The sequence below is a fragment of the Microplitis mediator genome, chromosome 6, assembly GCF_029852145.1.
Source record: "Microplitis mediator isolate UGA2020A chromosome 6, iyMicMedi2.1, whole genome shotgun sequence".
NCBI lineage: Eukaryota > Metazoa > Arthropoda > Insecta > Hymenoptera > Braconidae > Microplitis > Microplitis mediator.
Genome location: NC_079974.1, coordinates 7,615,078 through 7,687,166, shown reverse-complemented (window position 1 = coordinate 7,687,166; position 72,089 = coordinate 7,615,078). Strand labels below are relative to the sequence as shown.

General features: G+C 34.4%; 3 protein-coding genes and 1 long non-coding RNA gene across 4 annotated transcripts; 2 read left to right on the top strand and 2 right to left on the bottom strand.

Moving 5' to 3' along the window:
- Positions 1-23,324: 23,324 nt before the first annotated feature.
- On the bottom strand, positions 23,325-24,095 carry LOC130670461 (ATP-dependent DNA helicase PIF1-like). Its single transcript, XM_057473869.1, has one exon. The coding sequence runs from the start codon at positions 24,093-24,095 to the stop codon at positions 23,325-23,327; it is 771 nt and encodes a 256-aa protein (XP_057329852.1).
- Positions 24,096-30,077: 5,982 nt separating this feature from the next.
- Positions 30,078-31,145, top strand: LOC130670207 (skin secretory protein xP2-like). Its single transcript, XM_057473485.1, has 2 exons — positions 30,078-30,777; positions 30,876-31,145. Exons 1-2 carry the CDS (start codon positions 30,114-30,116, stop codon positions 30,992-30,994), a joined length of 783 nt encoding a protein of 260 aa, XP_057329468.1. The 5' UTR covers positions 30,078-30,113; the 3' UTR covers positions 30,995-31,145.
- A 7,500-nt stretch (positions 31,146-38,645) lies between these two features.
- LOC130670460 (uncharacterized) lies at positions 38,646-39,225 on the top strand. The gene is made up of 2 exons (XM_057473867.1): positions 38,646-38,664; positions 38,747-39,225. The coding sequence occupies exons 1-2, from the start codon at positions 38,646-38,648 to the stop codon at positions 39,223-39,225; spliced, it is 498 nt and encodes a 165-aa protein (XP_057329850.1).
- Positions 39,226-66,833: 27,608 nt separating this feature from the next.
- Positions 66,834-67,881, bottom strand: LOC130670365 (uncharacterized). The gene is made up of 3 exons (XR_008990358.1): positions 67,752-67,881; positions 67,290-67,452; positions 66,834-67,019 (listed from the first exon to the last, which is right to left on the bottom strand). It is a non-coding gene; the product is annotated as an uncharacterized LOC130670365 (long non-coding RNA).
- Between the last annotated feature and the right edge of the window lie 4,208 nt (positions 67,882-72,089).

Below are 72,089 nucleotides of genomic sequence, written 5' to 3'. Positions count from 1 at the left end.
TATAGTAACGATTATTACACTGTTATAAGACTCAAGAGAATTTTCCTTCAACAAAGATATTTTTCAGTGGGCGAAATAAAAACCGGAAATTTTTTGAACGAAGTAAAATAATTTCTTGAATTGTCAATCTTGAATTAAGAAAAAAATTCTTAAGCCAGAATATATTTCATACTTGGCATAATAATAGAATTCCTTGTTTTAAAAGCTTGCATTTCTTAGTATAATAAACATTTATCTTAACCTAGGTACGTTACTTACTTGAACCAAGGAACTACGATGTTTTGAAACAATAAACGGTATAAACTTGAACTTGTAACGGGGTAAATTGAATTTACCGCGTTCAAATAAATTCAAAATAAAATCTATTGTTCACACCGTCGATATAGTTGCAATACCACCCAGGGTTATCCGCGTAGGTTGCGACTAGTCGACCGGGGAGTGAAAATTGGAAGCTCGTCTGTCAGTCCCCAATTAGCGTTAAGTAGGAGTGACTGATAACCGAAGACACCCGAAGTCATACGGGGTGTAAGATTTTATAAACGGAAGCCGGAACGAAAAGCGGCACTTGTCACGAGAGCGACCGGACCGTCAAGACGTAGAAAAGTTAGTGTACAACTGAATAGACGCCACCAACAGACGCCAATAGATTCATCAGGTAATTATTTAATTGCGACTTGAGTTAACGATTGTGGAACCAAGCGATAATCATTTCCAAATTTTATATAAAATACCAGGCAGATAGCCGGTATTCCCTTGGAAAATTACTGATTGTATTTGAAAAGCAGGTGAAGGAGAGAACGCGGGTTGGTGTGAGAGAAAGAGAGCGAGAGGACAAAGGCAAGACAGAACGAGACATAAAAACACTGAAGAGTCGGACAAAGGAAATACACAAGACCCAGGACCAGATACTAGACGAATAAAACGACGAGGACAAAATCAGTGAAAATTTAATTGTTGTAAAGGTATTTATATAAATTTATTCCAGGCCGGAAGCCGGAAAAATTTATTAAGTATTTAGTCGTATATCTGGTATCGTCGTGTCATAATTAATTCGGAAAATTAATATTTATAAATTGGCGAGAATTAAAATAGATAAATTAATTAAATTAATTGACTCCAGGTAGGTTGCCGGAGCTATTGCGTAGTAAAATATTTCCAGGCAGTTCGCCGGAAATGTTCTAGAAATTTCCAGGTAGATCGTGTAACCCACGTACCGGAAATTATTGAGTCTAGTCAATAATAGAGTCCGTAGAGTAATTAAATTAATTAATAATATAAATTAAAATTAATTAAAACTAAAATAAAGAAAATTAATATCTCGGTAATAAACATCAAGTCCGTAGTCAAGGTCACCGGTAGTGACAAGTCAAATTATTAATTAAGGAAATTAATTTAAATAAAGTAATTAATCAATTAAATAAATCAACTAAGTAAGGAAAATAAATAAAATAAATGGAAAAGGAAAGTTAAGAATCTAAATCGTTAATAAAATAGTTGAAAACTGGAGGAAGGAAATGAGGAGAAGAGTTTGAAAAAGGTGACCGACTCACCAAAGTTATTGGAACGGAAATTAAGATATGTAAAGGAATTAAGGAGTGATAAAATTAAATAGTTAATTAATTGAATTAATCTCTCTAATTTAAATATTTAATTAATTAATTATTTATTAAAGTGTAAAAAGTTGTGGTGGGAGAAGTAGTCAATGGCGGGACGCCATTCAATTTAGTTATAAATTCAGAGTGAGTGAAAAATAGTCCAGGGGACTGAGTGAGTGTGTGTGTGGAATAGATCAGGATGATCAAGATTTTAAAATTAGAAAATAAGGTCTCGCGAAGGTTAAGCGATTTTAAATTTAGTTGCCAAAGGTAGTTGGCTAATAAGGTCGAAAAGTGTGTGTGTGTGATATGCCAAAGGTAACGGCTATAATTTAATTTTGCGGGTTATTAAAATTGGTTTTAAATTGAATTATTGCGGGTCATAAATAATATAAAAGGTTTATATAAAAGGTTTAAAATAAAAGGTTTATATAAAAGGTTTAAAATAAAGGTTATAATAAAAGGTTTATAAAATAAAAGGTTTATGATACAATAAGGTTTATAAAAGGTTATAAGGTTTATTAAGATATATAGTTATAAGGTTTAAAAGGTTTATAAGGTACAAGGGTTATAAGAGAATAAGTTAAAAGGGTTTAATTAAATAAAAGGTATAAAAGTGAAACGTTAAACTATATTAATTTATTTATAAATTATCCTTCCTCATCCTTCTCTTACAATTAAACAAAATTACACCGACCCTGATGATCCAAGATCCGGCTTTGGGAGGCCGTTATTACTTCCAGTGGCGCCCTTAGTAAGGACGACCAGAGTAGCAGCTTAGCCCTGTTATAAACTAAAAATAAAGGGAGTTGGTTTAAAAAATGTAAACTCTTGGTTTGAGTAGTGTGTTTTCTCTGACTATAATCACACGAAAAATTTCAAACTAAGGTTATTAGAGACTCAGCCAGGAAAGTTCTGTCCTGAATTCACTCATAGTTGCTTCCTCCTTCGCACCCTAAGAAACGAATACTAATTACTCTCTCTTTTTGCGCTGGAGCAGTAAACGGATACTAAGTCCTTATTTTTATTTTAAATAAATTAATGCAATTATACAATATTATATAATTTATCTTTTTTTCTGTAACTAAATTTGTTTTTATTAAAAAATTTTTTCATTTTTATGTCGAAATTCATTAATGAACGATTCATATGATCCGTTCAGTATTGTGCTAAAATGTCGGAACTAAAATTTTTCCAAATTATTGGTAATAAAATTTAAAATCTAAATTCTGTGTATGGAATTAAAAAACGTGACTGACCATAAATCCAGTGTGGCTCAATATATGTGGGCAAAGTAAACGTAGCCTAACAAAAGCTGAGATGGCTTCGTTAGTAAAGCTTTCGCTCGACGCTGAATTGGTCTGGATTCGATTCCTTCACTAATAGTCCATCGGCTGAAGAGGAGGTCCCGTAAACATTTTGTTGGCACCGGGTAAATCCAACTGTCTCTTATGTATTTTGGGCCAAGAATCACGAAAATTGGGTCCATTTTGTTCAAAAGTGGTGCAAACAATTGTTTATAACAATTTAATTGTTTAAATCGAAATAACTCCCGAACAGCTGATTTGTTGGGGCAGCGTAGAGGAAAAAAAATGTTCAGAATAAAAAAATACACAAAAAAGGTATCACATGTTTTTTTTGCATCTCGAATATTTCGTGAGATATAATAAAAAAACGAGCCGGCGCTCAGACCTCTCCCTCTCGCACTAGCGACTGCCTATGCGCGAGCTCTCTCTCCGCCAAATCGCGTCAGATGCTTGATTGGCCGAAAGTTTTTTACATTAAAAATAAAAAAAAAAATAAAAAATCGACGAATTGTCGATACTACCAATCGACAGCATTTGTTATGAAACAAATTTCTGTCGTATCCACAAAAGACTTTTTTTTTTGTTCACAAATTTTATAAACAAATGGATTATTTCAAAGTCCAGTTTGTGTTCAAAAAATTGAAACCACCAATCGACTGCGTTTTTTATAAAACAAATTTCTGTGATGATTTTAAGAGAAATCCTATAGAAAAGATAGACCCAGCACTCGGTGTTGTAAAAAAAAAACTATCTTTTCTATGGGATTTCTCCGAAAATCATCACAGAAATTTGTTTTATAAAAAACGCAGTCGATTGGTGGTATCAATTTTTTGAACCCAATCTGGACTTTGAAAAAATCCATTTGTTTATAACATTTGTAAACAAAAAAAAAAAAAAACGTCTTTTGACGATACGACAGAAATTTGCCGCAGAAAAAATGCTATCGATTGGTAGTATCGACAATTTGTCGATTTTTTTTTTCTTTGATATTCAATGTAAAAAACTTTAAAAAATTCCGGCCAATCAAGCGTCTGACGCGATTTGGCGGAGAGCGAGCTCGCGCATAAGCAGTCGCTAGTGCGAGAGGGAGAGGCCCGAGCGCCAGCTCGTTTTTTTATTATATCTTGCGAAATATTCGAGATGCAAAAAAAAAACATGTGATACCTTTTTTGTGTATTTTTTTATTCTGAACATTTTTTTCCTCTACGCTGCCCCAACAAATCAGCTGTTCGGGAGTTATTTCGATTTAAACAATTAAATTGTTATAAACAATTGTTTGCACCACTTTTGAACTAAATGGACCCGATTTTCGTGATCCTTGGCCCAAAATACATAAGAAACAGTTGGATTTACCCGGTGCCAACAAAATGTTTACGGGACCTTCTCTTCAGTCGATGGACTATTTCTCTTTCTTTGACTTTCTTTGTGTCCGAGTAATTGCTCGAGTTTGACTGCACTCGCGAGTCGGACCGCTATGACATACGAGTTATTTGTGTTGAATTTATTGTGTCGTTTTCCTTGTTTACTTTTATTTTTGGAATTTTATTTTTTTTTTTGGAATTTTTTTTTTTTTTTGGAATATTATTTATTTTTTTTTTATTTATTTACTTTTTTTTATACTATCGTTGGGTATTATTATTTAAATAAAGTAGTAAGTATTTGATATCTCTGTGCGCGCCTAGATATTAAGATCATGAGTCGCGTTGGCGGTGATGGAGTTAGGGGGCGAGATAATATACCGGACGTTCGAGTAGAGGCGCCGAGTTCCACCGGCTCTCACTCGATCTGAGGATCTCAGGCCCCGAGCCTAGTTAATGACCCACTGCCCCAGGGTATGGGACAAGGTGGCCCAGTGCTACCCGGGGATAGGCAGAAACATCCTGGACCCTTGGTGCGTGAAGACGCCCAGAGGAGAGCCGGTGTTCAGGGTCACGACAATTTACCGGGATGTGATGATGTACCAGATCCTGAAGAGCAGAGGAGGCATCAGCTACCTCCACCTCCGCGACACTACGGTGGCGGTGGACGTGTAAGAAGGCCAGTGAGGCCTCGTCCGGAAAAAAATCCCAAGTTTTCATCGGGACAACTATAGACTCCGATGACGAGCCCGTGGCATACCGAGAAAGATACCTGTCGGCTTCCGAGGTCCTCACGGCCTTGAAAAGATGGAACCTCACGTTCAGGAGACCCAAGGGCGAGGACGTCGAGAATTTCATTAAGCGTATCGAGGAAGGACGGAGACTGTTACCCATCCGGGATGCAGATCTTCTCCGAGCACTCCCGTTTGCTTTCACTGGGCCTGCATTAATTTGGTATCGGGCCCACGTGAGATATTTTGCGACCTGGGCAGCAAGAAAAATTGCTCTGCATCAGCGTTTTGCAGACCCGGTTTATCAGATAGCACTGCGACTGGAGATCACTAATCGCACACAGGATGAAAATGAACCTGTGGGCGATTTTATCGCGTGCATGTGTGGTCTCTTTGCCCGGACCAACCCGGCATGGTCGGAGTGGGAACGGGTAGTCCACGTTCACAGGAATTTACTTCCTGCTTACCGTCTAGTTATTCCGCTCCAGGAGATGATGACCCTGGACAGTCTTGAGGTAATAGCGGGCCGGCAAGAGCAAATTTTGTGAGGAGCAGTTCCACACGAGCCACCACCATTACCGGAGGCCTCCATGTGTCCAAGTTTCGCTTATGCGGGACCCCAGCGTAATAAAACTCACCGGAGGGCCCTATTAACTCATCTGTATGCAGAGGAGGAAGAGGAGTACGATGAGGAGACACCAGTGGAGTTACTAGATGCCCTCATGACTGGACGGCGTTATCCACCACGCCGGAAGACTTTTGAGTCTCCACCCCAGTCATCCACCACTCCTCAGAACGTATCGTACTCGCAGAGGATCTCAGACGGTCCCCCAGGAATATCTGAAGTCCAGCAGGGAGCTCTCCCCGAGCCCCATCGATCAATACCAACACCAGCTCCTAGAGTAGCCCCGAGTGCTCCAGTAGGAGACACTAGATGCGTGGCTGACCTAGTTTGTTGGAATTGCAACAAAAGTGGTCACCGGCATCGTATGTGTACGGAGCCACGACGAATTTTTTGCTACCGTTGTCGCGCCCCAGGAGTCACCCGCGCCCAGTGCATCAACTGTAACTTAGGAAACGACCGGCGGTGAATGTTGACCCGACAGCAACTTCCACGACTACCGAGCTGTCGGAAAATATCCCTCCCGCCGAGATATCGAGTCTGACAATCCCGTCAGAGACTATCCTTGGACTTCAGGTTCCAGCACTTATCGATTAAGGAGCCAGTAAAACCTTTATAGGCCCTGAGTATATTGCTCTTTTTACAGACCTTGGAATCTCCAGTGTACCAACCCCACCTAGACGTGCGCGAGTAGCTACTGGAGAGGAAGTGAGAGTTTGTAGTGCCGCTGACATATGTGTAGGTGTTGAGGACCGCCAGATTAACCATCGCTTCTACTGGATGCCGTCTTTGACCCAACCATGTGTCTTGGGTTTAGATTTTCTTCGGGCAGCCAAAATCACGATTGATTTTTCGTCCAACACTTGGTGGTTTCAAAACCACCCAACTAAAGTGCATACTTTTACTCCGGGGACTCGTTCTTGCTCGGTGATGGTGTGCAATGGTCTCCAAACGATGACGGAGGACGAGGCAGCTCGATTAAAAATTTTTTTGAATTACCACCTACCTACTAGTACTGATAAGACCGGAATTATGACCTTAACCGAGCATTCTATCGATGTCGGTACGTGTGAGCCAATTAAACAGCGACACAACCAAGTATCGCCAGCTATACTCGAGATTATGTGGAAGAAAGTCGACTATATGCTGGAGAATAATATTATCGAGCCTTCGAACAGCAACTGGTCCAGTCCCGTTGTCATGGTTAAGAAACCTAATGGCAAGTCTCGTTTCTGTATCGACTTCAGGAAAGTTAACGCGAAGACTATGCGAGATGCTTACCCGATCCCGATTATGACCACCATATCAAATCAATTAAGGCGGGCAAATTATTTAACTATCCTTGACCTCAGCCAAGCGTACTTCCAGATACCACTGGCAGAAGATAGTCGAGAGGTAACTGCATTTACCGTACCAGGTCGAGGATTATTTCAGTTCAGACGGATGCCATATGGACTCACCAACGCTCCAGCGACCTTTCAACGGTTGTTGAATAGTCTTATTGGCCCTGAAATGTATCCTCATGTCTTCGTCTACCTAGACGATATTATTATCGTCACCGAAACCTTCGACGAGCACCTGTATTGGCTGGAGACGGTGTTAGAAAAGATAAAGATGGCGGGACTGACCATCAATAGGGACAAGAGTGTCTTCTGTCGCGCTGAAGTCCGGTATTCGGGCTTCTTAGTGAACAGCGAAGGAGTCTAGGTGGACCCAGAGAAGACCTCGGCAGTTCGTGAATTTCTGATACCAAGAAACCTCAATCAGGTGAGAAGATTTCTTAGTATGGCATCTTGGTACCGACGATTTATACCAGAGTTTGCTACCGTGGCTGAACCTCTGACCAGGCTGACCAAGAAAAATATTTCTTGGCACTGGGCTGAAGAGCAGCAGAAAGCTTTCGAGATTTTAAAGACTAGGTTGACATCAGCTCCAACTCTAGTCTGTCCCGATTTTTCAGTACCGTTTACTCTCCAGACCGACGCAAGTAGCGTAGGGTTAGGATAGGTATCGACGTAGGTAGTTGATGGCCAAGAGCGGGTGATAGCCTACGCGAGCCGTGCACTCACGGAGGCTGAAAAGAAATACACCACGACCGAACAAGAATGTCTCGCAGTCATCTGGTCGATCAGGAAGTTCCGTTGTTATTTAGAAGGGTATGAATTTACTGTGATCACCGATCACAGTAGTCTACGCTGGCTGAATAACTTGAAGAATCCTACGGGCCGTCTGGCTAGATGGGCCCTGGAGATGCTGGAGCACATGTTCACTATCGTTCACTGGCGTGGAGCTTGTCATCATGTACCGGATGCTTTGTCTCGAATACCGGAGGGTGAGTCCGAGCTGCTGAACCTACTCGAGGAGGTTCGAGACCCGTGGTATCTGCGGAGATGCCGAGATATCACGCGAGCTCCAGATAGATTTCCCGACTGGCGCGTGGAGGGGAATAAAATGTACCACCACCGGCCAAATCATTCCGTCAACTATGAAGTTGAAGATCTCGATTCTTGGAAGTTAGTGTTACCGAAAGAGATGAGGAGAAGAGCGCCCCAGGAAAATTAGAGACCCCTCAAGCAGGTCATTTGGGCGTGGATAAGACTCATCACCGTTTGGCCTTCTTCTACTACTGGCCAAATATGTTTCGAGACGTAACGGAGTACGTGAGAAGGTGTGATGCATGCCAGCGAGGTAAAGTCGAGCAAGCTGCACCCGTGGGCCATATGCACCAACGTATCATCGAGTCACCTTGGGCCATGATTGCTACAGACGTTATGTGTGCTGGTACTCCAAGTAAATCTGGTCATACAGCTATTCTGGTGATCCAGAATTCATACACCAAGTGGGTAGAATTATATCCACTCAAACGAGCAACTGGAGCAAAGATCGTGTGTGCCTTGGAAGACCTAATTATGTGTCGCTGGGGAGTACCGAAAGTTTTGCTTACCGATAATGGTACCGAGTTCGTCAACAGAGATTTGCACGCTCTGGCAGCGAGAATTGGTTATAAGCACGTGACCACTCCACCGTATCACGCGCAAGCAAATCCAGTGGAGAGAGTCAACAGAGTCCTGGGGACTATGATACGTTCTTTTATTCGTGCTGATCATCGCGAATGGGACCTGCATCTGCATGAGTTCCGATTCGCGTATAATACCGCATTTCACAGTTCCGTGGAGGCCACTCCAGCCTTTGCCAATTTTGGTAGAGAGCCCGAGGCGGCTATTTCGCTTCGGCGAGAGGCGGAGGGGGTTATCGAAATTATTCCGCGTCCACACCAAGAATGGGTCAACCGCATAGCACGTCTAAATAAATGGAGAAAGTCCATTGTGCATGCATTGGAGACTGCATTTCAACATCAGGCGCACTATTATAACTTGCGCCGACGACACCAACAGTATCAAGTTGGTGACTTGGTATTGAAACGTCAGCATGTGTTATCCTCAGCCGCGAAGAGATTCTCGGCTAAGATGATGACCCCGTTCCATGGACCATTTATTGGTTCTCGTCGTATTTCTAATACGGTATACGAGTTGGAGAGCTTGGACGGCCGGAATCTTGGGAAGATCTCTGTTCAGGATATTAAACCGTACCACACTCCCGAGTGATTAGTCCCAATTTACACTAATGCAAAAAATTAAAGGAGCAGAAAAATTGTATAAATTTTTTAGTGATTTTAGGAAGGCTGTAACTTGGTGAAAAATGATCGTATCAAGATTTTAAAAAAAGCATTTTATAGCTTGAAATCTCTAGTTTTGGTGCATTTTTTTTTAAATTTTTTAAAAGCTCCGGTTATTGCGCAAACATAAGAAATACCGCGAGACAAAAAATTTCTAAATTTTTTTTTTTTTTTCCGAAGAGCCTACGGACCGCGAAAAAATTCTTTCAACTAAACGAATGCATAGTTCGTTTAGCAAATTTATTCAGCTTCAATTTGGTTTTTTTTTTAACCTCGTAGGACGATCTGTCGCAGAGATATCAGCCTTCAAACAGAAAATGATCCTTTTGGCTTTGATCATCGATATTCCAGGTACCAATGATCGCACAGAACGTTGAAGGGCGGCGATAAAAACTTGAATAAATTCCATACGAGACCCTGTCATCATTTTTTGGAAAAAAAATTTTTTTTCATTTTTAACATCCATTAGAAGTAAGTACAAAAAAATGACTTTTTTTTGGTTTTTTAGTAAATCAACCGCTACTCTGCAAATATCGAGAAAAAAAATAATGTTGCCAGGGACTTTTTTAGCTCAATGTACCCCCAAGACCCCTGTAAATTTTAAAATTGATCCATCGGACCGTTTTTTGGGAATCATCGATCAAAGTTTAGCTAAACAATTAAAAAAGCAAGTTTTGTTCCTTTAATTGTGTAATCATAATCAAAATGAAAAAATTTTTTTTTTTTACTCTTCTCAAATTTTTGCGTTGGTGACGCAGCAAATATAAGGAAATGACAAAAAAAATTAAAAATTTTCAAAAAATGGCAAAAAAAAAATCGAAGAAAATAAAAATTGAAGCTTTTTTTTTGAGCTCTAAATTTTTTTTTGCCATTTTTTGAAAATTCTTTATTTTTTTTGTCATTTCCTTGCATTTGCTGAGTCACCAACGCAAAAATTTGAGAAAAGTCAAAAAAAAAAATTTTTTCATTTTGATTATGATTACACAATTAAAGGAACAAAACTTGCTTTTTTAATTGTTTAGCTAAACTTTGATCGATGATTCCCAAAAAACGGTCCGATGGATCAATTTTAAAATTTACAGGGGTCTTGGGGGTACATTGAGCTAAAAAAGTCCCTGGCAACATTATTTTTTTTCTCGATATTTGCAGAGTAGCGGTTGATTTACTAAAAAACCAAAAAAAAGTCATTTTTTTGTACTTACTTCTAATGGATGTTAAAAATGAAAAAAAATTTTTTTTCCAAAAAATGATGACAGGGTCTCGTATGGAATTTATTCAAGTTTTTATCGCCGCCCTTCAACGTTCTGTGCGATCATTGGTACCTGGAATATCGATGATCAAAGCCAAAAGGATCATTTTCTGTTTGAAGGCTGATATCTCTGCGACAGATCGTCCTACGAGGTTAAAAAAAAAACCAAATTGAAGCTGAATAAATTTGCTAAACGAACTATGCATTCGTTTAGTTGAAAGAATTTTTTCGCGGTCCGTAGGCTCTTCGGAAAAAAAAAAAAAATTTTAGAAATTTTTTGTCTCGCGGTATTTCTTATGTTTGCGCAATAACCGGAGCTTTTAAAAAATTTTGAAAAAAATGCACCAAAACTAGAGATTTCAAGCTATAAAATGCTTTTTTTAAAATCTTGATACGATCATTTTTCACCAAGTTACAGCCTTCCTAAAATCACTAAAAAATTTATACAATTTTTCTGCTCCTTTAATTTTTTGCATTAGTGTACGTGCCTTCGTAAGTATAATCGCTACACTGTTGAAGAAAATTATCTGTTACTCATATTTATAAACACCTATCTCCACTTATTTAGTATTTAGGGAATAATAGCTGATAAAGTGTTTTTCTTGATTACTAAATAACGATTGCCGATAAATTTAGAAAAATTGCGGTAATTTCGAAAATACGTTGGAAAATTTAAAATTGCATTCCCAAACGGTCATTTTATTTTTAATCATTACTTTTAAGTATTTTTTTTTTTTATTACATCGTGAAAAATTCCCAACAGATTTTACTATGGGTGCATAGTAGCACTGAACTATAAGGAAACTGATTCAAAATTTACAAGTGTTCCATAGTAAACGTATGCGCAGACTACACGATTGTGGCCTATGGCATACGTTTACTATGGAACACTTGTAAATTTTGTATCAGTTTCATTATAGTTCAGTGTTACTATGCAGTGCATAGGTAGTATGCATAATGCCCCCAAAATTATTAATTATATATTTACATGTATAAATATTATATGTCAGTCATATAATTAAAATACATATCTTATCATATAACTTAAAGTATAGTATAAAATATTATAAGCAATATGTATAAGTTAGCATGTAAAAAACATATTTTACCGGTATATATGTTGTAAGTTATAAAATAATATCATATTTCGGCAAAATTTTATATATGGCTCCATATATGGTTTCTTATAATTCCATATAATTTATCATATATTTTGAATTATACTGAAGCTCATATATTGCTTTTTCATACGGGTAGTAAAACCTAAACTCACAATTAACTTTTTCAATAAGACAATTCATAGATAAACTGAGAAAATTAAAGATAGCCCGAACTGATAATCGAACCTAGACCATGTCGGTATCGCGCCGAGTGCTCTGCCAGTTGAGATATCCGGTACTATACTATATTCCGTTCAATTTGATCAAAAACTGTCCATAAGACTATCTTTATTTTTCTTAGTTTATCTACAAATTGTCTTATTGAGAAGGTTAATTGTAAGTTTAGGTTTTACTATATTTAAAAATTGGGAATTCTCCTCCGAAAAAATTAATCCTTGCCCCTCATACACTTTACGATTGTTTTTGTACAATTTTATTCAACTTCTGAGCTCTTAAAACCAATCCAAAAAAACTTCAGCGCAAAGTCATAAAAAATAAGCCAAATTTAAAAATTTTTTTATTTTCAATTGAAAAAAAAAATATAAAGGAAAGTCCGCACAAAATGGGAATAGCGGGGTTAAAAACTGTCTTAGTTGAAGTTTTTTTTGAGACAAAAAATTGAAAATCGAAGGTTTCAGACTTCGAAAAAATGACGGTTTTTTTGAAAAAACTGAAATATTTCATATATTGTGACATCCGAAAAATTTTTTGTATTTTTTTTTTTGAAAATTACATTCAAAATACAAATTTTGAAAAAAAAAGTGCCGAAAGGTCAATTTGTGAGAAAGTTATAGCAATTTAAAAAAAAAAAGAGCGTTTTTTTTCAAAAATTCGTAACTTTTTTTGGGTTAGGTAAAAAAATCTGAAAAAATTCAGAAAATGTCTTTGGTAGGATAGAAAATGATAAACAAGTTTTAGCGAAATCGAAGGGGGTCGGGTCAAAACCTCGGTGATTTGGCATGAAATGTCCCACATATATGTACGGTACTTAACTACTGTTCGGTCAAGAGTCAAATATTTGCGCTCCTCGCGAACCTTTAGTCACTCACAACCAGACGGCAGCACTCAGCAACTGATCAGACCACTCGCGAACTCAGAGCCAATCAAAAATTTACTTTTTAAACTATTAGTTCACCGCATTGAAAAAAGAGCTGCGACAAGAAACGCATTGATTGGCTACTTAAATCGACATAACGACCTCTATCGAGTTACTCAGGATACATCGCTAAGAAATTTCTAACGGATTTTTTAATTGGTTCAATATCACGTGATTATTTGTATCGAATTTTGCTATTCGTAAATATCACGCCACTGTCCTGGAAATATTTTGATTGGCCATTCGCAATTAGCGCATGCACTGAGCCATTCGCTTGGAGAAGAAGACGCTTTTTTCACCAGCTTTCTGCACATGTTTTCTGAAAAGTTAGACGCTAAATTTTTTGCTTTCGAAATTAAGAATATTGAGTTATCCGCTTGTGATTTTTCAATTAAGATTAGAATTCGCTATAGTGAAAATTAATTTATTTTACTTATTTAGTTAAACCAATTCAGTTTATCGTTTTGTAAGAATATTCACTACATGGCAACCAGTGTATTTTGCTGTGTAATAAAGTAAACCAAGTGTTACTAATTTTTGTGTTAAAATTAAGTGTTTTATTTTGAAAACCTTTCACCAGCCAACACCAGATGAATTCCCTTTTTTTTGTGTTTTTTTTGTTAGTACTTTACGCTACAACTACACATATGAAAAATAATATTTTGTGAAATTTTCACAGTTGATTTAATATGTTTTGTAAGGAGCCTTTTAAATGTATTTACACTTGCTGCTGACTTAACATTTTTCGGTCAATTATTAAACCACGAAAAGCCTATATCAATAATCGAATTTTTTGCTGTGATAGTTTTAGTAAGAGAAATTGTTAGTAACGATCTATTTCTTGTACTGTAATTATGGAAATCACCATTAAACTCAATGTTATTTGATTAATATTCGGGTGCTAAGCCATTTAACATTTTATAAATTATGATGCAAGAGTTAAAAATTATACGCTGATAAATTGTTATTCAACCTAACGTTTTCAATATTAGTTCGATTTCGGTATATCAACTTACAGCAAGTGCCATATTCGCTAAGCTGTGATATTTTTTCATACAAATAGGTCAAACGTCTAACGAATTGTAGTGATTTACTAGAATGTTCCCTTTTGTGTTTCTTCTACTCGTTGTTTTATGACCACATTTCTTGCACAAATAGAATCTTTTTCTGTTTATTATTGAGACACTAATAAAATTATTTGTACTAGGGGGCGTCTGGTGGAGACAGTATATATTAAAGTATTTGTTGTGAAGACCATTAATGGGAGTAGTTGCATTGTTGAGTCGGTCTTCCATTACTGATAGAGAAAGTGGTGCAATCTCTCCATATGGTGTTATTAATCATTTAATAATTTCATCATCTACATCAGAAGATGCACGCTCTTTTCTTCTGGGAGATCCAGATTCACTCTCATCGAACATCCCATCAGTATTGTTTGAAGTACTGCTCTTATTGCTGCTATCAATTTCATCTTCTGAATTCTCTTCCCTTCATAGTTTTGACTCTCGCTTAATCTTTTCTAGTCGTGTGTACTGAATCTATCTTTGGTAGCCATTTTGTTTTGTCGAGGTTTTTTCTAGTAGAAGACAAAAAAGAATATCTAGAGAAGTAGTCTAGACGCTGTATTACCTTTTCGTAAACTTTTGAGGTCGGTGTACAAAATGATATTATTTTTATGTTTTTTGACTCGCTGAAACCGAATATCGCAGTTATTTTTCTGAACTCCCGGGCCATCATTTGTTTATAACCATTTGTTTAAACAATTGTTTAGAAAATCATTTTTTAAGGATTGGTTATTTTTAACTTCTCGCTAAGAAAATTGTAAATTTTCAAAAATTCGGGAAGATATTGGTTTCGGTCCGATTTACGAAATTCGAATTTTCATCAGATGTCGCCGTTTTGATGTCCTAGGAAGCTATTCTGACTAATTTCAAGATGATGTCCGAGTGTATGTATGTATGTATATACGTACGTACGAATGTACGTATGTAAATACCTGTATCGTTTGAACGGATGAACCGATTTTGAACTTTAAGGTGTCGTTCGACACGGCTTGTTAATATCTTGAAGCTGTAAGAAAATTGAGCTTGATCGGTAGGGCTCGTTGAGAGATATTCCGCTGCATTTCGTGATTTTACTGATCTCTCGGTCATGAAATTCGAAAAAAAATTTTTTTTTTTTTAAATTTTGTTTCGAAAAAAAACTTGTTTTTTTTTTGGAAATTTGAGCACTGTCTGCAAAAAAATTGTGGACAAAGCTCTGAAAAAAATTTTTTTTTCATCTTGTTAAAGATTATGAGCCTTTCAGAGCAAAAAACGTGATCTTTGAATTTTTTCGAAAATTTGATCGAGTGAAACAAAAAAACGGCTGGTTAGATCGATCTGGCTCTTCGTAGGGTTTTTGTGGACTTGATTTTCCAAAAAACCACAAAAAGCCCTTTTTTTGTTGCATTTTTAAATTCGTGTGACGACAGGAAAAAAAATGTTTTTTCAAAAAAGCAATGGCTAACCGTTGAAGGGAATTTATTCAAGTTTGTAAAACCCACCATTAACTTTCTGTGCGATCATTGGTTTCTGAGATATCGATAATCAAAGACACAAGGATCCTTTTCCATTTGAAGACCGATATCTCGGCGAGAAGTGGACGTATCAAGGTCCATAAAAAGAGAAATTAAAGCTGAATAATGAAGGTATCCGATCCTTATAGTGGTTAAGCAAAAATAATTTTTTCCACGCCCGGAGACAAAAAAAAAAAAATTACAAAAATTGGAAAATTTTTTTGTCGCTGGTTTTTCTAAGATTACTCTAAAATCACTGACGCTAAAAAATTTTGAAGTTCTAATCCAAAAAGTAGACACTTGGAGCTACAATTTTCTTTTTTTCTATTTCGTGTACGATCATTCCTCTCAAAGTTAGGGCCTGTTGAAAATCGCCCAAAAATTTGGAATTTTTTTTTGATCCTTTAATTTTTTCCATTAGTGTATATATTTTTTATGTATTTTTTTTATATGATAAATATATATTTTTTATATTTTAACATATATTTTTTTTTTTTTTTAATCAATTTTTTTCATGGGGGTTTGTGATGGTGGGATGGAGATGACCAGTATTGAGGGCACCTGTGATTTGTGTTTGTGATAATTTGTGCTGATATTTCTTACTACTATGACTACTTATCGTTTATATTATTATACTAAATTATTCTTACTATAATTACTTAAAACTAGTACTATTACTATGCTTAAAACTAGGACTAAAGTTCTAATACTACTTTTTTTTTATTTGCTTAAACAACTAATTACTTATTTACTATTACTATGTACTCATTACTATTCTTATATCTTTTTTTCTTATTAACATGACTGTCGTTTCTATATATGATTATTAAAACTTATACTTATGTTTACAACTAATTTCTTGTATTATTTTTATACTATGGGGTTTATTTTTCTTATTATAAACATTATTATTTCCTTTCGGCAATGACGTATTATTATTTAATTATACTCATATTACTGTGTTTATTGACTTTTAAGTTCAAGTTGAATGAATTTAGCGAAATATCAATTACAGTGTAAACTCTATATAACGTCACTCCATTTAACGTCAAACTCCGTATAACGTCAAAATTTCTCGACTTTGGTTGGTTTACATTGTTGTCTATACAATAATACACTCCATATAGCATCACGCTCACTCTAATTAACGACCACAATAAGGCATTACTAATTACTAGGAAGTACTGACTAAGTTGCCGAAATCAATGGAAATGTAGTTGTGTATGTTTTCTTTTACTGACATACCGAAAATTCTAAGAAATGCAGTCGTATGTTTGTTGTGTGAATGAACTTACACATGTTTACCTCAACTACTCGGCTTTCGTTAGTTACACGCCCATGGATCAGAGTGTTATTAAAAGCCTCAAAAGTCACTACAGGAAAAAACTTTTAATGGAACTGGTTGAATCTGAGGGCAAAACTTCTATTAATATGCTGCATGCAGTGGATTTTTTATCAAAAGCCTGGGAAAAGATCACAGCAACAACGATTCAGCACTCTTTTCGCCATGCTGGACTTTGTACGACAAGTGAAGATATAGATTGCGAATCAGAGTTTGAATGTGAAGACCTTCCTCTAAGTAAGTGGGCTGAACAGTTTAATGTCCCTAAAAATTTATTTTAGACTATACGAAATAAGCGTTGTCATTTGTATTGTATTATTGTTATTTGTATAATATTATTTGTATAATACACTCGTACATGTTAGAACGTTAAAATAATGCAATTTTTTCTTTCTTTCCATTTAACGACCACTCTCTATAACGTCGAAAAATGCACGGTCCCTTAAGTGACGTTATATAGAGTTTACACTCTATTTAAAATGGCATTCAACACGGAAAAAGAATGGATAAAACAGAATATCGACACGTGGAACAGCTGGAATGATGTCGAAAAAAGATTCAGATTAACGTTCTGTAAAACAATAAAAGATGCAGATGTACTACAAGAAATTTTCTCAACATACCAGAGAAAAAATGAAGACTCACAGCAATTCATTAAAAACATGCGGACAAAGTTTGATGAACTCCAGTGCCCAATGGACATGGAGAAAGAGTTGGAAATAATAATACCCAAGCTAGATGCAGAAATCCAGAGGGAACTGCATATATTCGAGCCCATATTATCATATAAAAAATTAACTGAAGCATTGTCAAAAGCTGAAAACAGAGTTACGGGCATGAGACGATCAAGAGAAAATAGAAGATCGGCAGTACGTAGGCTACAGTCAACAAAAGATTCTGTAGCAGGAACGGAAACAGAATCAGAAACAGAGACAGAACAGGAAAAAGTGAGAAGAATCCAAAAAAAAAAGAAACAACATAAAACAATGATAAATAAGGAACAAGTCAAGCATAAAAAAATTGCTGACAATAACGACGATAAAAAATTAAATGTCGTATTTAACAATGAAAAATACAGTTACAGGGGCAGGTCGAAGTCAAGCGATCGTAGTAAAAGATCAGGATCCGACACATCGAGATCATCTTCAAGATCAGTAGGCGGCACGTACACGTGCTTGAACCGTGGAAAGAAAGGCGATCATAAAACCAGAGACTGCAAAGAAGACAGAGTAGACGTCTGTGTACGCTGTTTTAAAATAGGGGAGACAGCAAGAATATATAACTGTATAAAAAACTAGAGTAGTGAGCGCATCAGAGGGAATTGTTGCTCGTACCTCAAATACTCCCCGCAACAACCCGTCAACGCAGGAGGGAGAGGCCACCCAGTCACATCTATCTGGATAACACGGATAGTATGACAGACGACCACGCGACATCGAGTGAGTCAGAAGTGAGCGCGGACGGGAGTTACCAGACCAAACATAATAAAAATTATAATTGTGAAAATATCTGTGCCATAATGGGTGGTTGTATTGCGACGTGTTGATGAGATGATTATTATGAGCCGTCACCGGTACATACGAACGAAGTGGCAGTGAACAAACAACTAACAGCAGCTCGACCAGAAGATGCGCGTACCATTATTATACCAGAGGGTGCAACATTGTGCCAGAGGACGACGATCATAGTAAATAAACATTTTATATGCATAGTCGACATAAGTAATATCAGATGTACGGCATTGTTCGACTCAGGTGCCAGCCGGAACTTTATGACACAGCATATCGCAAAAAAAATACCAGCGAATACTATAAAATTTAAATTTGACTCAGCTAAAACTTCGTTTATTTTAGCAGATAATTCAGCTATCCAAAGTTTATACAGGGTATTTGTCACATTTGAGATCGATGGTGTGGAAATAAATACATGGTTCGAAGTATTTGATCAGATGCCAGATAATATAATATTCGGCATGAAGTTTCTGATGGACCACGGGATACATTTACATGCTGACAGTATGAGCTGGACATGGAAACATGACAGTAAGCAAAGAATATGTGAATCAGCAGTACCAGGTGACCAACTATGTACCATTCAATTAAATGTGAGTGAATCAGAAAAACTAACCAGATTTTTAGATGCTGAATTAACGTTAATGGACCAAGCCGAACTTGGGACATTAAAAGGAGTTGAATCCGAAATTGAATTGACAAATTATACACCAATATGCGTCAAGCCATATAGAAAATCGCCAAAAGTCACTGAAGCACTACATAAAATCATTGAACAGTTGCTGGACCAGAAAATAATTCAGCCGAGTACCAGCGAGTGGAGCTTTCAGCCAGTGAGGGTAAAGAAAAAGTTATTACCAGGGCAAGACGCAGATGACATCATAACATGGAGAATGTGCATCGACTACAGGCCACTGAACAAGGTCATGAAAATGGTAAATTATCCCATGCGGAGAATTGATACATCACTAGAAGTTATCAGAGAAGGTGCATATCGAAGTGTGATTGATTGCACTAATGCATACTACCAGATCTAAATTAAACCAGAGCATCGCCAGTTTACAGCGTTTGCCGTCGAAGGAATGGGCGCATTTGAATTTGTGTGAATGCCTTTTGGCTTGTCCACAGCGCCTGGGACATTCCAACGGGAAATGGATCTGATTATACAAACTATGAAACAAGTATTACGCCAGCTTGAACTACCAGCCCACTGGATCAATTATGTTCATCCATATATGGACGACTGGGTGGTAGCAACACCGACATTTGATAATCATCTGCAAGTGCTGGAGATTTTATTCAAGGTCTTCAGAGAGGTACGCATGCTAATCAAAAGAGATAAATGTAGATTTTGTGTTTCAGAAATGAAATATCTGGGGTTAATCATCAAAGGGAACGAACTACACCCGGACCCAGAAAAGCTGAGCGCAATAGAAAATTACCCGGAACCAACCAGAAAGAAACAGCTGAGACGTTTCTTGGGAATGGTAAATTGGTACAGGAGGCACATTAAAATGGTCGCAAAAATCCAAGGATCACTCACATCATTGGTCAGTGAGAAAGCTATATGGACTTGGGGACCAGATCAACACAAAGCGTTCAATCAGATGAAAGAAATGCTTTTAAATGCCTCAGCATTGACAGTACCAGACTATAACTTACCTTTCATTTCATATACAGATGCTTGTGACACCGGTATCGGAGCAGTTCTTACTCAGAAAGGATCAGATCACGAATATCACATCACTGCGATCAGTAGATCGTTAAACAAACATGAGAGGAATTACGCAACGACATAAATGGAGTGCTTAGCAGTCATTTGGTCATACCAGAAGCTAAGAGGATATTATGATGAATATCCCGTGACAGTCGTTACTGATCATGCAAGTTTAAAGTGGCTGTAAAATGTCAAAAATCCAAAGGGTCGACTAGCCCGATGGGTAGCAGAATTTTCGTTATGGACAATAACAATCGTCCATCGACCAGGCATCAACAATGAAGCGGCCGACGCTCTATCAAGAGTCTACGAGGGCGTCGAACCGGAACTAGAGAAGGTCAGTAGACTGAAAGACATTAGACAACAGTGGTACGATCGAAAGTTAACCGAGATCAAGGCTACACCAGAACGTTTCCCTCAATGGAAGTGTCTCGATAATGACCTATATTATTATCGACTGCGACACCCCACCCAACTATTTGAGGATGCGCCAGAACATTAGAAGCTAGTAGCCAAACCAGAACAGCGCAGATCAATAATCAGCGATGCGCATGACGAACTTGTATCAGGACACGGGGGTATCAGTAAGACATATCACCACGTGGCAAACCACTATTACTGGCCTAACCTATACTATGACGTGACTGAGTATGTCAGCAATTGTGACGTCTGCAAGTTGAATAAACCAGATACCAATCCACCACAAGTCATACCGGGACATCGACCAATAACAGAGTTATGGGAAAGTGTTTCAGTGGACACCGTCGGACCACTGCCCAGATCGACACACCAGAAGACTCATTTGATTGTCTTGTGTGACATGTATTCAAGATACTTGGAAGTTCAACCTATCTCAGAACCTACAGGTAGTAAGATTGTATTTTTCCTACGTTCTGTATTTAATCGTTGGGGCTACCCAAGGGTAGATGTCACAGACAACGGAACAGAATTCGTGAACAAGGTAGTATCAGAGTACTTACAGACCAATAATATCATACACGAGTTGACACCCACTTATCATCCACAGGCAAATCCTGTGGAAAGAATAAACAGAAATTTAAAGACATTAATCAGAACTTTTCTTACAGATAAGCATTCCAAATGGGACCAGAATCTCCCAGAACTTGTTTATGCTTATAATACATCTGTTCACAGCTCGCTGACCGTCAGCCCAGCGTATTTAAATTTTGGCCGTGACCCGAGGTACCTAGATCTCCATCGGGGAGGAAAAGTTTTGACGGAATTTCACAATCAAAATCATCGTAATACCGTTTTGTCACTAATCAATGAATTAAGACATTACATCGAGTCTTTTATGATCAAAGCTCAGAATAGACAGGATGAGCAGGCACCAGAACCCAATATCGACTAGGGGTTTTCAGGCGCGCGTCCACGCGCCCTCTACCATTATTTTTATTACTACAGAATTCAATATAATGGTTGGCGCGAGAACGCTTTCTTTAAAAGGCATAGAAAGATAAAATGTACCTCATAAAATTTATATGTAGTTATAGGCAGTTTAAAGTTTAAACTCGCTAATTACAACTATGTACTGTGATTAATTAGTATTCGTAAACAATCTTAATAAATATTTGTATAAAACATTATTTACTATTTAAATTGAAAGATTCTATTGCAACTCAACAATTATTTCATTACTATCATAATCAATGAAGCATTAAATGACTATTCATTATTTATATATGGGATATGTTAGTGAAGGTTAAATTTAAAATTATTCCGAAAATCTAGAATCTTAATAGTTACTACCATATATGAGTATACCGTTGACGAAATTCCCGAATGGTTTTGAAAATTGATTTCAGTATAAATAGTAGATCGTAATATTATTTCTATACTAAATGTTGCGACACATACAAAGTTTTCAAATGAAATCCAATAATTTTTTCGGAAAGCGGGAGTGTCCACATGAAAGGCATTATTTTCAAAAATCTAATTTTATTTAAGTAGATCCACTCAGATCAAAACAGTTCTAAGTTATAAAAAATAATATCTCCGTCGATTTGATTAAATCTAGTTAAATCTCGATTATTTTCTTTCATATTTGATTACCGGTAATAATTGATAGTATAATTTCAATATCGTTTTCGTTTGATCTCCATAAAATTTTACAGATTAAAACTTTTTAATATGAATTATCATAACAGTTCATTATCAAAAAAAAAACTGATTAATGAGCTTATAGTTGTATAGTATATTATTGCAGTTTTTGAGACATTCAGGTTATAAATAATTGAAAATTTTGAATTCACCAAATCGTTGGGGCGATCGTGGGCGCGGATCGATGAGAGTCTCGAATTTAATGAAATTTTTAATAATGAAATAATATCTTACGTCTATGTCACATTTGATACGTTTGTAACTGTCAATATGTATATCTTTAGTATATGTAATAGTTATTCCTTAATACTAAGGAGTAGTTTACTATGTATTATTATAAATTTAATTATTTATGAAATAATAAACGGAAATTTTTTAACTTTGGTGATGACCAGTAATGATTGGTATTATAATCTTGATTTCATTTTCATTTAATCTCCATAAAATTTTACGCATAAAACTTTTCATTATAAATATTAGTTTACTATCTAAAAATACTGATTGTGAGCTTATAGTTGTATAGTATACTATTGCAGTTTTTGAGGCATTCATGTTATGAATAATTCAAAATTTTGAATTCACTGAATCGGTGGGGTCATCGTGGGTGCGGATCGATCAGGGTCTCGAATTTTATGAAATTTTTAATAATGAAATAATATCTTACGTTTAATTATATCACATTTGATACGTTTGTAACTGTCAATATGTACATCTTTAGTATATGTAATAGTTATTTTTTTTACTAAGGAGTAGTTTACTATGTATTATGATAAATTTAATCATTTAAAAAAAAATAAACGGAAATTTTATACCTTTGATGATTACCAGTAATTAATAGTATTATGATTTCAATATCACTTTCATGTTATCTAAAATTGTACGCATAAAACTTTTCATTAAAAATATTAGTTTACTATCTAAAAAGACTGATTCTGAGCTTGTAGTTGTATAATATACTATTGCAGTTCTTGAGGCATTCATGTTATGAATAATTCAAAATTTTGAATTCACTGAATCGGTGGGGTCATCGTGGGTGCGGATCGATCAGGGTCAAAAATTTTATGAAATCCCTAATAATGAAATGGAATTCTAATATAAATTTATTACCCAATACTTTTTTAATTTATAATGTGTATATTATTAATATACGACATTTTGTTCTTAATAATAAAGTATTATTTCAATAATCATAATTACCTTTCTTATATTATATATAATCTATAATTCTACTATATTATTATTTCCCATAATAATAAAAGATAGATAAAAAAATTTCGCATTTCTATTCAGTATCAAACAATTCCTTATAAACATAATTCTTAGCTAAATTATTTCCCCTGTCATTGTTTAAATGAATTTTCAAAGATTGCCAAGATTTAACTCTAGATATTGCTACATAAAATTGTCCATGATTAAAAACATCTTTTCGAAGGTCTATTCCGATTTTATCAAATGTTTGTCCTTGTGATTTATTAATAGTCATTCCAAATGCTACTCTCATAGGAATTTGGCGACGTTTAAATGTAAAAGCATTTGCATTGTCATAATAAAGTGTAATCCGATTTATAAATACTATATGACCTAATTGATTGCCTGTTAAAATCTTACATTTCAACAAATTATTACCTAATTCTAAAATCATTAATCTCGTTCCGTTACAAAGCCCCTCATCAATACTTAAATTTCTTATAAGCATTACAACACTATATAATTTCAATCTCAATTCGTGTGGTGGAAAATTAGGTGGGTTTATCGTATTTAAATATTCAGGTAAAATGGCGTCATTGATATCTCCATTATCGCAATTCTCGACACTGTCAATACTTGTATACACTTTTTCAGTCGTACTATCTAATAAATCAATGACTTTTGTGAAATCTTCATAAAGTTTGTTTTTTATTAACCCACCATATACATCATTAACAATATTAGCATTATTATATGCTATACAATGTTCTGGAATATTAATGTAGTCCTCACTATTATTCAAAGTACCATTACCGACCGATAAAAGAAATTCAACAAATTTTTTTCCTTCTGGTAGAGCCCTCATATTTTGTGTTAACGTAAATTTTGAAAAATGTTTCCACAAAAGGCTAAATTTTATCGACAAATTCACTGTTTCGCCTCGTGTTGCATTCACTTTAATAGGCAGTCATTGACGAAAATCACCACCAAGTACAATTATTTTTCCACCAAATGGTAAATCATTATTCATTATATCACATAACGTCCGATTGACTAATTCTAATACATGTCTTAGTGCCATCGAGGCTTCATCCCACATAATTATATCAATATTCTTCAAATATTCATATTCTTTTCACTGATTTTTGATATTCGATGTTGAATCATTAAAAAGAGGTACTGGCATACCAAATGCTTTATGAACAGTTTAACCTTGTGGAAGCAAAGTTGCTGCTATACCTGTAAATGCCATTGTACAAATATTCTTATTCTCCCCTTTAAGTATATTATAAATAGTTGTATAAATAAAAGTTTTTCTAGAACCACCAGGTCCATCTATGTAAAAGCAAGTAGGGTTATCATTATCATTCGTATTAAGAACAGCATCTCTAATTTTATCAACGATTATTTTCTGTTCAATATTCAACTTAACATATTGGTTATGACCAATATTTTTATGTTGATTAGCTGACATGGAGGTATTAGTGAATTCATCATTATCAATTTCAGAAATTTGTATCATAGATGAAAATTGATTAAGGCTCGATCCTTCTGCTAACAACATTGTATTTAAGTAGGTGTAAACCGTTCTGTAATCGGTAAACGAGACCTTTACCGGCAGAAGTTCGCGACATCTATGAGATTGGCACATAATTATTTTTATATGCTGGTTTATCGACGCAACATAAAAATATATCCTAACGCCATCTTCCTTTAGCAAAGTTGTTTAAAAAAAATTCTTGGTCAAAAATTGCTCTAGAATCGTTGCAGTAACTAAACAGAGCGTATTTTTATTTTCCTTTTTTCTTTTTTCCTAGAGCAGTACAAAGTACAATTCATGAAGACAGGAAAAAGGAAATCAAAAATTCTTATCAAACTCTGGTGCAAGTTTCTGGAGTAACAATCAGGAACAATAATTGTTCAATTTATGTCTCTGTCATAAATTTGACATAATAATTACAGCACTACATTGCTCAATACTCTAACTGAGGAGTTTTTCTTATAATATTGAGCAATAATGTTTTATCGCATCAATTTTTTTTTTTTTTTTCATTTGGACCTCTATTTAATTCTAGTAGAGAAAAATTAAAAAGAAGGAATAAAGCTATAGACTATCAGCTAGTGATGAAAATCAACACAACTGTATGAGACTACTGAGCAGTTGTCATAATATTAGTTATTTAAATTTATTAAAAATTAATTAAATGTATCGGATTAGACAAAAAATATATTTATGTTTCAGTAGCATGAAAATTACATGTTTCGACGGCTACTCTGTCAGTTGATACATCAATATAAATGATCCCCGTTAAAAAATTCAATTCAATGGGAAATGGAAATTTTTCCAATTATAAAATTGAATTTAAGGGGCTTTGCTCGTTTTCTTTCGCACTTAAATTAGTGAACGAAGCTATCGTTCTTGCACTTGTACAATAGAAAGAGGCTCTGTCCAAACTTTTTTGCAACCAAATGAAAATTTTCAATAAATTAGACCGATGATCACTAGATTATAGATTAGTGTATCGAGCCTTGTTATCTGTCTTGTGATAAGAGCTTTCATTTGGGACTAAAGTTTCGACAAAAATATATGCCAACCCCTCTTAACGATTAAAAGAAATTTTCTCTCCTCCGGGCGAAAAGCGTCAACTTTTGTCCTGCTGTGCGCAGCGAAGTTGCTGCATTCCGACTTCATCAAGGAGAAAAATAGTATTAACACTTTGGGCAGTAAATAAGAAAGCCTCAGATCACAAGTTTGTCGAATTACATGAGATCTGAGACATTTCTTACTTTACTGCCCTAGGTGTAAAATATACTATTGTTACAAGAAATGATCCAAGAGAATAATCCTTGTTTCTATTTGATTTCTTGATTGTTAAAATATTCTATTTACTTTAGATAAGCACAGTCATACAACGTTATGTGAATTAATAGTTAATTTAAACATATAAATATGACATTACAACTTGTTAATATTTTTTAAATAAAAACAAATATTAATGTGACAAAATAACATTTTACCCCACAAAAAACCAGTGGATATGTTAACACTCTGATGGTGTCACTGTTACAGTGCAGTCAATATTGAATTGAATTCCAAAATGTGCGACCCCATCCATCGTGCAGACTTACAACTGACTTGCAACCGTACCCACTAATAGCAAATCAAAATGATTCGCAGCCGTACACACTTTTAGAAAACTAAAAGTTCAGCTTCCTAATTTACTCAAAAAAGAGTCTAGGATTATATTTATATCGCATTATAATTACAGCCGTACTAATAGCAAATCAAAATCATTCGCAGCCGTACACACTTTTGAAAAACTGAGAGTTCATCTTCCTAATTTACTCAAAAAAGAGTCTAGGACTTTATTTATATCGCATTATAATCACAGCCGTGCTAATAGCAAATCAAAATGATTCGCAGCCGTATGCACTTTTAGAAAACTAAAAGTTCAGCTTCCTAATTTACTGAAAAAAGAGTCTAGGATTATATTTATATCGCATTATAATTACAGCCGTACTAATAGCAAATCAACATGATTCGCAGCCGTACGCACTTTTAGAAAACTAAAAGTTCAGCTTCCTAATTTACTCAAAAAAGAGTCTAGGATTATATTTATATCGCATTATAATTACAGCCGTACTAATAGCAAATCAAAATCATTCGCAGCCGTACACACTTTTGAAAAACTGAGAGTTCATCTTCCTAATTTACTCAAAAAAGAGTCTAGGACTTTATTTATATCGCATTATAATCACAGCCGTGCTGATAGCAAATCAAAATGATTCGCAGCCGTACGCACTTTTAGAAAACTAAAAGTTCAGCTTCCTAATTTACTCAAAAAAGAGTCTAGGATTATATTTATATCGCATTATAATTATAGCCGTACTAAAAGCAAATCAAAATGATTCGCAGCCGTACACACTTTTGAAAAACTGAGAGTTCATCTTCCTAATTTACTCAAAAAAGAGTCTAGGACTTTATTTATATCGCATTATAATCACAGCCGTGCTAATAGCAAATCAAAATGATTCGCAGCCGTATGCACTTTTAGAAAACTAAAAGTTCATCTTCCTAATTTACTGAAAAAAGAGTCTAGGATTATATTTATATCGCATTATAATTACAGCCGTACTAATAGCAAATCAACATGATTCGCAGCCGTACGCACTTTTAGAAAACTAAAAGTTCAGCTTCCTAATTTACTCAAAAAAGCGTCTAGGTATATATTTATATCGCATCCAGAGACACGGTAGTGTCTCGCGCCAAGTACACGGTCCAACACATGTATATGTGTGAGTGTGTAGCGCGAGCCTACCTGTCTCTTTTCTCGAGTCGGAGTGGTGTTTTATGGTTATGTATTACATTTTTTTTAATTAAAATTTAAACACGGCTTATTTCCGTTTTTTCTAAATATTTGTGTCTCACTTAGACTTTATTAACTGAATGTTATCACATTTTATTATTATTTATCTCATAAAATATAAAAAACGTTAGCATATACTATAGTACCTTAAAATTTGAGATTTGAGAAATTTTTTCCATTTATAATTTATGCTTATTTATTACCGTCTTAGAATAAATAGTTTTAAGAAGGAGCACGATTGACTCAACATCGAAGTATTTAAAATCTGTCTTGATTTTTAGCACTAGAGAGCGCTTTCATTATCCGACACAGCCTTGTATGCACAAGCAACGAGGCCTAATGCGTAATATTATTTTACCCATGACGAATGAATGAGCGAGTTTGGGTTAACTATTAACTACCCTAATGACTACTTAGCTTGAAATTGACAATAATTTGACAATGAAATTACCTAAAATTTGCTGCCCCAATTTGCTGACAGTTTGACAGCGAAGGTTAAATCGAAAAATTTACGATTAATTTTTCCTCAATTTAAAGATAACTTTTTTTACTTGAAACAAAATCCAATTAGCGCAGTTTGCCTAGCAAAAGTTTAACTTTACGAAAAAATCCTTAAATTTTTCGTCAAATGTCGGTCAACTTTAAGCTTTTCTGTTTTTGACGACAATTTGTATACAACTTTTGAAGTAAATTTGCATTTTAACTCAGAAAGTAAATTCACGTCAAAATGTATGGCAAGTTGTACACCAATTATCGTCACAAACGAAAAAGCCCGAAATTGACGGTCATTTGACAAAAAATTCCAGGAAACTTTTATAAAGAAAACTTTTGTTTAGCAAACTCCCTAATAGCGACTTTAGCTTGAAATTGACACTAATTTGAGATTGAAATTGCCTGAAATTTGTTGCCCGAATTTCCTGACAATTTGACAGCAGAAGTTGGAAAGAAAAATTTTCGGCTAATTTTCGTTCAATTTAGAAGTAACTTTTTAGGAGAAAAAAAAGTCGGTAATGTTAATTCTTACCATTTCAGAAGGTAAGCAAAATCATAAATCAAATTCTCTACAATTTCACGGTAAAAAAATACTTTACAATTTTTTAAGTCAAATTAACCATGAATTGAAGTAAAAATATGCTTAAAAATTGACGACAACTTTTTTCTAGTCAACTTTTAAAGTGAATTTGGATTCTAAATCGGGCAGAGTAAATTAGCGTCAAATTGAATATCAAGTTGCATACAAATAGTCGTAAAAAACGGAAAAGTCCGAAGTTGACGGATATTTGACGAAAAATTCAAGGAAACTTTTGTAAGTAAACTGTTGCTAAAGCAAACTGTGCTATTAGGGAGTTCGCTCGGCGAATCTGATAATATGGTAAGTTTACCAAGAACTCAGTTTGACCAACAGAAACAAACTAAAATATTTTTATGTTTTCAATGTTGTTAGTCACACGCAAGTGACATTTTCCACCACAAAGTGGTAATTTTGAATTATCGTTATTTACCCGCTCAACTGAACTTTGATTTTAATCCTACTGCATGACTAAATGATAAGTTATGATCACGAAAGTATTTTCAAAATTAATAATATAATCATGACTGATTCCATCAACTAAAAATATCAGTAAATTATTTACATTACAATTTTTATAAGAAAATCTATATAAATAATTTCGTGTGAAGTTACAGTTTTGTCAAACTCGATAATGGTATAATAACTAAAAATTACCATACAAGTCAACAATTTGATTGATCAGTTTATTGATGTTTATTTAAGTTGGCATGTGTCATATGTAAAAAAAAGTGGCGGTTAAAAGTAAAACAATAGTGGTCATTGTTGTTAAGAAGAATTTTGCGTGAATATCGGCCATTATTACGGATTTATCAGTCAACGAGCTAACACGTAAGTACGATTGTTACATTTTTTTATTTATAACGACATTTAATATATCATTTTCTTGAAAATAAATAACACACGCGAATAAACTGAGTTTAAAGAATTAGTTAAATAATATTTTCGTCAATAAATAAATTTATTTTGATTAAAAAATTATATTCATCCATTTATATTAAATTGACTATCTAATCTACCGGTATTGTTTCCATAGAGCAAACGTTCGGTCATATTATTATTTATTATTATTTAATGAAAGATTTATTTTAATAAGTAGTTGACTAAGTTGTAAAATTTTGTAAATAATTTTTTAATTACTAGTAAAATATTATTTCATTATTAGTCCATTACAATTCATGAAAAAAAAAAAAAAAAATTATCCGCACTTGAATATATAAAAATTATTGCCAATTAGAATTGTCGAATTTCGATTAAATTTCTTGTGTTGATTTTGTTTATTACATGTTATATTTTTCTATTTCAGTAGACTATCAAATGGCTGATGAGCATATTTTGGGTGGTAAGTCGCTGTCTTGGTGATATATAATGTGAGTTTGGAGAATCTGAATTATTTTTTTTATTTTACTTTATTTTAGAAAACAACAATGCAGAACTTGCCGCTGCGATGGCAGCTGTTAGGGAGGCAATCGGACGGTACGGCAGGGTAGCCAGGGGTTCAGGTCTTCGTAATCCACTTCCTCATGAATGGGCCAACCTACAGCAATTTTATCAGTTACCACCACCTCCACCCCCACCGCCAGCACCAGAACTTCCGCAAGAAAATGAGCCAGGACTAGCGAATATGCCACCACCAGTCCATGTGCCAGCACCAGCTCATGTACCAGCACCAATCCATGTACCAGCACCAGTCCATGTACCAGCACCAGCTCATGTGCCACCACCAGTCCATGTGCCAGCACCAATCCATGTACCAGCACCAGCCCATGTACCAGCACCAGCTCAGGTGCCACCACCAGTCCATGTGCCAGCACCAATCCATGTACCAGCACCAGCCCATGTACTAGCACCAGCTCATGTGCTACTACCAGCCCCAGTCCATGTACCAGCACCAGCTCATGTACCAGCACCAGCTCATGTACCAGCACCAGCCCATGTGCCAGCACCAATCAATGTGCCAGAACTAGTCCATGTGCCAGCCCCAGAAAATGGGCCAGCACCAATTAATGGGCCAGCACTAGCTAATGTACCAGCACTAGTTAATGGGTCAGTGGCAACAGCGTCGATACCAGCATTGGAAACAGCATCAACATCAGGATTGTCATCAGAACGTAAGTTTCAATATAATATTAATCATATTTCATAAATTCTAGATATGTATCTAAGAATTAAGATATTGTTATTCTTATTATTTTGTTCTGGTTTTTAGCGAGGGGTCGGCGACACTGGGGTGCTGGTTACCAACGCCGTAACTGGCGAGGGCAGTACCGCTCAAATGGGCGTGGAAAAGGACGTGGAAAAGGTCGTGACATAAACATATATATGTAAACAATCACACACACTTACGCATATACATGCACAAGCATACATCCATACACACATTCATACATACATACATACATATATGTACCCATACATACACATAAAATTACATTTATATCTATATCTTATCTATAATAATCTAAAATTAATATAAACTTTTATAATTAAAAAAAATACTATCAAATATTGAAAATTTAATAAACAGAATATATATGTTAATTTTCAGTCTTATCAATATCATAAAATTATCCCAACTATTTCCCTAGCATTGAAAATTGTATTTTAGACATAATCTTTAATCTCTGATTGTGTTTTTCTTTAGTTCTGTTGTCAGTGACTTTTAATTGAGTGCACGCGTTTACTAGTAATCGTAAATGCCGTTATACAGCAAATCACCGTTAATCTGCGCTCGGCATTCGTACGCAAGTTGACTACATTCAGACGTTTTTAAAGTTTCCATCACCGTATGTGTATTTTACTATAGTACCTAGTGGTAGTCACTTTAACCGTAAATTAACAGAAAGCAATGGCTAAAATTTTACCTCAAATTGAGTGCAAAGATGAGATGTTCAATCAGTTAATGCTAACTCTTTATGGCTTTTTGTTGAATTTAGAGTAACTTTCATTCTTTGGATGCTTTCTCGTAATTTTCAGACAGCACTTCATCTCAACTTAATTTGAAAACGTTAGCGTAATTTAATGACAACTTTTTGTTAAATTCATACTCATGATTTTAATCAAAATTTTTGGAAATACTCTGAGTGGTCAAGAGTTTGTCATCAAATTAGAAAAAACTTTTTAGGCAAATAGTTGTTCAGAAAATCTTTGAGCTATCTGCCCAAATAGTAACTTTGCCAGCAAATCGTCGTCTATTTGAAATTTTTGAAACTTTTTTCTAGTCAACTTTTAAAGTGAATTTGCATTTTAATTTAGGCAGTAAATTGGCATCAAATTGAATATCAAGTTGCATACAAATAGTCGTAAAAAACGGAAAAGTCCGAAGTTGTCAGATATTTAACGAAAAATTTGAGGAAACTTTTGTAAGTCAACTTTTGCTAAAGCAAACTGTGCTATTAGGGAGTTCGCTCAGCGAATCTGATAATATGGTAAGTTTACCAAGAACTCAGTTTGACCAACAGAAACAAACTAAAATATTTTTATGTTTTCAATGTTGTTAGTCACACGCAAGTGACATTTTCCACCACAAAGTGGTAATTTTGAATTATCGTTATTTACCCGCTCAACTGAACTTTGATTTTAATCCTACTGTATGACTAAATGATAAGTTATGATCACGAAAGTATTTTCGAAATTAATAATATAATCATGACTGATTCCATCAACTTAAAATATTGGTAAATTATTTACATTACAATTTTTATAAGAAAATCTATATAAATAATTTCGTGTGAAGTTACAGTTTTGTCAAACTCGATAATGGTATAATAACTAAAAATTACTATACAAGTCAACAATTGGATTGATCAGTTTATTGATGTTTATTTAAGTTGGCATGTGTCATATCTCAAAAAAAGTGGCGGTTAAAAGTAAAACAATAGTGGGGGTCATTGTTGTTAAAAAGAATTTTTGCGTGAATATCGGCCATTATTACGGATTTATCAGTCAACGAGCTAACACGTAAGTATGATTGTTGCATTTTTATTATTTATAACGACATTTAATATATCATTTTCTTGAAAATAAGTAACACACGCGAATAAACTAAGTTTAAAGAATTAGTTAAATAATATTTCCGTCAATAAATAAATTTATTTTGATTAAAAAATTATATTTATCCATTTATATTAAATTGACTACCTAATCTACCGGTATTGCTTCCATAGAGCAAACGTTCGGTCATATTATTATTTATTATTATTTAATGAACGATTTATTTTAACAAGTAGTTGAATAAGTTGTCAAATTTTATAAATAAGTTCTGAATTACTAGTAAAATATTATTTCATTATTATTCCATTAAATTAATGAAAAAAAAAAAAAAAAAAAAAAAAATTATCCGGACTAGAATATATAAATTATTGTCAATTAGAGTTGTCTAATTTCGATCAAATTTCTTGTGTTGATATTTTTTAAATATATGTTATATTTTTCTCTATTTCAATAGAAAATGGCTGATGAGAATATTTTGGGTGGTAAGTCACTGTCCTGGTATTATATAATGTAAGTTTGTTGAATTTTGAATTATTTTTTTTATTTTACTTTATTTTAGAAAACAACAGTGTAGAACTTATCACTGCGATGGCAGCCGCTCGTGAAGCAGTTGGGCGGTACAACAGGTTGGCTTACGCATTGGGAGTTCGCTACCAACGTCCTTTTCACCGGGCCGCCCTGCACTATTTCTTCCCTCGACGACTGCCAGAACCCTCGCATGCATTAGCTCATGAGCCCGCACTAGTCCATGAGCCAGAACCAGTTAATGGGCCAGCGCCAGTCCATGTACCAGAACCAGTTAATGGGCCAGCACCAGCCCATGGGCCAGAACCAGTCCATGTGCCAGAACCAGTAAATGGGCCAGAACCAGTCCATGGACCAGCACCAGCCCATAGGCCAGAACCAGCTCATGTGCCACCACCAGTCCATGTACCAGCACCAGCCCATGTCTCGGGGGAGAAACCCAACTCCTACCGAGCGCGTCCCCGGGTGGCGGATAGGGGAATGTCCTCACCAGTCTTCAGACTGGCGGATAGGGGTGAAATAAAATAGCCCCCGCGGACCAAACGTGGTGAAGGAGAAGCTAAACTCCTTCAAAAAAAAAGAGAGACGAGCGTGATGGTTAAAGGAGGAATATTTTCTATGATGAATAAGCAGATTAGTAAAGATTCGTTTATGGAGCAGAGGAGGGATACCTCAGCCACGGCTACCGCAGGTGGGTTAGCAGCACCTGCGCGGTCGACATCCAGCGACTGCTCGACGCCCTTGGTGGACCACTTGGCCAAGGGGAAACGTATCGTCGATACACCAAGTGAAGTCCTAGGGACGACTACTGGGAGCTGTGGGATAGAGTATCTCACTCTACGAGACGGAGCGATTTCCCAGGAAGACTCAGGACTGGAGGAACTCCGTGAGGTCCTTAAAGAGACCCTGCGGACAAAAACGAAGAAGAGGACTGTGGCATCGGAAGTTACTGCTGGTGTGAAAGAAGCTGCGTTAATACTAACGCAGTTGCTTACCCACCGCAAAACGTGGAAAGATGCTCAGAGGAAGCTTGCAGATGTCGAAGCGAAGGAGCGGGAGCGCCTTGCGGAGGATTTGAAACACTCCGAAACACTTCGGAAGAAGGCGGTCCAAGCTGGAACTCCTAAGAAGAACAGCGAGATACCTAAGAAGAATGGGAAAGAACACTTCAGCCCACCAAAAGGACCTGAGGAGTTCATTCATTCCTATTCCGAGGTAGTAACCGGAGGCAACACACCCTGCGACAAGGAGGCCCCGAAAGGGAAGCGTCCCTTGTCGTCGCCCGAGGAGGGAGAGCGGGAAAAGAAGAAGAAGAAGGACAAGGAGAGTGGAGAGCAGAAGTCCGACGAAGCTCCATTCGTCTTAGTGGAAGGGAAGCGGAAAAAGAAGAAACGGAGAAAAAAGGAAAAGAAGGCAGCGGCTGGAATCAGTGGATCAAGAGGACCGGGACAGGATGGGACAGCAAATGGACCAACGACGGAACGGACCACAGCATCCAAGGAGGCCAAGCAGCAGAAGAGGCGACAACGGGCGGAGGCCGTTTTGATCACACCAGGTGAGTCGAGATCGTCTGGGGAAGTTTTGAAAGCATTGCGATCGAAACTCTCTCCGGAGGATCTAACCACAAGTGTTAGATCAATAAGGACAGCCAGGAAAGGCGGTCTTCTTATTGAGTTCGAGGGATCTGTTAAAGATCGCTCCGCTCTCGATAAGAAGATTACCGAGGCGGCTGGTGGAGCTGTCGCGGTGCGCCATCTCGTCCCTACCACTACGGTGGTTATTGACGCGTTGGACGCTGCGACAACAGTTGATGAGGTAAGGGCGACCTTGCGTCGGAGCATCGGTGAAGGTGCGGACGAGCTCAAAGTTAATGTAACTAAACCCAATAAATGGGGAGCTGTCCGTGCCTTCATTGAGGCAAGATGCGCGGTCGCCACTGCCTTAGAGGCCTTGGGAAAGGTCAAAGTGGGCTGGTTGGTCTGCCGTATCCGCCGCTGGGAACGGCTCGATCGATGCTTCCGCTGCCATGGTCTTGGTCATTCGGCCGGATCATGTAAGGTGGAGGTTGATCGATCGAGTCTTTGCTGGCGTTGCGGCCAGGCGGACCACCAGGCCAAGGCCTGTCCTAATCCACCACGCTGCCACCTCTGTGCGGCAGTAGGAGACGGGCGATCTGTGGATCACACAATCGGTTCGAGGCGTTGCACTTCTTATAAAAATGGCTAAGGTGCTGCAGGCGAATCTACAACGGTGCAAGACATCACTGGATCTACTTCTGGCGCGGAGACAAGACTGCAGAATGGATATTGTTCTGGTTTCAGAGCAATACCATTCAGCGTCCGGACCAAATTGGTTCTGTGACCCTTCGGGGACAGCGGCAATTTGGATCCCGGACCTAGGGTCTGTTTCCGTAAAGGACAGTGGATCCAGGGATGGTATTGTATGGGTAGTTACGCCTGCGATCACCTTCGTGTCGTGCTATTTTACTCCCAACGAGCCTATCGCTGACTTCCGAAAGAGGGTGAATGAACTCGAAAGAGTCGTTCACAACCTTGAGGGAGAAATCGTGATAGGTGGTGATTTCAATGCGAAATCCATCGATTGGGGGATGGAATGGACCGACACGCGCGGTACTGAGCTCTTGGACATGATGGCAGGTCTCGATCTTGTCATTGTGAATAAGGGAAACACTGCAACTTTCCGCAGGGTGGGCACACGTGGGTCAATAATTGACCTCACGTTTGCTACTCAGCAGATAGCTGCGGTGATCTCAGACTGGGCTATTTTGGAGGAGTTTACGGCTAGCGATCATCAATACATCTCGTATACGGTACATGATCTACGGGGAAACCCTGCGATTGTGTCCCAGCGATCAATGAAGCGGGTAGGTTGGAGGGTTTCGAAGCTGGATGAGGGTGCTTTACAAAAAGCAGTCTCAGACAGCGTTGAGGCCTTCTCTCCTATGTCTGCTGAGACGCGCGAAGATGTTGAGATGATTGTTGACCGTACGATGAAGGCTATCGTCTTAGGCTGCGACGCTGCGATGCCTCGACGTTCCGCGAGCTCACGCAGAAAGCCAGCTTACTGGTGGACTGATGAGATCGCGCTGCTCAGGGCTGAGTGTTTGCGTCTTCGGAGACAAGCACTCAGGACGCGAAAGCGTGATACTGGGCAGCAGAAGAACGAAGAGTACAAAGCGGCGAAGAAGCGACTGGTTGTGGCGATTAAGGAAAGCAAAGGGAGATGCTGGAAGGCGGTCTGCGAAGAAGTAGATAATGATCTATGGGGCCTTGGCTACCAGATTGTTACTCGAAAATTCCTAGGTCGCAGTCCAGTATCACCTATGGAACCCGATGCGATGCAGGAAATAGTCAATGTCCTGTTTCTGGAGCGTGAAGATCGAGACAGTTCAGTTTGGACTATACCCGAAGACGACTGTCCACCTTTCTCAGCAGCTGAACTGCGGGTAGTTGTAAAAAATCTCAAAGGAGGAAAGGCCCCGGGCCCCGACGGTATCCCCGTTGAGGTTTATAAGGCCCTCCTCCCTCAGCACGAACAACTGCTTTTGAGTGCTTACAACTCCTGCATTTCGGTTGGAGTTTTTCCCGCACGATGGAAGCTGCAAAGGTTAGTCCTGTTAGACAAAGGAAAAGGTCCGCCTTATACTCCTTCGTCCTGCAGGCCACTTTGCATGCTGGACGTAGCTGGAAAGATTCTCGAATCGTTAATTCGCAATCGACTGAGAATTGAAGTTGCAGATGCCGGTGGTCTAGCGGAAAACCAACATGGTTTTCGGTTGGGTCGCAGCACAATCGGTGCTATTTCGGAAGCGCTTTCATTTGCTAAAAGAGCTTGGACGGGAAATCATCGATCCCGTCCAGTATGCATAATGATGACTTTCGATGTCAAAAATGCATTTAATTCGGCACGATGGCCGGATATAATGGAAGCGCTTCGGAAATTAGGTCTGTCCGAGTATCTCATTCGGATCATTGACGATTACTTACGTGATCGTTTTTTGATCTATGAGACTACTTTTGGCGAGATGATGAAGAAGCTGAGTGGAGGAGCGGCTCAGGGTTCTGTCTTAGGACCGGAACTCTGGATCATCCTTTACGACGCACTTCTACGTCTAGACCTACCGAGTGAGGTGATACTGGAGGAGTTTGCTGACGATGTGGCAGCACTAATCCTTGCGCGCCCTTACGAGAGTGCGCAAAGATTAGCAAGCCTGGTCGCGACCAAAGTGGACGCTTGGCTAAATGACCATGGTATGGCATTAGCTAAGGCAAAAACTGAGGTTGTAGTACTCACAGCCCAGAGGTGGTTTCCGAGTCCTTTCCGTGCTCTCGTCGTGGATCAACAAGTCGAGAGCGGAAGTTCTCTGAAATACCTCGGGGTGACGATCGATACGAAACTTACGTTTCGCGATCAGATTGTCAGTGCGGCTAACAAAGCGGCAACGTTGGTGGCAAACCTTTCTCGGTTGATGCCGAACGTCGGAGGACCGAGGAGCAGCCGTAGACGGGCTCTCATAAGTGTCTCAAACTCGATAATGCTTTACGGAGCAGAAATCTGGTGTGAGTCACTTAAAGTAGAATGCTATCGTCGACGACTGGCATCTGTTCAACGGAGGGGCGCACTGAGGATAGCTTGCGCTTACCGAACGGTTTCGGAAGCAGCCGTGATGGTCATCGCGGGTGTGATTCCAATCGACCTTTTAGGGTTCGAGAGGAGACGCATCTGAGATGCCCGTCGGGCTGGGGAAGAACCGTTGGAAAGAGTTAAGGCTCGAGAACGCGAGGAGACCCTGAGACTCTGGCAAGAGCGATGGGAATCTGCGGAAACGGGACGTTGGACATTCAGGCTTATTAAACGAGTCCGTGACTGGATTTCACGGAAAGAAGGAGAGGTGGATTACTACCTTTCCCAATTTCTGTCCGGTCACGGCCAGTTTAATGAGTACTTGTATCGCATGGGGATCCGAACCGATCCTTATTGCCAGTACTGTCCGCAAGTTGTCGACTCTGCCGAGCACACTTTCTTTTCCTGTCAGCGTTGGTCTGAAATACGGCTGCGCTTTCAGGAGGAGAAGGAAGTGCCAAATGCCGCTGACCTGGTGATACCTTGGATGTTGGCGACGGCAGACAATTTTAAGACCATGACAACCTACGTCCGAGAAGTGTTGTTGGAAAAGAAGAAGGAAGAGATTGAGTAGCGTATGGAATGAGAAGAGTCAGCGACGGCGACAAGAAGAGGAAGACTAGCACTGCGAAGTAATGCTCACGCGGTCCCGCAGTGCTAGGTCTGAAGAAGGGAGGGTTTGAGGTTTTTAGCCGGTATGGCCCCCAAGGATACAGTCATTTGCTCAAAAAACATCATTTGAGTAAATACATCCTTGGGGGAAGAGCCCGGCACACGGAGAACAATAGGCATATGAAGAGCAGCTTATGCTTTTAATATGAATATTGTTTTCCACGGTGCGATGACCTATTTTTCCCTCAATCTCCTTCCTAAAAAAAAAAAAAAAAAAAAAAAAAAAAAAAAAAAAAAAAAAAAAAGCACCAGCCCATGTACCAGCACCGGCTCATGTGCCACCACCAGTCCATGTGCCAGTACCAATCCATGTACCAGCACCAGCTCATGTGCCACCACCAGTCCATGTGCCAGCACCAGCTCAGGTGCCACCACCAGTCCATGTGCCAGCACCAATCCATGTACCAGCACCAGCCCATGTACTAGCACCAGCTCATGTGCTACTACCAGCCCCAGTCCATGTACCAGCACCAGCTCATGTACCAGCACCAGCTCATGTACCAGCACCAGCCCATGTGCCAGCACCAATCAATGTGCCAGAACTAGTCCATGTGCCAGCCCCAGAAAATGGGCCAGCACCAATTAATGGGCCAGCACTAGCTAATGTACCAGCACTAGTTAATGGGTCAGTGGCAACAGCGTCGATACCAGCATTGGAAACAGCATCAACATCAGGATTGTCATCAGAACGTAAGTTTCAATATAATATTAATCATATTTCATAAATTCTAGATATGTATCTAAGAATTAAGATATTGTTATTCTTATTATTTTGTTCTGGTTTTTAGCGAGGGGTCGGCGACACTGGGGTGCTGGTTACCAACGCCGTAACTGGCGAGGGCAGTACCGCTCAAATGGGCGTGGAAAAGGACGTGGAAAAGGTCGTGACATAAACATATATATGTAAACAATCACACACACTTACGCATATACACGCACAAGCATACATCCATACACACATTCATACATACATACATACATATATGTACCCATACATACACATATAATTACATTTATATTTATATCTTATCTATAATAATCTAAAATTAATATAAACTTTTATAATTAAAAAAAATACTATCAAATATTGAAAATTTAATAAACAGAATATATATGTTAATTTTCAGTCTTATCAATATCATAAAATTATCCCAACTATTTCCCTAGCATTGAAAATTGTATTTTAGACATAATCTTTAATCTCTGATTGTGTTTTTCTTTAGTTCTGTTGTCAGTGACTTTTAATTGAGTGTACGCGTTTCATAGTAATCGTAAATGCCGTTATACAGCAAATCACCGTTAATCTGCGCTCGGCATTCGTACGCAAGTTGACTACATTCAGACGTCATTAAAGTTTCCATCACCGTATGTGTATTTTACTATAGTACCTTGTGGTAGTCACTTTAACCGTAAATTAACAGAAAGCAATGGCTAAAATTTTACCTCAAATTGAGTGCAAAGATGAGATGTTCAATCAGTTAATGCTAACTCTTTATGGCTTTTTGTTGAATTTAGAGTAACTTTCATTCTTTGGATGCTTTCTCGTAATTTTCAGACAGCACTTCATCTCAACTTAATTTGAAAACGTTAGCGTAATTTAATGACAACTTTTTGTTAAATTCATACTCATGATTTTAATCAAAATTTTTGGGAATACTCTGAGTGGTCAAGAGTTTGTCATCAAATTAGAAAAAACTTTTTAGGCAAATAGTTGTTCAGAAAATCTTTGAGCTATCTGCCAAAATAGTAACTTTGCCAGCAAATCGTCGTCTATTTGAAATTTTTGAAACTTTTTTCTAGTCAACTTTTAATATTTATTTAATATATATTTTTTTATAATCTATAAACTTTCTGTCTAATATAAAATTTGATAAATACAATATTTATGGAAATTGGCTGTCTAATTTTCAGTATCCTAAAATTATCCAAAACATTTCCCTCGCATTGACATTGTGTTTTAGGCAGAAAATGTATAATTGTTTCTATATTTCTATTAATAATAACTCAGTTGATTGCGCGCATTTAATAGTAACTCTGAATGCCGTTTTGACTGCAAATTACTGTTAATTAACGTCTTGGATCTGCGCGCGGGTTGACAACATTCAAACGTCTAAAAAGATGTCACCAATTTGTATTCTAGGAGTCTCTCAATTCTAAGAAACTTCGTAGATAGTCATTCCGTCCATCACTTTACATATATTCGCGGCAAAAATTGTTATTTCTCAATAAAAAGCAAGCTACTTAGTAGAAACTTTTTGTGTGAAATTGCCTTCGTGGTCGCAGATTGATTTTAACGTTCTGGGAAAATTGATACTAATCCGTAGTCAATAGTCGGATAGTCTGATTTTGTTGTCAACTTGACGGCATACTGACTGCAACTGTTTCTCTATAACTTAGTTGTAGAGACAATCCGGAAATTTTCGTTAATAAGATGAAGTCTAGTCAGATGTGCCAAGATAGTTAGGATTGCTCCTGATAGCTACACTTTAAATATAATAGCTTAGCAAGTTCTGCATTGAAACATTTACGGCTAATTTAACGACAAGTTTCTGGCAAGCCTCGCTTAGATAATCTTGCGTGCAAGTTGATGCAAATCTATTGCCGTCATCTGAATGTAATTTGACAGAAAAACTTGCCGTCAATTTGAAGTGAAACTTGCAATTAACTTAACGTCATTGTTTGTCTGAAAGTAACACTCGTAGTCAAATTGAATTTAAAGTTACAGACAATTTACTGTCAACTTAAAGATCACTGCTTGCTCTACAACACTTTCCTTTTAATTGCCTTCAGAATGCGGCAGCAGTTTGAAGTTAACTTGTGGTTAAGGTGGTTATCAGGGGCTTAGCAGAAGTTCGCTTTAATTTAGATGTCTAATACCGTCCGTAGATTTCAAGCAAATTGAATTCCATTTCCTGTGAGACAACCCTGATAACTAAGCTATCGACAACCTACTGCAATAATTTGTCACCAACTTGGCTGCAAAAATTGGTATTTCCATAAGTTGACAACAAGTTGCGGCAGTAAATTGTCGTCAACTTTATGTGAAAGTTGGTAACAACTTGTAATCAACAGTAACCCTAAAAGCCACTTTAGCTTGAAATTGACTGTAATTTGACATTGAAATTTCCTGAAATTTGCTGCCTGAATTTGCCGAATATTTGACAACAAAACTTGGAAAGAAAAATTTTTGGTTAATTTTTGCTCAAGTTATATACTCTGATAGCCTAGTTGGCGAGAAACTGGCGTGATACTTACAGCCGCAACTAGACACCAAGTTGGCCGCAAAAGTTAATACTTCTGAAGTTGATAGATACTTTCTGAGAAAGTTCTGGGAAAGCCTGAATTCCAGTTGCGGCTCCATACTGGTGTCAAATTTCTCAGAAAGTTGGCGGTAACTTGTAGTCAAAAGTTACAAATGCTAAAGTTGTCGACAGCTTGTCGTCAAGTTGATCGCAAACTAATGAATACCAACTTTTGTACGAGAAACCCTTGTTATGTCCTCAGTGGCCTCAGGTGCCTCCACCTGTTAATTTATTAGTAAACTTGAGATCTATAAATAGGCGTGCATTTAAATTCCATTTGAAATTATATACTAAGATCTTAATACACTTATTGCGTCTTATCAATATTTATACAAAATTTTAATAAAATTTAGTCTTCAGATAAAAGTTATTTTATCAATTACATCTATCCTTATCCATAACTTCATCATTTCATTAAATAGTAATCATAATCATCATCATCATAATCAACAATAAATTATCACGGTTTTCAAATTCAAAATTGGTCCCGCGTGACAATGAACTGCCTACTGTCCAGGAGGTGGCGTCAGCTCCGATCCTAGTAACCTCCCAGGACATAACACCCTCGTTATCAGGGAACTTTTTACTAGAAAAACAAGTCGGTAATGTTCATTTTTACCATTTCAGAAGGTAAGCAAATTTATACATAAAATTGTCTACAAGTTGAGCGTAAAAATATACTTAACAATTTTTCAAGTCAAATTAACAATAAATTGACATAAAATTTGCGTGAAAATTGACAACTTTTTTCTAGTCAACTTTTGAAGTGAATTTGCATTCTAATTCGGGCAGTAAATTTACCTCAAATTCAATAGCAAGTTGCATACAACTTGTCGTAAAAAATGGAAAAGTCCGAAGTTGACGGAAATTTGAAGAAAAATTCAACGAAACTTTTGTACAGTAAACTTTTGCTCAAGCAAACTTTGCTATTAGGGTCATTAATACCAACTGTCTGACCTGATAATCAGGAGACACGGTAGTGTCTCGCGCCAAGTACACGTTTAAACACACATGTATATGTGTGAAGTGTCATGGCGCGAGCCTGCCGTGTCTCTATACCGTAGACCGAACGGTATTTAGCTCCAATTTTTAAAAACTTTTTTAAAAAACAAAATTTTTAGAAAATTCCTTTTTCAGTCGAAAGATGATTGATTGTTCGTCATAAAATTATGAAACTTTACCCATTTTAGTAATGAGAACTAATTTAAATAATGAAATTAGGCCAGCATATACTATAGCACCCCCATTTTTAATATTTTTACAATTTTTTTCATGCGAAAAGGGCACTGCCAGAGAATAAAAACTTATAAGAAATGCCATGATTCAGTAAATGATATATATTTTTCTACAGCAATAATTAATTTTTTCGCCACCAGTGGAGCTCCAGTCTATATTTTTTACTATAGTTTGATATGAAATTTACCCTGATAGTCACCTCAACTGCAAATTAACTCCTCTAATAGCCACTTTAGCTTGAAATTGACTGTAATTTGACATCATTGAAATTTCCTGCCCGAATTTGCCAATAATTTAACAGTAAAAGTTGAAAAGAAAAATTTGCGGTTAATTTTTGCTCGATTTAGAGGTAATCTTTTATAGAAAATAATTGTTGGTAACGTTCGTTCTTTGCATTTCAGATCGTAAGCAAATTATACATAAAATGTCTATACAACTTGCTGTACAATATGACGTAAATTTACTACCCGAATTAGAATGCAAATTCACTTCCAAAGCTGACTAGAAAAAATTTTTCGTCAATTTTGAGGCAAAGTTTTACATCAATTTATTGTTAATTTCACTCAAAAATTGTTAAGATTTTTTTTTCCCTCAAATTGTAGACATGTTCATGTATAAATTTGCTTTCCTTCTGAAATGATAAGAACGAACATTAGCGACTTTTTTTTTCTAGTAAAAAATTACCTCTAAATTTAGCAAAAATTAACCGCAAATTTTTCTTTCCAACTTTTACTGTTAAATTGTCGATGAATTCGGGCAGCAAATTTCAGGTAATTTCAAGCTAAAGTGGCTCGGTGAAAATGTGCCACGGCTTGTCTAGGGAAACGTACATATTTCCCCTAGACAAGCCGTGGCACATTTTTGCCGAACTGCTAAAGTGGCTATTAGGGTTAAGCTTATTGAAAGTTTCACTTGAAATTAACGGTAAGTTTACATCAAGCTTGCATCAACCCTACCCTGATAGCCACACATTACTCAGTAAGGTCTACAAAGCAACACTTTCGGCTAACTCAACGAGAAAGTTTCTGGCAAACCTTAGCTGGATATAATACTTTCCTTTGAGTTGGCTTCAAAATACGGCAGTAGCTTCAATGTAATTTGACAGAAAAACTTGTCGTCAACTTGAAATGAAACTTTCAATTAACTTAGCGTCAATGTCTGACAGTAATACTTGTAGTCAAAGTGAATTCAACTTAACAGACTATATTTACTGTCAATTTGAAGGTAACCTGCTTGCTCTCCAACACTTTCCTTTGTCCTAATAGCACAGTTTGCTTTAGCAAAAGATTACTTACAAAAGTTTCCTTGAATTTCTCCTCGAATTTCCGTCGGCTTCGGACATTTCCGTTTTTGACGTCAATTTCTATACAACTCGCAATACAATTTGACGTAAATTTACTACCCGAATTAGAATGCAAATTCACTTCAAAAGCTGACTAAACAAAATTTTTCAGGCAGTTTGACATCAATTTATTGTTAATTTGACTTATAAAGTATTTTTTTACCCTCAAATTGTAGACATTTTTATGTATGAATTTGCTTACCTTCTGAAATAGTAAGAATGAACATTACCGACTTTTTAACTTACCGCTAAGAAAATTGTAAATTTTCAAAAATTCAGGAAGTTATTTGTTTCGGTCCGATTTACGAAAATCGAATTTTCATCAGATGTCGACGTTTTGAGGTCCTAGGAAGCTATTCTGACTAATTTCAAGATGATGTCCGAGTGTATGTATGTATGTATGTACGTACGTATATAAATACCTGTATCTTTTGAACGGATGAACCGATTTGGAACTTTAAGGTGTCATACGACGCGGCTCGTCAATATCTTGAAGCTGTAAGAAAATTGAGCTTGATCGGTAGGGCTCGTTCAGAGATATTCCAAAAATAAAATTTTTTCAAAAATGTTTTTTTTGGATAACTTTTAATGTGCTCGATGGATTGATTCCAAAATGGACTGGGCTCTAGAGCTTTATAAGCCGCGTCGAATGCCACCTCAATCATCCAAATCGGTTCATTCGTTAAAGAGAAACCGTTGTCGAAAGAATTAAAATAAAAAAATTTTTTTATTTTTTATGAAATATCTCAAAAACGACTCGATAAATCGAATTCAAAATTTGGTCAGCTTTAGAACTTGATAAAACGACTCGATTGCCACCTCAACCGTCTTAATCGGTTTATTCGTTTGAGAGATATCGTGAGAGAAAAAATAGTAAAAAACTATTTTTTTCTAAATCAACAGCATACAAACGTATTTTCGAGCTCGAAAATGTATTCACAATAATGTTTTCGAGGTGTTTGAGCTCGAAAACAGTGGGAAGTTTTGGGGCTGGCCCGCAGGGTCAACTGGCAAACCGATTTTTTTTTTTAGTAAAAAATTAACCGCAAATTTTTTTTCCAACTTTTGCTGTCAAATTGTCTGCAAATTCGGGCACTAAATTTCAGGCAATTTCAATGTCAAGGTACTTCAATTTCAAGCTAAAGTGGCTATTAGGGTGTGCTATTAGGGTCAGTAAGATTTAGTATAGAAATATACCCTATAAAAACTGTGCTATTAGGGCAGTTTGCTTTAGCAACAGTTTACTTTACAAAAGTTTCCTCGAATTTTTCGTCAAATTTTCGCCAACTTTGGATTTTTCCATTTTTTACGTCAATTTGTGGGCAACTTGCTATTGAATTTGACGTAAATTTCCTGCCCGAACTAAAATGCAAATTCACTTCAAAAGTTAACTAGAAAAAAGTTGTCGTCAATTTTCAGGCGAATTTTGTCAATTTATTGTTAATTTGAGTGGAAAAATTGTTAAGTATGTTTTTACCGTGAAATTGTAGACAATTTCATGAATAAATTTGCTTAACTTCTGAATTGGTAAGAATGAACATTACCGACTTTTTTTTTCGTAAAAAGTTACCCTGATAGCCAGAGTTCCTAATCAGAAAGTTGGTGTACCTGAGTTGCAACCAACTTGACGACAAGTTGTCGACAACTTTCAGCTCGTGTAACTGTTGACTACATGTTGGCTACAAGTTGCTCAAAAACTTAGCGGCAATCTACTGCCGCAACCTGTCACTAAGTTTCTGAGCAACTTGTAGACAAGTTGTCGGCAACAGTTACACGAGCTGAGAGTTGTCGACAAGTTCCTCGGAAAGTTGCCGACAACTTATGGAAATGCGAATTCTTGCGGCCAATCTGGCGACAGGTTGCGGCAGTAGGTTGTCGACGTTGCGGCCAACTTGGCTATCAGGGTACCTTTAAATTGAAGAAAAATTAACCGCAAATTTATATTTTCAACTTTTGCTGTCAAATTGTCGACAAATTTGGGCAGCGAATTTCAGGAAATTTAACAATTAAAATTACTAAAGTTTGCTGTCCGCATTTGCCGACAATTTGACAGCAAAACTAGAATAAAAGTTTTCTTGAATTTTTCGTCAAATATCTGTCAATTTCGGGCATTTTCGTTACTGACGTCAGCTTGTATACAAGCTATTTATGTTTTTCAAGTTCACTAATTGATTGACAGGTGGAGGCACTTGAGGCCACTGAGGACGTAACCACTTCCTTGAATTTTTTGTGAAATATCCGTCAACTTGAGGCTTTTCCATTTTTGACAACAATTACCCTGATAGCCACACCTTACTCAGTAAGTTCTGCAGTGAAACATTTTCGGCTACCTTAACGAAAAAGTTTCTGGCAAGCTTGGCTGGATAATACTTTCTTTTTTAAGTTGGCTTCAGAATACGGCAGTAGCTTGAAATTAACTTGCGGTTCAGGTGGCTTTCAGGGTTAAAATTAAATTTTTAATCAACTTAACGTCATTGCCTAACAGTAACCCTAATAGCCACTTTAGCTTGAAATTGACTGTAATTTGACATTGAAATTGCCTGAAATTTGCTGTCCAAATTTGCCGACAATTTGACAGCAAAAGTTGGAAAGAAAAATTTGCGGTTAATTTTTCCTCAATTTAGAGGTAAATTTTGACTACACAAAAAAGTCGGTAATGTTCATTCATACCACTTCAGAAGGTAAGCAAATTTATACATAAAATTGTCTACAATTTTACGGTAAAAAATTACTTTACAATTTTTTAAGTCAAATTAACAATAAATTGATGCAAAAATTTGCTTGAAAATTGACGAAAAATTCAACGAAACTTTTGTACAGTAAGCTTTTGCTCAAGCAAACTGTGCTATTAGGGAAAAAGTCCGACGTTGACGTATATATTTGACGTTAACTTTAAACACGGAAAAAAATAGATAGGAATGGTTACTGTGCTACACAGGAATGATCGTAAAGTATGTAAAAACTAACCTTAGCACATTACTAGTTCTCGTTATAATAGGAATGGGTCGTTTTTACATACGACTGAGTATGATCTAACATAGCAACCATTACTATGTTACACATTATGCCGAAAACATGACTGGTTATCGTGTTCACAGTCACTGTTCGCTTCCTAGATAATACAGATTTCTTTCAGCAGTCGATGTGTTACTATATAAAATAGGTATAGGTCCTGTGTGGAGATGCGAAAGACTCCCCGGTCAAATGCGTCCCATTGTCGTTCAGCATAGTAACCATTCCTGTGCTGGACAGGAACTGTTGTTTTCAGCCACATGTCTGACTACTGTTTAGCGGGAATTTATGTTTTAAACAGCACTCAGACATGTGACTGAAAGCAACAGTTCCTGTCCAGCACAGGAATGGTTACTATGCTGAACGACAATGGAACGCATTTGTCCGAGGAATCTTTCGCATCTCAACACAGGACATATACCTATTTTATATAGTAACACATCGACTGCCGAAAGGAATCTGTATTATCTAGGAAGCGAACAGTGACTGTGAACACGATAACCACTCATGTTTTCGGCATAATGTGTAACATAGTAATGGTTGCTATGTTAGATCATACTCAGTCGTATGTAAAAACGACCCATTCCTATTATAACGAGAACTAGTAATGTGCTAAGGTTAGTTTTTACATACTTTACGATCATTCCTGTGTAGCACAGTAACCATTCCTATCTATTTTTTTCCGTGAAGGGAACTGCCCTTAAATAACTGCAGCTCTTTGTTTTGTCAAAATTGATTAATCAGATTATGATATTTAGCAGTACAAAATTATTACTATAATTGTTAACAAACAATTTTATTGTTTCTACAAAATAATACTATAAACAATATAGGCTCACGTGTCTTAAATTATAACTCGATTTCTAATAGTGTAGATTAAAATCATTCTCAATCAACACGACAAAAAAAAGACAAATCCTACCAAAAACAGATTCTCTGTATAAAATCGCGCCAAGTACACGTTTAAAATTTTTTACAATTAAGAAAAGATTATTTTTACAAAAAAATGAATCAAATCGAAAAAATACCAAGTACCTAATATAATTCGAAATCATGGAAAACATTTTCATAGAATTGAACAAAAAATTGAAAAAAAAAATTTCAATGTACTTGGTGTGCTTATAAACTGGAAAAAAAGAATATCATTCAATTTTATTAGAAAATAATTTATATGCGAAATCAATTCTAGAAATTAATTTTGCTTGAATAAATTTAGTAACGCACACCAAGTACATTGAAATTTTTTTTTTCAATTTTTTGTTCAATTCTATGAAAGTGTTTTCCATGATTTCGAATTATATTAGGTACTTGGTATTTTTTCGATTTGATTCATTTTTTTGTAAAAATAATCTTTTCTTAATTGTAAAAAATTTTAAACGTGTACTTGGCGCGATTTTATACAGAGAATCTGTTTTTGGTAGGATCTATCTATTAGGAAATTTTTTTCCAATTTGAAGGTTAACATCAACTGACAGAAAGTTAGCCGCAAAAGTTGCCTTCTATTTTTGCGGGTAATTTTTGACGTCCGATCCCAGTCGTAGGATTTAGCTAAGTTGAATTTCCAATTTGACGATAATTTGCAGGCAAAGTAGATGTCAGAGCCTGGCTATCTGGAAATAGAATTCGTGTAAATCTTTGATGTCTACAAACAGCATGTTAACAAAAAGTATCGCCTGAAAGTCACTAAGAAAGCTTTAAGAACGAAAAGTTGCTTTCAAGTTGTCAGAAAAATTAGGCAATTATTTTTATTATACACCAACTCAGCTACGGTGGCTGAGCAAACGCTTGCCTTTAATTTGCTTCCCAACATCGGCAGTAGATGTCGAGCAAATAGAATTCAAAGTTTCCTAGGTAAGATGTCTTTTTTAATTTGACTGAAAAAATACGTCAACTTCTACTATTAATTTTGTGAATGCAATTTAAGTGCAACCTACTGTACAGATTGACAGAAAGTTGCTCGTAAAAGTTCCTAGCTCGTTTTGCTGGTAATTTTTGTCGTTCAATCTTGGCAGCAGATTTTAGCTAAGTTAAATTTCTAAGTTGACTACAATTTACAGGCAAAGTGGCTATTAAGGAATGTTGTTGCAGTTAACTCGACGTCAAACTGGAGTTTCAGATTTCCGTCAACTTGCAGTTAAAGTGGCTACGAGTGTCATCATGAAAACGTACCTTAATCAAAGCCTCATAGTAATGAGAATGTTCATAACCTGTAAATCTGTGATGAATTAAACTTCATGTTTATGTTTAATATTTATCATTTATATTTATTGATGTTAGTTTCTATTAATATTTAATATTATATTGATATTAACAGTATCATATTAATATTAATACTATTATATTGAGATTAATACTATTATATTAATATTAATAGTATTATATTAATATTAATACTATTATATTAATATTAATAACAATTAATTTCAACTCAATTATAAATATCTAAGGTGCGGTTTCTGGAAAAAAATTTTTTACTTCAATCTTATATATTTTTATTTTGAGATTTTTGTTCACTCTTTCTTAAGTCTGCGGTGCGACTTGATACATAGTCAGCGGTGCGACTTAATACATAGTCAGCGGCGCGACTTGATACATAGTCTGCGGTGCGACTTGATCCATAGTCTGCGGTGCGACTTGATACATAGTCTGCGGTGCGACTTGATACATAGTCTGCGGTGCGACTTGATACATAGTCTGCGGTGCGACTTGATACATAGTCTGCGGTGCGGCTTGATCTACAGTTTACTGTGCAATTTTTTTAAGTAGTTTATTTTTGCAAAAAAGTGATTAATTTAATTATCGAAATTAATTATTTCTGTTTTTATAATTTTATGTAATAGATTTAACGCAATTTAATATTTTTCTTTTTATCATTTAATGTAATAATTTAATGTAAGTGAATTAATTAGCCATTTCTTGTTGTTATTGTAATTGTAATTGTCATTGTAATTAATACCTATATACTATAATTTATTGTATTCGATTGTTCATAGGTAATTTATACGAATTGAAATAATAAAAAAACTGTTAATATTTAATAAAATTATTTTGTGAATTATTTTCTACCTAATTAATCTGATAATCGAATTTTTACAAAAAATGCAACCACTTAGCCAGTTAGATTTTTCTGTTATATGCAATAATGATTTGTTACGAGATAATCATATCGACTATTTTGCTTTCCTTCTTCACAAACAATTCGGCTATTCATTTCAAGAAAGTTGGTACGTTCAAGTCCCACACTTAATTCAGAGACTAAATCTCAACAAAGCTTATATCCAAATACTACACAGCCGTGATACAGAGTATGGCTACAACCAAAATGAAAAGTATAACACTGACCACTGGGTTTGTTGTTATTACAATACAAAAAAAATTTATATTTTTGATCCAGCAAAAGCAAACCGTCTCCACGAAAATCATAAAATTGTATTGCAAAGATTTTACCCCGAATTTATATTTAACGATGATACAGTTGAATTTCCTGATGTGCAAAGGCAACCAAATAATTATGATTGCGGTGTGTATTCGATAGCATATGCTACGTCTCTTGCCTTAGGTGAATGGCCAGTAAAAAGCTATTTTTGCTATGATCATGATAAAATGCGTAAGCATTTGATTGAAATGTTTCAAAAAAAAACTATTTCTAGTTTTCCAAAAACAGCTCATAAGCAAGTATTATTTAGACTAAATCCGACTATTCTGAATGATCGTAATCTGAATATTATTGATGAGTGCAAATTCAAACCGGTAAGTAGAGAAAATGAGATTAATCGGAGAAACATAAAAAGTCCTAAATGTGATCAATTTATAAACTCAAGTGTCTGTAATGATATTGAAACCGCCCAAAACTTTGATTTTGAAATCGAACGTAAAAATGATCACAATAACTCTCGATTACACGAATTTAAACTTGACAACGAATCGTTAGAAACCATTAACGACTTACTTGTAACTAAAAATCTTAATTTAGATGTAAATATAAGTGAACCCTCTAGTACTCGAAACAAGTCTATTGACAAATTAAGTCAAGTAATTATAAATGGTAAGAGTACAGAAAATAACATTTCCTCAATGAATTTACGTAAGAGAAAAGTTGATATGATGAGATTAAATCAAGCAAAACCTCCAACAAAACGTAGAAAAAGTAAGGACCATCGTAATTTACCAATGTTACATGAAAAAAATTTAAACATGGTTATAAATGGAGATCAATTGCAGGATGATCATATTTATCAATTCAAATTAATCTTAGCTAATTGTTCAGATTATGATCACCGTGACACTTTGTATTTAGCAAGGCCTGAAAAAATTTTACCTATTCCAAAGCTAGAAAAACACATTCAAATATTATTTAGTAACGATAAACATTGGATTTGTACATACTATGATACAAAATATATTTATATATACGATTCTTTAAATAAATTTTCATTAAATGAAGATCAAAGTATTTTTTTACAAAAGTTATATCCATATTTGGATATCAATTCAGCATCATCAGTTATTTTTATTAAAGTACAAAATCAACCTAATGGCAGTGACTGCGGTGTGTTCGCTATTGCATTTGCAGTGTCTTTATTATATAGACAAAATCCAGAAAGTATTATATACGATCATAGTCTTATGCGTGCACATTTATTCAAAATTTTTCAAACAAAGGTGTTAACACATTTTCCAACAATTCATCGGTGTGATCCATTAAATATGTTAACTTTAAAAGAAATAAGAAAAAAAGAATACATTGCTCTACATTCTCGAATTTCTCGAAAAAAGCATCTGCCTTTAAAAAATGATCAATCTTCATTGCCAAACAAAATACCAAATGCTTCATCGAATACGAATAAAAAAACAATTGTAATTGAAAGTCCCCCCAATGAATTTAAAAGCAATGGCATAACTTTAGCGATCAGTAAGAATTCTAATTTTTTCAATGAAGATTTTAAAACTAGTCTTACTACTAGTACTGATCGAAATTGCATAAGTGAAAATTTAGTCAAAACGCAAGTTTTGACGACACAAATGGAAAAAAAATTAAAGACAAAGAAAATCGGTCGTAATGTTAATACAGTTAATAAAATACAGTTGAAACAAAAAGTGATTACAGCCAAAAAAATTGTAACAAAATATTGTAGAGCTAATATGAAGAAAAATTATATAAAAATGAAATCATCCTCTGAAGACTATGTTAAGAGATTAGTTTTAGTAATTGATAAAAAAAGTTTAGCTGAGAAAGATTTGGAAGCTCGTACAATTATTAACTGGTGTATGTGTCAGAGAAAAAATTATATGAAAATATTAACAAACACATTACACAAATTAAAAAATAAAGCTGAATTTCATCTTTCAAATTTAAATTTTGATGCACCGAAAGATGTTAGTAATTACAAAAATATGTGTGGTAAATCACTTCATTACATGTCTACCGAAGCCTATTATTACGATGCATTGTATTCATTTGATAACTTGCACAAACAAACCATTTCTATTAATTTATTAGGTCAGTCTACAAATGTATTGCCATTAATAAAAGATAAAAACGTTAAAAAAAGATGGCTTTGCGATGATTATTGTCGAGTAAGTTGTGAAGTTGAAATATATGAACAGTATGAACTCTTACTTAACAGCTTAAAAACAAAAACTTTAAATAATTTTATGTTATTCTTGAATCAATTGTTTCTAAATCATTCGGTTGATAAATTAGGTCATTACCATTTTTGTTATGAATCTATTGGTTCTTGTAAATCACAATTTGCGTGTATTGAGTTATTATCACCTCATTTTCCTACAGTCAGATACATTAAACGACTTATATATACAATGAAAGAAACTCTTAATAAAGTAAGTAATTTAGATAGAGCATTAGAAACTGCAGATTTACAGTTTTTGATTAATATAGTAAATAAGATGAAAGAAGAAGGGAATTTATTAGATAAAGAACAAAATGGGTTGTGTTTAAATGAAGGCACTATACAAAATGAATTCAAATCAGCATTTATAGCTTTCACAAAACGATCTTTAGAATTACCGCGCTATAAATGCATATCCTGTCAAAAGTTAAGTTTTCGAAAAGAGGTTACTGACCTAAGTAAATTACATAATCCAATTTCAGGTGAAATATGGAATGATTTAATTCAGTTTATTAATGAAAAAGATCCGACAATGAATAGTAATTTCATTTGTAATTACTGCTTAAAAAAAATCCGTTCCAAAACTATACCTCCAACTTGTCTACTAAATAATATGTACGTTGGAACAATACCAAATGAAATTGTGGCATTAAATGAGTATGAAAAACTCCTTATACAACGAGCGAAATCATTTCAAGTAGTTCAAAGATTAGGAACAGTGGCTAAAAAAAACTTACCGCATACTATGAAAATACAGAAACTAAAAGGTCAGATATTTCATCTTCCTCTACCAATTGAAGAAACATATAAAAAAATTTGTTCGACAACAGATCCGATCAATAAAAATCATGAATTATATATTGTTATTCGTAGTATACCTACAAAATCAAATGCCATATGGGAAAATTTGGTTAATTTAGAGACCGTTTTTAAAACATTAACGTGGTTAAAGAATAATAATCCTCTTTACACCGAAATTCAATTACCTGAATGTCCTCAGAAATTACGCGAATGGTTAGATACGAAAAATATCGAATTTTTTATTGATCCAACTGAAAATACGAATGAAGAAAACAATACAAATATTCAAAATGACCAAAATATTGAGGATAATTTAAGTGTTGAAAAAATTAAGGATAAAATAGATATGGAATCTAAAGATCTCATTAATGAAAGTAAAAATTATCAAACTAAAATAATAAGTCTTGAAGAAAACAACATTACTACTGGAAAAGTAAGTGAAAAAAATAGCCAAAATAATGAATATAGTTATGAAAAGATATGTACACCAGCGATAAAAAATGAAAAAATGAGCGGGATAGAACTAGATATTATTAAAGATCATTCTTATAGCAAAATATCTTCATCGGTTGAAAAAAATAAAAATATAAATAAAGAAGAGTTTAATATTACTCAAGATCATAGCTATAGTAAGATATCTTTATCAACGGAAAAAAATAAGAACACAAATGAAATAGAATTTGATAAAGACGAAAGAAAAAATGCTAAATCACGAGCTATGGTAATTCAAGTGTTAAATCCAGATGGATCTCAATACGAGCAATATACAATATATCCTCTTCACGATAAAAGAATGAACGAATCTTCAACAAATATGTATCAAATGTTGAAAATCAATGAAAAAGCATTGGATAATCGAGTTAAAACATTAGATTTACAATGTTTTCCAGATTTATACCCTTATGGTAGAAATGGTCAACGTCAAGATAGAAAAGTACCTATTACTGACTTCGAATATATTAAAACAAGGTTGAAGTCAGCTGATCCCCGTTTTCGTTTAAATCAACAATATCTATTTTATCTATTAAATGATGCTAATATACGGCAACTCGGTCAAGGGATTTTGCATACTTTAAACGTTACAAATCTACGTGAAAGACACACAGCAGAAAGTTATTTAAAGTATTTAAAAAGTGGTCAGTTAGAAGCTAATTTAACAACTCTATTTTCTCGACTTCGAAACTCAGAACAATTTTGGAGTAAACCTAGAAATAACTTACATTGTATGACACGTTTCTATGGTCCAGCAACATGGTTTTTTACAGTAAGTCCTGCTGAATGGCTTTGGGATGACTTAGTACAATACGTAAAAGAAATTAATGCTCCACATTTTGATAAGTTATCACCAAGTCAAGTAATTGCTGCTGATCCAGTCTCGGTTTCGAGGTTTATAGAAAATAAATTTCAAGCTGTTCTTGACTTTATTTTATCAGATAGTCAACCACTTGGTAAAATCATTCATTATTTCTGGCGTCGAGAGTATCAAGGTAGAGGCATTCAGCATTTTCATTTGATACTGTGGGTTGAAGGTGCTCCAATCATAGGTATAAATACAAACGAAGAAGTTGTTGAGTTTATAATGAAATACGTAACTTGCAAGTTACCTAATAAAAAAATATCACCAACACTTCATAGACGTGTCACTGCACATCAACAACATCATCATAATAGTTATTGCTTACGGACTAAAAAACCAAAGTCAGGTAGAGTTATTAAGGCTTGTCGATTTGGATTTCCACGACCTACTACTGAAAATTTCACACTCCGTGATGCTGCTACTTCAATAGCAGGACGTAGAAATTTAAATAGTAAGAGTCGACTTTATGATCTTCCTCGTACTGAGAATGAAGTTAATATTAATGATTATAATCCAGCGGTCTTATCTGTATGGGAAGGAAATATGGACATACAATTTATAGGAGAAAAGTCAACATTACTGACTCAGTATGTCACAAAATATGCAACAAAAAAAGAAGCTAGTAAAACATCAGAAACAGTCAATGAAATTAATTCAACTAAAACTCTTCCGCAACTATTGTGGAATATAGCGTTTCGTAGTTTAAATCACCGAGAAATTGGAGCTTTAGAAGCTGCTGACACATTATTGGGTATTTCTTTGTATGGGACAGACTCAGATACTGTTATCAGATGGCTGGATATTCGAATGATAAGAAATCGAAAATTGAAATCAAAAGATGAAATTAAACTATTAGAAAAAGTCAATCCTGAGTCAACTGATATATTTTGTCCGTCATGGATTGATGATTATTACCCCAATCGCCCTCAAGAATTAGAATCTTTATGTTTATATGATTTTGCTAGATGGTATGATTTAACTAAATCTGAGCCAAAAAATAGTATGACTGAATATTATGAAATTCGCCCTTCGATATATTTAAAACGACGATCGCGAGGTTATTTAATTAATCACTACAGATATAACGTTGCTAATCAACCTGAAAATTATTTTTATTCACTATTGTTATTATTTCAACCATGGCGTAACACAGAAGAATTGAAAAATGGGTTTGATACTTACACTGAGTCATTTAAATTTCAGCAGCATATGCTTGAACAAGCAAATTTATATCATGAATACAATGAAGATTTCCAAAAAGGTTTAGATTATATAAAAAATTTAATTGAAAAAAAATCTAATGATGATCAGGCCGAGGATTTAAAAAGTACATCAGTAGACTGTGATCCAGCTGAAACGAATGCAATAGCTAAGGAATTAAATGATGCTGTACAGAAACAAGACGAAAATCGTACGCTGGCAGACATGATCAATGAAATGAACGTTGATCAGATTAGAGTTTTCGAAAAAATTAAAAGAGGAGTATTATCTAATGATACAAAAATAAGATTGTATGTTAGTGGAGAAGGTGGTACTGGAAAAAGTTTTGTTATTAATGTAATCAAACGTTGGATTAAAGAAGAAATGAACCAAGAAACTGTTGTAACTGCTCCTACTGGTATTGCAGCTTTTAATATTAATGGCCTTACCGTACATCGAGTATTTCAATTGCCAGTCGAACACGGTTTCACACCATCTTATAAGCAATTGCCAGATAGTATGTTGAAAGTATTACGAGATCAATTACAAAATGTTACTCTCTTTATTATTGATGAAATATCAATGATTTCTAATATAACATTGATATACATACATTTGAGATTATCAGAGATTTTTAATGTTGATGACTGGTTCGGTGGAAAGCACATTGTCGTTTTTGGAGATTTGCTGCAACTTCCTCCTGTCCATGAGAATCCAAGTTATATGACATTATCATCGACAGATGCAGAAAAGTATGTAGGGTCAATGAGTTCTGTCAATATATGGACTAATTTATTCAGCTATGAAGAATTAACAATCAATATGCGACAAAAAACTGACAAAGTTTATGGTGAGTTACTATCTCGAGTACGCGTGAACTCAATGACAGCTGACGATATAAAATTGTTAGAACAAAGAAAGATTATAATTGATCCTTCATTATCACTATCATACAATGATAGATTACATAAAATATGTAATTACATAGCAAAATTACCGATGGATACAGTTTGTTTAGTACCAACTTGTAAACAGTGCGATTTAATCAATTCGGTAATGATCGATAAAATTGCTTCTGAAAAAATTATTCTTGAAGCTCGTGATCATATAGATTGTCCTAAATCATTAAAAAAAAAAGCTACCGACAGCTTAAGTAAAATAGAAGCAGATGCAAGTCAATCAGCTGGACTTGCCAAAACTATTACAATTAAAATCGGTGCAAAAGTAATGCTTCGACGGAATATCGATGTTACTCTTGGTCTAGTTAATGGTGCTATTGGCACGGTTAAATCGATTCCTAAATCGATTGATACAAATGGCATAGAGACTGTTAATGTAGATTTTGGCACAGGCAAAGAACACGCCATTGAGAGAATCAAAGTTAAATTCCAATTATTGGAAAGAGCTTTTGTCATAAGAGAACAGTTCCCATTGTGTTTGAGTTACGCAGTTACCATTCATAAGAGCCAAGGTTTAAGTCTAAAAAATGCAATTATCGAAGCTGGAAACAGTATTTTTAATGTTGGTCAAACATACGTAGCTCTTTCTCGGGTTACAGAATTAAATGGTTTACATTTAATCAATTTTGATCCTTATTCTGTTAAAGCTAACCTTGCCGCAATCCAAGAATATAATCGTTTAAAAAAAGCTTTCAGGCCTGATCTTCCTGAGATTTTAGTTTCTAATAAACGTTGGCATAAAGTATGGGATTTAATATGGGCAGTTGATGAACATTTAGTTGAAACTGCAAAAACAACATTGAAAAAGTCATCATGTAAAAATTTATTAGCGATACGAGGTATCGAAAACTCTGATAGCATTTCTAGTGGTTTCAATTCGATTGTGCAATGCATTGTTAATAATGAAATGATTAAAATGTCAGTGAAATATGATAAAAACAATCTAGTTAACAATCAAGATTTATATAATTTATTTAACGCATATAATAATCAGAAAAATATTTTGAATTCAAGTGACATCAAACAGTGGGTATTTCAACAAAAATGTCCTGATCTAGATACTGATCCTGTATCTATATTTGCTACGATTTGCAATAATAATCTTGAAATTAAAAATTTAGTACAATATGAACTATTATATACTGATCGGTGCAAAGTGTGTAACTACACAAATTTGTATAAAAAATTAGAAAATGTATTACGACTTCCAATAATTAATCAGAAAAATATGCTTAATTTACAAGGATTAATTGATTCATCATTCGGACAGTGGTTCAATAGATTGAAATTTTGCAATAATTGTAAAGAGATCAAAGAAACGCATACTAAAATTGTAATAAACTCTGTACAGCAGATAATTGTCGTGAAGTTAGAATCATCTTTAAAAGATAATAATAAAATTTAGATAAAAAAAAAAGGACTGATAAAATCAGTGCCTACAGCCAAGATTTCTTTGTGTAATGAAATGTATAATGTCGTAAGTGCAATATTTTATTCTGAAAAAGATGATAGCTCTTGTCATTATGTTGCTATGATGAAAGATAACTCAGCATGGATCCAAGCAGATGATAAAAACATACAACCAGTACGGTGGCCAACTAATGCTAAAAATGCTTATGTTTTCTTTTTACAAAAAAAATAAAGGGGAATATTGATTAAGAATTTTTTTCATTAAATTTTTCCTAAAAATATCCTATAATTTCTCACTACAAAAAAAAATTATTACAATAATACTTTTTGAAAAGTTAATTTCAATTTATGCGGTAAATTATAGTGTCCTCTTATCGGCTAATATACACTTATCCAAAAAATTAAAGGAACAAGAAAATTTTATAAATTTTTTTGTGATTTTTGGAAAGCTGTATTTTCGTGAAAAATGATCGCATCGAAATAATAAAAAAAGCAAATTGAAGCTTGAAATCTCTAGTTTAAAGATCTTCCAGCAAAATATTTTTTTGAGCCACGGTTTTTGCGGAATCATAAGAAAAAAGTCGAGACAAAATTTTTCTAAATTTTTTAGTTTTGTTTTTTAGGTCTACGGGGCCGGGAAAAATTTTTTCAAAAAAACGAATTCATGGCTCGTTTAGGAAATTTATTCAGCTACAATTTGTTTTTTTTTGTTTCTCTGTACGACAATTCGCTGCTGAGATATCAGCCTTTAAATGAAAAAGGAGCCTTTTGTCTTTGATTATTGATATCTCAGCAAGTAATGGTCACACAGTAATTTAAAGGGCAGTTTAATAAACTTGAATAAATTCCCTACAAGCTCCATTTTCGATTTTTTCAAAAAAAATTTTTTTTTCATCCTTGATATCCATTTGAAAAACCCACAAAAAATGACCATTTTCTGGTTTTTTAGTCAACTTATCGCTACTCTGCAAATATTGATAAAAAAAATAATGTCGCCAGGTAATTTTACAGCTTAATGTACCCCTAAAAACCCTGGAAATTTTCATATTGATCCATTGAACCGTTTGTCCGGTCCGATTGCTCAAAGTTTTACAAAACAATTAAAGGAACAAGTTTTGTTCCGTAATGTGTGTAATCATTACCAAAATGAAAAAATTAATTTTTTTCGGATTTTTTTTCATTTTTGCGTTAGTTATTCAGTACATGTAAGGTAAAGCGGAAAACAAAAAAATTTTCCAAAAAACGAGACCAAACAAGAATTTTTTTACGAAAAACGAAAAAAAAAATAACCCCCCGAATGAAACGTAAAAAAAAAAAAATGTAAAAAAATTCTTGTTTGGTCTCGTTTTTTGGAAAATTTTTTTGTTTTCCGCTTTACCTTACATGTACTGAATAACTAACGCAAAAATGAAAAAAAATCCGAAAAAAATTAATTTTTTCATTTTGGTAATGATTACACACATTACGGAACAAAACTTGTTCCTTTAATTGTTTTGTAAAACTTTGAGCAATCGGACCGGACAAACGGTTCAATGGATCAATATGAAAATTTCCAGGGTTTTTAGGGGTACATTAAGCTGTAAAATTACCTGGCGACATTATTTTTTTTATCAATATTTGCAGAGTAGCGATAAGTTGACTAAAAAACCAGAAAATGGTCATTTTTTGTGGGTTTTTCAAATGGATATCAAGGATGAAAAAAAAATTTTTTTTGAAAAAATCGAAAATGGAGCTTGTAGGGAATTTATTCAAGTTTATTAAACTGCCCTTTAAATTACTGTGTGACCATTACTTGCTGAGATATCAATAATCAAAGACAAAAGGCTCCTTTTTCATTTAAAGGCTGATATCTCAGCAGCGAATTGTCGTACAGAGAAACAAAAAAAAGCAAATTGTAGCTGAATAAATTTCCTAAACGAGCCATGAATTCGTTTTTTTGAAAAAATTTTTCCCGGCCCCGTAGACCTAAAAAACAAAACTAAAAAATTTAGAAAAATTTTGTCTCGACTTTTTTCTTATGATTCCGCAAAAACCGTGGCTCAAAAAAATATTTTGCTGGAAGATCTTTAAACTAGAGATTTCAAGCTTCAATTTGCTTTTTTTATTATTTCGATGCGATCATTTTTCACGAAAATACAGCTTTCCAAAAATCACAAAAAAATTTATAAAATTTTCTTGTTCCTTTAATTTTTTGGATAAGTGTAGATTAAACTAAGAGCCAATAGAACTATTTTGAACTTAAAAATGATTGGACGACGACAAAATATTTCGCTACTTTTGATCATAGATGGGGTGACTTAGACAAAAATTTTCTGGCAACTCTGAATTCAATTTTCCCACAATCTGCGGTGGATATAGGACGGCAAAAAGAAAAAGAAAGTCGTATTTCTTAGTGGCTGAGATTATATATATCATGTAAATGTTTCGTAATATTAAAAAATTTATAATTATTGTATCAAAGGTTTCTATTCAGAAATATAAAAAACAATGTAACTCCCAGACAATATATGAAGTTGCTTTGCTCTACAAAAAAGAGAGAAATCCCACCAAAAACAGATTCTCTGTAAAAAATCGCGCCAAGTACACGTTCAACACTTTTTATGAATGGAAAAAATTTACTTTACAAAAAGCTATAAAATCTTGAAAACACCAAGTAACTGGTAGCATTGAAAATCATGAGAAAAATCTCAATCAAAATATATAATAATAAAAAAAATGATCCGAATGTACTTGGTGTGCGTTTAAACAATAAATTTTCTTGTTATCGTTATTTGTCTGCAGTTTACTAAAATTCAGAATCGATCACAGGAATTGACTGTAAAATCAAGCGTGTAGTCAGAATTTAAACACTTACCGAGAAACATTGAAATGCGGTGAGCAAGCTATAGAAATTTAACACGCCATTAAACGTGTATCAAATGACTACAAAAAAAATATAGTTAGCGTATGACAACCATGGGATACGTACCATGTGTGTTAAAATAATACACTTACTTACAGAGTGGATTTGCAGTGAATTACTTCACTCAATCAAATCGTGACGCACACCAAGTACATTCGGATCATTTTTTTTTTATTATATATTTTGATTGAGATTTTTCTCATGATTTTCAATGCTACCAGTTACTTGGTGTTTTCAAGATTTTATAGCTTTTTGTAAAGTAAATTTTTTCCATTCATAAAAAGTGTTGAACGTGTACTTGGCGCGATTTTTTACAGAGAATCTGTTTTTGGTGGGATTATAATTACAGCCGTACTAATAGCAAATAAAAATGATTTGCAGCCGTACACACTTTTAGAAAACTAAAAGTTCAGCTTCCTAATTTACTGAAAAAAGAGTCTAGGATTATATTTATATCGCATTATAATTACAGCCGTACTAATAGCAAATCAACATGATTCGCAGCCGTATGCACTTTTAGAAAACTAAAAGTTCAGCTTCCTAAATTACTATAAAAAGAGTCTAGGATTATATTTATATCGCACTATAATTACAGCCGTACTAATAGCAAATCAAAATGATTCGCAGCCGTACGCACTTTTAGAAAACTAAAAGTTCAGCTTCCTAATTTACTCAAAAAAGAGTCTAGGATTATATTTATATCGCATTATAATTACAGCCGTACTAATAGCAAATCCAAATCATTCGCAGCCGTACACACTTTTAAAAAACTGAAAGTTCATCTTCCTAATTTACTCAAAAAAGAGTCTAGGACTATATTTATATCGCATTATAATCACAGCCGTACTAATAGCAAATCAACATGATTCGCAGCCGTATGCACTTTTAGAAAACAAAAAGTTCAGCTTCCTAATTTACTATAAAAAGAGTCTAGGATTATATTTATATCGCATCATAATTACAGCCGTACTAATAGCAAATCAAAATGATTCGCAGCCGTACGCACTTTTAGAAAACAAAAAGTTCAGCTTCCTAATTTACTATAAAAAGAGTCTAGGATTATATTTATATCGCACTATAATTACAGCCGTACTAATAGCAAATCAACATGATTCGCAGCCGTACGCACTTCTAGAAAACTGAAAGTTCAGCTTCCTAATTTACTCAAAATAGCGTCTAGGTATATATTTATATCGTATTATAATTACAGCCGTACTAATAGCAAATCAAACTGATTCGCAGCCGTACGTACTTTTAGAAAACTAAAAGTTCAGCTTCCTAATTTACTCAAAAAAGAGTCTAGGATTATATTTGAATTGCATTATAATTACAGCCGTACTAATAGCAAATCAAAATGATTCGCAGCCGTACGCACTTTTAGAAAACTAAAAGTTCAGCTTTCTAATTTACTCAAAAGAGATTCCAGGATTATATTTATATCGCATTATAATTACAGCCGTACTTATAGCAAATCAAAATGATTCGCAGCCGGACGTACTTCTAGAAAACTAAAAGTTCAGCTTCCTAATTTACTCAGAAAAGCGTCTAGGATTATATTTATATCGCATCATAATTACAGCCGTACTAATAGCAAATCAAAATGATTCGCAGCCGTACGCACTTTTAGAAAACAAAAAGTTCAGCTTCCTAATTTACTATAAAAAGAGTCTAGGATTATATTTATATCGCACTATAATTACAGCCGTACTAATAGCAAATCAAAATGATTCGCAGCCGTACGCACTTTTAGAAAACTAAAACTTCAGCTTCCTAATTCACTCAAATAAGAGTCTAGGATTATATTTATATCGCATTATAATTACAGCCGTACTAATAGCAAATCAACATGATTCGCAGCCGTACGCACTTTTAGAAAACTAAAAATTCAGCTTCCTAATTTACTCAAAAAAGCGTCTAGGTATATACACTGGTCACAGAAATTAAGGGATAGAAAAAAAATCCGAAATTTTTAGGTGATTTTCAACATGCTGTAACTCGGTGAAAAATGGTCGTATAAAAAAACTAAAAGAAGCAAATTGTAGCCTCAAGTTTCTAGTTTTCAGATCTGGACCTCAAAATTTTTTATCATGAACGGTTCCGGAGTAATCATAAGAAAACCAACGAAAAAAAAATTTTCAAAATTTTTGCTGGTCTTTCAATACCTCTATGGGCGACAACAAATTTTTTTGAATAATCCGACTGTCTGCCTTTTCTCGGAAATTTTATGCCCTTTAATTTGGTGGCCTTAAAAAGTCTCTACGACGATTTGGCGCCGAGTTATCATTGATCAAAGCAAAAAAGTCCATTTTGGCTTTGATAATCAATAACTCCGGATGTATTGATCGTACAGAGAATAGAAGCAGGGTTCTGAAAACTGAAAAACATTCTCTATAAGGCAAAATTAGTGGCATTTGATAGAAAAATTTTTTTGAAAGCGATATTGTTTGGTAAAAAACAAGTCAAAATTCACAAATTTAAGGATATTCGGAAATCTTGCTATAACTTTGGATATAACGAATAAACAAAGGATATCTTCGACTTTTTTTCAACCTCAAAGTGTCTTGAAAAAACCCTGAAAATTCCAAATCGCTGCGATTTTTCTTTCTTAGTGCCCCGAAGCTTTAAATTTATCGATTTTGTCAAAAATCACCATAATTGGTAGTTTCTCGGTCTTTATTCATTTTTTCGATTTGAAAATGGTTTTTTTATCGATAATCTCCATTTCGTTGATCAAAAAGATCGATTATCGAAAAAAATTGAAAAAAAAAAAATTCCGAAAAAAATTTTTTTTTTTTTCAAAATTTTTTTTTCAAAAATTTTTTTTTTTCAAATTTTTTTTTTTTGTTGTATCTGCAATGATTTATCATTGTCAAAAAAAATTCCTAAAATTTTTTTTACCGCCGGCATTAAAGTTACCTAAAGCGTATGTTTGTTGAGTTGACATTTTAAAGCAGATGCAGTTACAGCGGTAAAAAAAATTTTAGGAATTTTTTTTGACAATGATAAATCATTGCAGATACAACAAAAAAAAAAAATTTGAAAAAAAAAAATTTTTGAAAAAAAAATTTTGAAAAAAAAAAAAATTTTTTTCGGAATTTTTTTTTTTTCAATTTTTTTCGATAATCGATCTTTTTGATCAACGAAATGGAGATTATCGATAAAAAAACCATTTTCAAATCGAAAAAATGAATAAAGACCGAGAAACTACCAATTATGGTGATTTTTGACAAAATCGATAAATTTAAAGCTTCGGGGCACTAAGAAAGAAAAATCGCAGCGATTTGGAATTTTCAGGGTTTTTTCAGGACACTTTGAGGTTGAAAAAAAGTCGAAGATATCCTTTGTTTATTCGTTATATCCAAAGTTATAGCAAGATTTCCGAATATCCTTAAATTTGTGAATTTTGACTTGTTTTTTACCAAACAATATCGCTTTCAAAAAAATTTTTCTATCAAATGCCACTAATTTTGCCTTATAGAGAATGTTTTTCAGTTTTCAGAACCCTGCTTCTATTCTCTGTACGATCAATACATCCGGAGTTATTGATTATCAAAGCCAAAATGGACTTTTTTGCTTTGATCAATGATAACTCGGCGCCAAATCGTCGTAGAGACTTTTTAAGGCCACCAAATTAAAGGGCATAAAATTTCCGAGAAAAGGCAGACAGTCGGATTATTCAAAAAAATTTGTTGTCGCCCATAGAGGTATTGAAAGACCAGCAAAAATTTTGAAAATTTTTTTTTCGTTGGTTTTCTTATGATTACTCCGGAACCGTTCATGATAAAAAATTTTGAGGTCCAGATCTGAAAACTAGAAACTTGAGGCTACAATTTGCTTCTTTTAGTTTTTTTATACGACCATTTTTCACCGAGTTACAGCATGTTGAAAATCACCTAAAAATTTCGGATTTTTTTTCTATCCCTTAATTTCTGTGACCAGTGTATTTATATCGCATTATAATTACAGCCGTACTTATAGCAAATCAAAATGATTTGCAGCCGTATGCACTTTTAGAAAACTAAAAGTTCAGCTTCCTAATTTACTAAAAAAAGAGTCTAGGATTATATTCATATTGCATTATAATTACAGCCGTTCAAATAGCAAATCAAAATGATTCGCAGCCGTACGCACTTTTAGAAAACTAAAAGTTCAGCTTCCTAATTTACTCAAAAAAGAGTCTAGGATTATATTTATATCGCATTATAATCATATCCGTACTATTAGCAAATCAAAATGATTCGTAATGGTTTGTAAATCCACAATTGCACAACTCACTGGCTTATTTAAAAAATGACCTATAGATAGTTTCACTATATGCAAGAAAATAATAATGTGATAATAAAAAATATTGACCGCTAATTTTTTTCATGAATTGTCAATTTCAAGTTTTTATTCATTATAAATAAACCAAAAGTATTTAGACAGCCGTTTTGAAAAGAGTTTTTATATTTTAGAATTCAAGTGTATCAAAAAATAAAATAGATCAATCAGTTAATTTTTTAAGTTAGTGCGTTTACCAATATCCGTACATACTGACGAATATCACAGGTTTTTAAAAAAAAAATTTTTTTTTTTTTCAATCATTATTATCAGAACAAGTAACTTGAATTGTGTTCATTTTATATAGTTCAGGGGAATTCATTATCAGCTACTTCGGCACTTAAAATGAATACCATGTGACATACAACATGTGGTTCAAAAGAGTTATAAGGAGCACCACTGTACGTTTCATAAAATTGATTGCAGCCTAAAAAAAAATTATATTGAGTAAAGAATAAGGGTGTACGAATAGTTCTAACTTATGAATTATTCATATCGAATCAAACTATTCGTAAGTTTTCGAATTATTCGTAAATTTTCAAATAATTTCAAAATTTTTTTTGAATGACTTTTAATTGTAACATTTTTTGTTACTTCAAAAACTAAGCTGTCCATCAAATAAAAATTGCATATTTGAAAGCTGATCAGAATTTTCTTGATTCAAATCGAGTAATTTGAGAAGTTAAAAATAATTCGAAAATTTCGGAATGATTCGATTTTATCTTATTATTGGAAAAATCGAATTATTCCATTCGAACACGATTGGCACCTTGAAGTAAAGAAAAATACAATAAATAGTGAACATTGTGATTTGTTATTTCCGTTTTATTGATAAATAAATTAATAACTATTACCTGCCGATTAACGCATTGTACTAAGAGCCTTATATTAATTTGGATTATTAATTTGTAAAATTCGAAAACATAATACATCTGGATGACAAGCAGCGGTTAATGTAAATAAGTAATGATATGTCATTGTGGCTGGTACTGATAATGTGCAAACTGTATGACTTCAATCAACCACATAGTGCATTTTTATCAAATCACTAAAAAGTAAATACAATATTTTTGTAATTCATGCTATATTTATTCTGACTATTTTTTACTTCACTTTTTCAGTTTCAAATTATTGTATAAAAATATGTAACAAAGTCTTGTAAAAATTCGTAATTATTTAATGTGTAAAATATTATCTAAATTTTAGTCAGTATCATAACAAAAAAATAAGAAAGTGTATTAAAAAATGGCCAGAAATATAGATATGTGTATATTTATAAGTTAAAAATCATACTCTTCTTTATATAAGAGTAAAATACCTTGTGTAACTGCAGCAAATCGATTCCCAGATAGCCAAATGACGTCTTCATTTCGATTAATATGTTGTAGAAAAATCAAAAAATAACTTTACGTACTTTTACGTACAGGCAGCTCTTTCTAATTGAGTATTTACACCTTCTATCCGAATAACGCAGAGAGACACTAAATTCGGGGGAGACATATTTCTTTTGAATTAAATTAATGATTAATTTATTGAATATTTAATTTCACAATCCTGCAGTTAGCAGACAATTCAAAATTTTTGGAATTTTTTTTTTGAACAATTAAATTTGACGAAGAAAAAAAACTAAAAATATGCACGTATAGAATATTAAAAAAACTATAAGTGCAATTTTTAAAAATATTTTTTGTTTATAATTCATCATTTTTATAAAATTCCAAAAATTATTAGACGTCGTCTAACTTCAGTATCATTTAATTTCACTAACTTTTAAACTTACCATATATTATTTAATTATTTAATGAATAATTATTTATTATTGTGTTTCAGTGAAGAAAATAAAATATTTTTAAATTATTTAGCTTGTTTTTTTTAAATTAATTAATTTACCACTGCACACTTCAAGTATGAAAGCGCTGAGGGTTATGAACGGTTTTTTTCCGACTATTTTACTAACACAAAAATATTTCGACACTCTTTTAATTACACGAAAATTGGTTAAATTGTATACTACCACATAGATAATTTAATGAGGAACAATTTGAACGTAACATTAAGTCGATTAATTATTTTATTAGTCTAAAATAAATTATTTTAACTGAAGAAACCACTGCTGTCAATTGTTATGTATGAAACTTTGTGCTCACAATAACACTGGGAAGACACAATTAATCGCCTTTATGTTTTTTTTTATTGTCTTTTTAATTTTTATCACAAAAACCCTTATGAAAATCACTATTTACATCCTTTTAGTTTGATTGGAATTCATTAAAAACTTAAAACTGATTAGTCACGAAAAATGAAGCTGCCATGTTTACTGTTATTGTTTATTTCATTTTTTCTTTCCATCACTAGGCAGCAGCATTCACAAAAAGAGCGACATCTAAGACAAAAAAGCGGGATATTTGAAAAAAAAATGTTAACAAAAAAGTATTAATCTGAAAATAAGAAATAAAAAATCAAATTTATAATTTATCAGTTTAATAAACATTCATAATGAAAAAATTGAATTAATGTTATAAAATAAAAGTAATAATTCAAAAGGAAATGCGCAATTCAGGTGTGCACTTTTAGATTTCCCGACATATTTTTTTTATTATTTAAATTACTTTTTAATTATTTAATTCAATGTTTTTAAAGAATAAACATTTTTTTCTCCCTACAATAATTAAATTTTCATGACATGAAAATTGGATAGGACTTCAGTCATGACTATTTTTTTTTTTACATGCAAATGCATTTACATTTTGTTGCCTAGATAAAAAGATTTAGTCTATTAGCGGTTGATAATCAATTATCAAAATTCATCGGATAATTCTTCCAATACAACTTAAAAAAAAATAAAAGTTTATGATATATTAACATAGAATTTATAATTAATATGATTACGAAATATTAAAAAAAATCTTTTAGTTCATTTCATGTTACCAATAGTATAATATTATATTTTATAATTATTTATGTCATCAATTGATATTATTTTTATGGAAATTTTTTAACTTTCTGGTCAACAAATGAATTTAATAATTATTAATTACTATTAATTTATTGTTTTTATATTTTTTATTGTTTATCGTACGGAGTGATAAGACTTACTCTAGTTGATAACTAAACAATTAATTTTGTTATGGGTAAAACGTAGTAATTATAAATTACAGAATAGAAAAAAAAAAAAAATTTATTTATTTTATTATAGCAAACGATATTAAGTTATAATTATAATTATAAAACATTTAATTACGAATAGAGTTAAAATTAATAATTCAAACGAATGTATGTGTTTTCAAAGTTTAAGTAAAAGTAATACAAGGTAATCCTTATATATAGATATATAAAGAATAAAAATTAGAATTTTCCCCTAAAAAGGGGGGCAACTGTGGTGTCGATTGAAACGGAAGAACCTGGCATTGCCCTATTAATTGCACTTGAGGTTGGTTTCGATAGTAAGCCATAGGAGGTTGATACTGGGGTACGGGAACTTGGAAACCGGTCAAATTCTGATAGTAGGGCATAGCATATTGCATTGGAGGTTGATAAATAGGTACCAGTTGGCTCTGAACCTGCTGATTGATTTTTTGAGCCGGCTGATTCAACCGGCGCTGATTTTTTTGGGCTGACTGAAAATTGTTCATCAATTTCTTATTTTTTTTCTCCATTTGGCGGATTCTTTTCTTCATTGTTTGAAAAGCACCGATTAATGGAGTTGGTGCAGCTAATGAAAAAGATCCACAGCCTGAACTGGATGGATTATGATGATTATTAATAATTTGGGGTGCGTAACCATCACCAGCACCAGTAGATCCAGCTGCAAAAGTGGAAGGACGTATTCCATGAGGTCCACCGACAGTATGCTGATTATTAAGCATTTGTGGTGCGTAACCACCAGCAGCACCAGTACATCCAGCTGCAAAAGTGGAAGGACGTGTTTCACGATCTCCACCATCAGTATGCTGACTATTATTAATTTGTAGTGCGCCACCAGCACCAGTACATCCAGCTGCAGAAGTGGAAGGGCGTGTGTGACCATCTCCACCATCAGTATGCTGACTATTAATAATTTGTAATGCACTACTAACACCAGCACCAGTTGCAGAAGTGGAAGGAAATGCTCCATGAGTTTCACCGTCAGTACGCAGATTATTAATAAATTGTGGTGCGCCACCAACACCAGCATCAGTTGCAGCAGTGAAGGGAAAGGCTCCATGAGTTCCACCGTCAGTACGCTGATTATTAATTATTTGTGGTGGGCCACTACCACCAGCACCAGTTGCAGAAGTAGAAGAACGTGTTGCATGAGCTCCGCCGTCAGTATGCTGATTATTAATTATTTGTGGTGCGCCACTACCACCAGCACCAGTTGCAGAAGTAGAAGAACGTGTTTTATGAGCTCCGTCGTCAGTACGCTGATTATTAATAAATTGTGGTACGCCACCAACACCAGCACCAGTTGCAGAAGTGGAAGGAATCGCTCCATGAGTTCCACCGTCGGTACGCTGATTATTAATTATTTGTGGTGCGCCACTACCACCAGCACCAGTTGCAGAAGTAGAAGAACGTGTTGCATGAGCTCTGCCGTCAGTACGCTGATTATTAATTATTTCTGGTGCGCCGCGCGTGTCGTCATCTATGATTTGCCGCGTCCACTCGCGCTCTTACTTCCATTTACTTATACAAAATAATCAAAAAAATGGATATAATTAATTATTTAAGAATTTGCAATAGTTTAATATTGATTTTTTGATGATCCTGAAGTTAGCAGACAATTAACAGTTTTCGGATTTTTTTGTCAACAAATAAATTCCATAAATAAAAAATAATAAATAACAACATACTCATGTAGAAAATTGGCTATAAGTGCAATTTTTAATAATTCTGTAGTTAACCGCCGTCAAATAATTTTTTGATTTTTTTTCAAAACGATAAATTATAAAAAAAAAGTATTTAAAAAAATAGCACTTATAGATTTTTTAATTTTCTACATGTGCATATTTTTCGTTTTTCGAAAAATCGAAAATTTTAAATTGTCTGCTAACTTCAGGATCATAATTTTTTGAATACTTTTTTTTTTAATTTATCATTTTTAAAAAAATTCAAAAAGTATTAGATGTTGGCCAAGTTTTGTATTATTTTTTTTAGTAGAGTTTTATTAGAGGCTGTAATTAATTTATAACCTCAATTCAATCGGAGCTACATTACGTCATAACAAATTAAAAATTAATAACTGATATCTCAAGTTATTATATTGCCTAAATACTTGTCATATTAAATAATGATAACGAAATAGAGCATAAATATATTTATTTACCTCTCGTCGACTTTGTTGTGAACGGATTCATTTTTACGATATAAAATAGATACTAATAAGCACTGTGAAGAAGTACGCTGGCCTGTCTTCTTTGTAGTACAACAATCGAATGGCTAGATCGAGTGGCAGGCGTCCAGTAAACGCGGATATTTTCATTTGTTATTATATGTATGCAAAAACTATATATAATATTACAATTTATATTTCGTGTTACCGACAGCACGACTTTGAGAAAATTAAGTGGGGTTTTTTCTTATTTTAAAGGTTCAATTTCAAAATATCCTACAAGCTTAATTAGTGTTAATTACAGATAAAAGTAAAGTTAGCAGACATTTAAAATTTAAATAAATTTTTTTAACAAATAAAAAATATAAAACAAAAAATATTTCTAAAAAAATTCACATGTAGAAAATTTGATAAACTATACCTGCAATTTTTCAAAATATTTCTTTTAATATTCATTTTTGCTGTTAAAAAAAATCCAAATATTGTTGGATTTATTATTACAAATAATAACATTAACATTAATTACAAATATGTAAACTTTCATAATTTATGCAATAACAAAAATAAAATTCAATTTGTTTTGGATAATAAAAACAAAAATTTTTGCATAAGTAATTATAAATCTAATAAATAATAAAAAAAAGTAAATTAGTTATAGCAATTGATGCAATAAAAAAAAGAAATTTAGACTGTCAAGTCAAAAAATTTCAACGCTTAACTCAAAATTTTATATTTTAATTTAAACGGAATAAAAATGGATAACCGTTAACGATTATTTACCGCGTACTCGCGCTCTCTCTATTCCAC

Bases quoted from the DNA above. Each gene is read 5' to 3' on its own strand.
- LOC130670207 (XM_057473485.1), top strand. From the start codon at position 30,114: ATGGCAGCTGTTAGGGAGGCAATCGGACGGTACGGCAGGGTAGCCAGG. The intron at 30,778-30,875 runs GTAAGTTTCAAT...TCTGGTTTTTAG, and splicing joins ATCAGGATTGTCATCAGAAC to CGAGGGGTCGGCGACACTGG.
- LOC130670461 (XM_057473869.1), bottom strand. From the start codon at position 24,095: ATGAGGGCTCTACCAGAAGGAAAAAAATTTGTTGAATTTCTTTTATCG.